Source organism: Podarcis muralis, chromosome 2, assembly GCF_964188315.1.
Source record: "Podarcis muralis chromosome 2, rPodMur119.hap1.1, whole genome shotgun sequence".
In the NCBI taxonomy this organism is placed as follows: Eukaryota; Metazoa; Chordata; class Lepidosauria; order Squamata; family Lacertidae; genus Podarcis; species Podarcis muralis.
In genome coordinates, this window is record NC_135656.1 from 76,895,485 (window position 1) to 76,956,432 (window position 60,948).

A 60,948-nucleotide genomic window follows, 5' to 3' on the forward strand; every position below is an offset into this window, starting at 1 on the left:
AAAGGACATCTTAATAATTCAGAGCACATACAAAGAAAGACACAAGAACTAGTGTTAAATAATTTATTATGATAGAATTTTAATACAGAGCTTAATAATAATCATAATAAAAATGAAGTACATAATTTGTCAGAGATGTCGGTGTGGTCAGCAGAGATCATTTCAAGTTATATTATTCCAAGTGAAAGTCCATACCTATGCATATATACAGACTGGGATTTATAATGATTGCTTTTTAGCTCCTTTGGGGGGGTATTCTTATTTATTATCATTTCAAAAGTCAATAAGTAGCAATTCCTCTTCCCTGTTGCCCCTAAGAATCCTCCTTTTAAAATAGTTTCAACCAAGAGCCTCTAGTGTGTGTGTGATTTATAGCTACCATTAATAACATGAGTCTATGACACAATCCTGGATTCCAGCTGCCCACCCTCAGCCTCTTCCAACTGTTTTAGTTCTACTTCTGTGTGGTTCAGCCAAGACTCCTCCCATCCCTTTTCCTTCTAAGTTATAAGAAGTTCTGTAGCCTCAATGCCAACACCTGTGACTCATCCCAGCTGTTTCTTATCTGCCTTATCCAGTCACTCCCAGGACGGGGAAGCTGCTTATTTAGTCTGTTGGCAAGCCCTGTTAACTGGGGCTCTGGTTCTGTCTCTAAGCAGGTGGGAAACACAGGGTGCAGAAGGGCAGACCCTAGAAGTCCTTCACATGTCCTTGCAGATGCCTAGGTTGTACCTGGATTACTGATAATCAGATCTCTATAATCAGATACTATAAGAGATCCCAGGGCATTGCCTGAGAGGACATGGTGCAGCCATCTTTTGAAGCTAAGCGGGAGATGGCCTGGGAACGCCACATTTCTGTGATGCAAAATAGATGAGATATAATAAATGTACTAAAAAAACATTATTATCAGTTTCATAACTAGGGCTGTATAGAAAATGAGGTGTAAATCAGGGGTGGCCAGCTTGCTGGAGTACCATTTCCATCCTTTCTGATCATTCACTAAGCTGGCTGGGAGTCCAACAGCATCTGAAGGGACACAGGCTCCCCATCCCTGACATAAGTAACTAGCAGGTCCAGCTCAAGATGTGTTTTTAATAACATTTTTAATTAATTTTTCATTTTATACATCTTAAAATAAACATTTTACATAATACCATGTAACAATTGACTTCCCTCCTTCTCCTTTCATGGTTCATTTTACTTATCTATCATCTCTGCATATTTTACTATGGCAAATCTAATCGTTTCTCCATTTTACATCCTTCAAATATTTGAAATATTAAAAGAGGGAAAGGCTATGTTGATTAATAAATGAGATAGAGTGTGATGATTAACTATTTAAATTAAAATTGAGAAATATGGGAAGAATTTGCTGAAATAACGAATTAAACTAGAACACAAAAAGGGAGGTGTGAGGAGGTTCAAGAATTAAGCAAATGAAAAATTGTAATTGGAGATTTGTATTTTTTCTTTTTATTTTATTTTCTATTTTTTCTTTTTTGGGCTAGGGTTGGGGATTTTTTATGTACTGATGAAACTTTGAATAAATATCATTTAAAAAACAACAACAAATATTTGCCATACTGTTGAATTTATCAAAATGCTATGGGCGTTTTCAATTGTACACAATTATTTTCTAAATATTCAGCCAAAAAATGCCATTCCTCTTTGAATAAAGATTCTTCTTGCTCTCTTATTCTATAAGTTAAACCTGCTGCCTCCACAAATTCTGTCATCTTAAGTTGCCAATCTTCATTATTAGGGATCTCGCTCACTTTCCATCATGGTGAAATAGGTGCCTTTGAGAAGCCCACTAGGAAGACATGGTGGCACTGTTCTTCACCAGCAACTGGTATGTAGTGAGTAAATTGTGTAAAAGAATAAGTAACTTACCCACCTCTTCTTTCTAGGGATGCTTTAATAATTGCCCGCAATATATTGTTATAGGATCTCTATCAGAGTAATGTGAATAGAGCAATCATTGTGGGTGTGCCTTGAAGCAATGTCAGGTCTCAGTTTGGGTTTGAACAAATGAATATGGTGGGCCAAAATGGTTGGCTGACGTCCCTGAACAATCTGTGGGTGTCCATTTACGGGAAATAACGCACTGAGACATATTCACTTGCATTTCAGCCTACCATGCAAGGCACACATGGTATCAACATCATTAAAAGCTGAAACACAGTCTCGCATACAGATGTTTGTCATCCCCAATTCATGACTTTGGGGTAGAATGTGTTTGTCAGTAGCTGCAAAATGTGTAGCCTTTGTTGGTTCCAGAGCTGCAGCTAAATTGTCAAATAGTTAAAGGTAAAGGTAAAGGGACCCCTGACCATTAGGTCCAGTCGTGACCGACTCTAGGGTTGCAGCGCTCATCTTGCTTTATTGGCCGAGGGAGCCTGCGTACAGCTTCCGGGTCATGTGGCCAGCATGACTAAGCCGCTTCTGGTGAACCAGAGCAGCGCATGGAAACGCCGTTTACCTTCCCGCCGGTAATACCTTACCTATTTATCTACTTGCACTTTGACGTGCTTTTGAAATGCTAGGTTGGCAGGAGCAGGGACTGAGGAACAGGAGCTCACCCCGTCGCAGGGATTCGAACCGCCAACCTTCTGATTGGCAAGTCCTAGGCTCTGTGGTTTAACCCACAGCACCACTGTCAAATAGTTACTGATATGATAATATATGACTGCATTTGATTCCAGAAGCAATGGGCAAACAAGTTGAGCTCTTTGTTGGGGGTGGCCATCTATGATGCCATCTATTTAGCCTGTACTGAGTATCTGAAAATGTTTCAAGGTATTGTCATTTAGGCTGATGCTAGTAATAAAGTGTTTACCTCTGTCCAGCATAATTTATATACAGTATTGATTTCTGTATATTTTTGTTTTACATCTTGGAATATGAGGTTACAAAAATGAAAACAATTTTTTATTATGTGCAACATTTTCCTCTATTAAGTATGGAATTCCTCTCATATCCAATGCAGTTTGCCTTCCCCCCGAACATGGCATCTAATGTGACACTTCTCTGGAAATCTATTGAAATACTATTTCCTGAAATGTGGTGGGGAAATGTGAAGAGCTTTATATTGAGGCATCTGAATATAGACTGTATTTTTAATCAAGGCTTATATTGGCTTATATCTTGATCAGGTTCCTAAATTAAATGGGCTTAAATTCACAAATGTTTCATGCCAGGCAGAAGACCAGCTGCCTAAGTACTTTGGCAAGATGTTAATTCTCCTGGACAAGGGGCCCCCCTGATTTATAGCAGAAAACAATTCTCAAAGTCGTAAAAAGGAAATTACAGGCTAAGAGCAAGGTTACAGACCCTACATAATTAAGAGTTGGTAAATAGTAAAATAAAACCATTAAACTTGAGCCATATCTTCCTAAGGTTAAAGGCCAAGAGCAAATGCAAAAGAAAGCAACTGGCTGGAGAAGGGGGGAGTGTAAACAGGGGAAGAGGCTTTTTTCCTATTTTATTTTGAGGCTGTAAACTGTTCCTTCCTTTTACTTTGAGAAGGTTTATCCTTCTAAAAAGCTATCTATGATAATGTATGAAATATGCTGGCTTAAATGTAATTATGCAAAGGATCTAGAAAGAAAGAAATGTTAAATTCTTATTTCATAGAGTCATATTGCTGTGAGACCAGAGGGGCAAAATGAGCCCAGCCCCCTGCTAGACAGGAGACGCCAATCGAGCACTCCTGATATATAGTTGTCAGGCATTTGTTTAGAAACCTTCAAATGAAGGAGATCTTTCAATGTTGATGTGAACTCAAGATCCTTGACATATGTTTAAGATAAAAATTTAAGATTAACCATTTGTTTTAGAAGGCAATAGGGCAAGGAGGGCAAGAGGTGAGCTGGTAATTAAGATTCCTTGTTGAGACACATGTAAGATATATTACTACTTATTTGTCATTTATAGATGTAACAATATATAGCTCTTTGTGTTCCATATAAGGACAGGAGGATATGGGTGTATCTTTTAGGATTGGATATAGCAGGCAGCCAATAGGAATTTCAACCAGGCTGATTGGACAGAGGCAGCCAAAGGAGGAGCAAGGGAGCTGGGCTGAGGGAATATAAGTGCTGGCCATAATGGCAGGAGAGCAGGCCAGAGCTTGGTAACCATATACCACTGTGCCTCTCATTTATTTGTCTGACAAATAAATTATTATTTTAATTTCTCTATTGCTGCGTTGAATATTTCATTCCAGCTAAGCGTTAACCACAAGCAGGGTGCTACATTTTATGGTGCTCCTGTGACTCGGATAAGTGGTCTGCTGAAACGCAGCCCCATCGCCTTACTGGACAGGGTACAAGAGAGAAGACCACTGATTGCCTACCCAGCGCGCACTGGAAAATTTTTTTCCAGGGGAACGCAGCAGTTTCGTCTGTCTGATACCCTGCCCACCGACGGCAACGGACCGGGGGGAACCAGAGAAATAAACAGGGAACCAGCTAAGGGTAAGTGCACTAAGGGGTTTTGGCCCTCCAATTAATTGGGAGGAAGAGAAGTCTTGATCAAACTTCTGCGTCTCAGTAAAGGGGAACTGAGTACGCTAGGTGGCTGGGTACATCAGATGGTGATCTGGTGTAGGGAAAAGGGAAGGTTGGGAGGTAGAGTGTGGTTGAAGTATCTAGCGCATTGCATGTGTGAGAAAGTACAATGTGTAGCTGACCTAAGTGTGGAGTGGGTACTACTTCGTTTCCCAGTAAGGCGAGTGTGTGAGTGACTGAGTGGATACTTCACAGGGCCATACAATGGGAGTTGGGGGTTCAAAGGGGGAAAATACACCTCTTGAATGTATGTTAAATAATTTTAAGAAAGCCTTCTCAGGGGCATATGGAGTCAAAATGACGCCAGAGCGCTTGAGAACGTTATGTGAATTAGAGTGGCCGAAACAAAATACTGAATGGCCATCTCAGGGAACCTTTGATATAAATTTAGTAAGCAAACTTTGGTCTAATATCGCCAAAGAAACTGGAGGGTGCCCAGAACAATTTTCATATATAGATTCTTGGCTGAGCACATTAAATAAAAATCCTCCATGGATAAGGGAATGCAAAGTCAAACGATGCAAATTATTGGCTGTAAAAGCCGAAGCTAGGAAAGGAATCTTGCCAAATAAACTCAAACCCATTTTTGAGGGACCAGAGGAAGAGGTGCTTCCACCTCCACCCTATGCTCCACATCGAAGGGAGCCTAATCCAAACACTCCACCAGTTGTAACCCCAAGGCAAGAAAGTGGAACGAATAATGGGGGTGGAGTCACAGAGCTTGATTCCTTGATAGATTATGATAAATATCTTCAGGAGACATTGGAGTCCTATAATGAAGCCCAAGCAGAAGTGGTTATTCCACCTGTGAGTCCCAGTAGAACTCCATCTACAGTCTCCTTTAGTGGAACAACTGATTGCCCACCCCAAACCCCTGTACATCCTAGTCCTAGAGAACTATTACAGAAGTTACAGGGAGACCTTGATCGGTCAGCAAGCAATACAGCCAGGCGTATAAAGCTGCTAAAAGAACGCCTTGGGACAGATACCATCCCCTATGATTTGAGGCCCCTAGAGCAAAGCGAAGAGAAAGGTCACGTAGTAGCCCCTCTCAGAAGAGTATTTGATGCACTTGAGGAGCCTGTGCTGGTTAACGGGCAACCCGGACCAAGGCCACCTCGAACTTCGACCCTCCAGTACATTCCATTCACAACTACGGATCTGATGAATTGGAAAACACACACCCCATCTTTTGCAGAAAAACCTCAGGCTATGATGGACTTGGTGACTTCAATAGTAAATACTCATAGTCCTACTTGGACAGATTGTCGCCAGCTCCTGAATACTCTTTTCACCACTGAGGAAAGGAGAGACATAATTGAAAAGGCACAGATATATTTGCGTGAGCAGGCCAGAGTGGGAAATATTTATAATATTGACCGTCATCTCCAGGACAACTTTCCCTTGGAAGATCCTAATTGGGATCCAAACAATGCAATTCACCTGGCCAGGCTTACCACCTACCGCCAGACGCTTGTGCAAGGTATCTGCAGGGCATGCCAGAAGCCCACTAATATGTCTAAAGTCTCAGGAGGGTAGATGTGTTACCCATAACACTGTTTCGTGTTCGGTGCGCACCCACAAAAAGACTTAAGTTGTCACCTTTTGAGCTCCTGTATGGGAGGCCGCCCTCCTTTGTTCAGGATATTCCAACTGACCTCAAACAAATAGGAGACCATGTGACACAGGGACAAGTGCAATCTCTCTCCCGTGTTTTTGTCTCTCTCCTGTGTTTGTTTGTTTTTTATCTTAACAGGTGGGCCCTCGAGCGCACGCCGTGCAGCATTGCCGTGCCGATTCATCAGCTCCAGGCTGGCATAGCATATGGGTGAAAGAGTGGAAACGTGATCCACTTGCACCTAAGTGGCGTGGACCTTACACCGTCCTGCTCTCTACTCCAACAGCGGTGAAGGTAGCTGAGGTGACCCCCTGGATTCATCACTCCCGTTTGAAGAAGTCCGAAGGCAGTTGGACGTGCAAAGGTGACCCCTCTAATCCTTTAAAACTGACTCTCTCCAAAAACCCCTGTATCTAGCCCTACGGGGAACGGGCTAGGTCACGGGCAACATTAGACGACCGGCCTGCTGCAGCCACAACCTGGAAGCTGGCTGACCTGCGCACGCCTGAAGCTTGAGGAGCGTCTAAACCAGCGATTGTGAACGGGAAGATTCTCTAATACAATTAATTGACTGCCCCCCCCCCCTTGTGGAACAATTATCAGAGATATTACTCATTGGGGATCCTTGGGATATATGTTTTGGTCTTGGTGGTTCCCCATTTCTGTCACTGGGGGAATTATATTGGGGCTAATATTTTTATGCTATCACAATAAGGTAATATTTTGTGGAAGGAATGCATATGCTAGACATCAACATGATTTTATTATTAATCCTGATCCCTTGGGAAGGGGAAGGGTCCTTGAATCTGACCAAATTTGCTAAATATGGATTCCGCCATGACCACAATATGTGGGTAGGTTTAGCTGAAATGGTAGCCAATGTTGCAAATAGGACCAATTGCCTTGTTTGCTCTCTTGGGCCAGATGATTCAGAGGGAGGTATGCCCTTATTACCGATACCATTAAATGCCATTGGTATGGTAAGCGAAATGCCACACCAAACAGAAGTACAGAATTTCCCCGGATGGAACTCAACTAAACCATTACGAGTTATACCTGTACAAGGGGAATTCTGTGTACATAAATCATCAGATGCAGCTGATTCTACCATGATAGGCTCTTCTCATTGCCACTATACTTGGGATTATATTAAGAATAGTCAAACCTGGGCAAACGGTACTACCTATCGAACTCGGAATACCTTGCCCTGTGCACCTCCTTTTATTCATGCATGGAAAGTGGTATGGAACATAACTGTGACAGAAAAAGGCAATCTAACATACTGCACTGTGAACTCTCTACCCCTTTTGATATTTCGCCTTCTGCACTCCACGTACCAAAAACCTCAGACCCGATGGTTGTGGTGGATATGTGGAGAATGGGCATACAAGAAACTCCCTTCCAAATGGAGTGGGACTTGTTTCCTGGGATGGGTATTACCACCAATGTGGATTATGCCCACTAGTTCGGCCAAGCGAACACGAAGAAATGCTGATATTTCTCATATAGCAGGAGGAAGTACCCAAAGTTGGAGCGATACTGATGATTGGCCACCAGAGCGCATTATAGCCTATTATGATCCTGCCTCCTGGAATCCTGGTGAGCTCATACAAGGGGCACGGGATCCTATTTATAATCTAAACAGAATAATTCGATTGCAAGCAGTAGTGGAACTGGTAACCAATGCAACGGCCCAGAGTTTGAGACTTATTGCACAACAGTTGGATGAAAGTAGAGCCGCCATTTTGCAGCTGAAAATGGGAATGGATTATGTACTTGCCAGGCAGGGAGGCCTATGTGGAGTCTTGAACTTGACAGGGAATGCCTGTTGCTTTAACATTTCTGATAATGGTGAGGCAATCCGTGTGTTGGCCACAAAGATGGAGAGTATAGCACATGTCCCAGTACAAACATGGGAAGGATGGGATATGGGATGGCTCACCAATTGGTTACCTAATGTTACGGGACTCAAAGGGATACTATTGTCTTGCTTGTTTTTCTTGACGGTAGTAGTGATGGTTTTATGTATGGTGCCATGTATCATCTCATGTTTTAGAAGTACAATTAGCAAGATGATTTCAAATGAAACTTTACCTCATATCATGGCCCTATACAGAGCTTTACCTCAGGAATATGATGAAGATCAAGCTATCAAGGACACTTGGTAGCAAGGTCCTTGAGCTTGAAAGGGGGGAATGAGGCATCTGAATATAGACTGTATTTTTAATCAAGGCTTATATTGGCTTATATCTTGATCAGGTTCCTAAATTAAATGGGCTTAAATTCACAAATGTTTCATGCCAGGCAGAAGACCAGCTGCCTAAGTACTTTGGCAAGATGTTAATTCTCCTGGACAAGGGGCCCCCCTGATTTATAGCAGAAAACAATTCTCAAAGTCGTAAAAAGGAAATTACAGGCTAAGAGCAAGGTTACAGACCCTACATAATTAAGAGTTGGTAAATAGTAAAATAAAACCATTAAACTTGAGCCATATCTTCCTAAGGTTAAAGGCCAAGAGCAAATGCAAAAGAAAGCAACTGGCTGGAGAAGGGGGGAGTGTAAACAGGGGAAGAGGCTTTTTTCCTATTTTATTTTGAGGCTGTAAACTGTTCCTTCCTTTTACTTTGAGAAGGTTTATCCTTCTAAAAAGCTATCTATGATAATGTATGAAATATGCTGGCTTAAATGTAATTATGCAAAGGATCTAGAAAGAAAGAAATGTTAAATTCTTATTTCATAGAGTCATATTGCTGTGAGACCAGAGGGGCAAAATGAGCCCAGCCCCCTGCTAGACAGGAGACGCCAATCGAGCACTCCTGATATATAGTTGTCAGGCATTTGTTTAGAAACCTTCAAATGAAGGAGATCTTTCAATGTTGATGTGAACTCAAGATCCTTGACATATGTTTAAGATAAAAATTTAAGATTAACCATTTGTTTTAGAAGGCAATAGGGCAAGGAGGGCAAGAGGTGAGCTGGTAATTAAGATTCCTTGTTGAGACACATGTAAGATATATTACTACTTATTTGTCATTTATAGATGTAACAATATATAGCTCTTTGTGTTCCATATAAGGACAGGAGGATATGGGTGTATCTTTTAGGATTGGATATAGCAGGCAGCCAATAGGAATTTCAACCAGGCTGATTGGACAGAGGCAGCCAAAGGAGGAGCAAGGGAGCTGGGCTGAGGGAATATAAGTGCTGGCCATAATGGCAGGAGAGCAGGCCAGAGCTTGGTAACCATATACCACTGTGCCTCTCATTTATTTGTCTGACAAATAAATTATTATTTTAATTTCTCTATTGCTGCGTTGAATATTTCATTCCAGCTAAGCGTTAACCACAAGCAGGGTGCTACAATATCATGGAATTTCGATTACTTGACAGGATGTAGCAATATTTAGCCAACAGATGTGTGCCCGGAATTCTTAAAGACAAAGGGTATTCATATTGTAGCTGTGCAGCTAAAACTGACCACCAGGAGATAATATGAAATTTTGGACTGGACCCAGAATGTTACAAAGAGCTAATGAATGGTGTCATTTGAAACTTCCCATTGCTGTATTAAACCTATGAACCAGAAATTAATTGCAATAGGTTAAATGACAATACATCAAATAGATTGACTCCCATATATTAGTATTACATATTTATTAGACGTTACCTAAGCATATATAGGTCATCAGCTGCCACAGGAATATTGTATACTAGAGGTTACCTAAGAAAATACAAGGTATTAATTGCGTCAGAAATGTGTTTTGGAAAAAGAAATGTATTACCCTTGATACTACATGAGCCTGCTTGTTTTTTGAGATCTTCTGGGTAAGCCTTTCTCTGTGTCTCACAACTTTCACATACATGGTGAGGACAGAAGTGAAGGCCCTCATGGCTGCTGCTCCCAGATTGTGGAACTCTCTTCCACAGAAGGCTAGGTTTCCCCCTCCTCTGTTTTCATTTTACTCACTTTTTTGCTCAAGCAGACTTTTAGCCACTAACTGGCAATTGTGACAGAGACTTCTGAAGGTAGGTGTTGCTCCAACACTTCTTTTTCTAGAAAAATAGCACTGGGTTCAGGAACAGAAAAACTTAGCTCTTTTTAAAGTTTCCTGATGGAGCTGTGCTTCAAAATTTTGTGCAAATAAGGAGCTGGTAACTATTAACCAACTTCAGCATCATCAAACTTAAAATATTCTAGGAAATCAGGTTGTTCCCATGGCTCCCTGGAGACAAGCTGCAATTATGGTGATAGCCAATCTACATACCATCCAACATTCCTCCGATAAAAATAGGGACATCCTATTCTGCATCAGTGCCCCCCCCCCCGTACCCCTTATATATGCATGCTGCCAATGGAATATGAGGAAAGGGCGGGGCTGGCCGAGCTGCCCCAGTAGAACTTACTTTTTTAGCAAATATGCATGATTCAAACTCTGCATGGTTCAAACGGTAAGCTCCAGTGTAAGTTCAAATACAACTGTGCTCAAGACTGAAATCTTATACACTTGTCGTCCCATTCGAGTCAGTGAGAGAACACAAAGGGAACTGGGGCTCTCCTGGGGCTGCCCAGGAGGATTCCCCTGCTGTGAGTGCCTGAGGGCCCCTTTCCTGCCACTCACCACCTGGCCCAGGGCGGGGCCTGACAGGCCTCATAAGGACGGTTGCTGCTGTTGCTGTTGCTGCCCAGGAGAACTCAGAACAGTGCAGGGTTCTTTTTAAAATGTTTTAAAATTTTCTCTTTTACCTTTTTAAATTCTTTTTGGAGTGGGGGGTGGGATGGATGTTTAGTCGGGTTTGGGAGTTTGTTTAATTTTGGTATGTTTGTAATTTTTACTGTTTTGGGTTTTATTGTGTTGTTGTTTTTTTGTTTGTTTTTATATAGGTTTTATTTTGTTTTTAAGGGGAGGGGTCAGGGCTGCATGGGAGTGCATAGAGGAGCACTTAATAGTTTGTATAGGAGAGCAAGGTAGAGATTTTGTATCCAAGATACTCTTAAAGGGGTTGCAAGCTAGTGGTAAATTTGCCTATGGCCCCAGCTTAAACTGAGATCTCCTGTGGCACAGGAACAAAGTGGGATCACTTATTCATTTCCACAGCTAAAAAGGGGCACTTGGAGGCTATGTATCTATCCTCCCATCCACTTCTATATAAGAAGCAGGTATTTACAGTTGAGTTGAGCTGATTTAAAGCAGTTAGCAAGTTACCTTAGAGTTCTGAGTTACTGGCAAGCTTCATTCTTTGCAGTTCCAATTATTAGCTAAAAAAATTACCAAGGCTGGATGATAAGAACAGAGTACATCACTTCCACTTTTTTTTGTATATCAGCAATAAAGGTAGAAAATATATCACTCTCTGGATAATCAAATGTAGTTTGTTCTTCCAAAGGTCAGACATTTGTCAGGAATTTAAATCATCTTCTGGATAACACTGGACAGCATATAATCAAACCAGTGCAATAAGGATGGGGAACTATAGCTCTCCATATGTTGTTGAGTTCCAGTTCCCATCAATCCCCACCAGCATGACCGGTGGGATGGGAGTTGATGATGGGAGTTGGAGTCTGACAACATCAGGAGAGGCCCTGGTTGACCACCCCTGCTCTACAATCTGGGCCTCAGAATAATTTTAACAGAGATGGTGTTCTGTAACAATGGTCCACCAAGTTCAATAAATGCGGGAAGTAGTGGAGGACAGAGGGGCCTGGCGTGCTCTGGTCCATAGGGTCACGAAGAGTCGGACACGACTAAACGACTAAACAACAAAATCTTCAAAAAGCACGAATGTTCTTAAGCACACTAAAAAGCAATGCAATTTAAGAACAGGATTACAGTGTAAACTTGAGCAGGGCCGGCCTATCCATGAGGTGAACTGAGGCAGCCACTTGAGGCATCAGTAACTAAGAATTGCCAATGTGGGCACCACTGGTGGAGAAGTAAGGAAAAGCAGCTGCGACAGCAGCTTCTGGGTTCCTGCAAGATGTTGCGAGAGCCCCATGGAATCTCACAAGATCTTGTGGGGCTCTCATGAGATATCAGCAGAAGCTACAGCCCCATGACCCAATAAATGAGGCTTTGGCAGCAAGTGGGGCAGCCATGCAGTGCAGTACTTTCCTGTTTTGCCTCAGGTGGTGAAACAGGATGGGCCGCCTCTGAATTTGAGTATTATTTTCCTTGTCCTATAAAAGCTGGTACTGTGTCTTTCTAGTTCCTTTCTGATTCAAAGTGTATGAGAAGCATTCTGCCTCTATCAAGTCTGGCTCTCATCTGTATAGAGCTGAGAGAAAATTTATCAGAAGACCTGCTCCAAATATTCTCTGTGATGTTAGGAATGACACTAGACCTGGAGCACTGTGCCGCTTGTAAAATGGTGGTCAGGGTGCTAATATAGTTGCTATTGCTACCCTTGGCAGCAGTAGAAGCATTAGCAGCAGAAAGGGAAATGATTTAAGGGAGGGAAAAGCTATGCTTCTGCTGTCATGGCAAAAAGGAAACTGCTGTTATGTGCTGAGGGCTATGGTTTATTTACTTTCTAAAACACACACAAAAACTATTCTTTCACTCCCACCCCCCATTAAGTTTGTAAGGATTCACACGCACACACCTTAACTCTAGATTCGCATGTGCTAACTTCCCCTGATATTTTTCAAAAGCACTTTGCATCTGTATGTTTATTCAATATCATTTTGTGTGAATTTTACAGACGAAAAGGTAGTTTTTATATACGTACCTACGGGACCGCCTCTCCTGGTATGCCCCACAGAGAAACTTACGGTCTTCAAATAAAAACATCTTGAAGGTCCCAGGCCACAGAGAAGTTAGGCTGGCCTCAACGAGAGCCAGGGCCTTTTCGGCTGTGGCTCCGATCTGGTGGAACACTCTGTCACAAGAGACCAGGGCCCTGCGGGACTTGACATCTTTCCGCAGGGCCTGCAAGACAGAGCTGTTCCACCAGGCCTTTGGCAAGGGCACAGCCTGACTCCCTCCTTCGGCAATCTTTGCGGAGCTCTGGTCCAATGGCTGCCAGTGGCTTGAATTAATTAATTTTAGAATGAATGATTTTAGAGTGTTGTTTATGTTGTACTTTTGTACTGTTTTATTGTTGTTAGCCGCCCTGAGCCCGGCTAAGGCTGGGGAGGGCGGGATATAAATAAAATTTATTATTATTATTATTATTATTAATCTCCATTTAAGTTACTAATATTAATTCCAACTCTCATAGATATCATGTTGTTTTAATTAAGAAAATTCTATAATAGTTAATCTGAAAATAATAATCTAAAACATGCCTTTGGACAGTAAATGAATTTGTGGGCCCACACACAGTGAAGCAGGGATAGTAAATAACAGAGAGGAGCCAGATGTTGAAATAAATAGGGCTACAACTTTATTGGTTACAGAAGGAACAGGTTAGGTGCTGGCATGTGGCATGTGGCATGTATTCAATCGAGAAGCCTATGCACTGTTCAGCCATGTTGGGGTCTACCACAGTATGAACCACTTCCAGTGGGCTCCTGGGGGCAACCTGGTAGGGGGCATTATGTCCCATCAGCCCCTTAGCAGGGCTCCTGGACAGAAAGTGCCAACCCCGAAGATCCCGTGGGAATCACCTCATGGGATGTCCCTCTCCTGTCCATCCCTTCTAATGATCCAGCCCAATGCCTCTCCTGCCATAACAAGATGTGGTGGGGGAAACCGAACAGAAGAAAACCATTGCTATGAGGTAGACAAAAGCCCCCTCTCCCAAACCAAGTCCCGTAGGTAAAGAAAATCCTCCTTGTACCCAAGACCCAATGACAGACTGGTGTCCATAGCAATGAAACAGGTCGAGATCACCTTCAAAACAGAATGCCTCGCCTTTCAAAACCATAGGACAGGTGGGTGGGAAAGCAAGAAGGACTGAGGTGATGAGGGCTGGAGGGATGGCCCCTTTATGCCCTGAGAGCAGACTGGACAGGGTGGAGTCTTCAGTCTGCCCCACTCTCAGGTCCCACAGAGAGGAGCCCAGGCACCACAGTAGATTGGGTGCTCCATATAAGGTCCTGCTCCCACACCAAAGTGCTGCAAATTTGGCTACCTGGTGAGGCAGGGAGCCAGGGACATGTCTTAAGAACATATTATAGACTTGACAACACAAGGGGATTAAAAAAAAATCACATGCCTCACATATCTCTGATAACTAGCAGATCCCTCCTCGTTCTTCTCTTCCATAATTATCAGATACTACCTAGTCATCAGGCCTTTACAACATAAATACAAAATGACAGATATGGGAGAGGAGGAATTCTGCATAATTTAAGATCCAAACTACTAATTAAATAATAGGAGGAGGCTGAGATTACTAATTAAACAAATGTTATTTAAAGTTGAATGTGCTACAGTTGTGAGATGCTTCCATTTAGCTGCAAATGCTTGGATATGTTTCAAGTGTTACAGTCTGAGGGTGTTGACAGGGTGTCTAGACAGATGTGACCAACCACTTGCAGATTTAACCCTTACCCATCCTATCTAATCCTATCAAACTCTGCTTGGAAAGTGACAAATTTCTGATTGCGGAAGTGGTGACTGCCTCTTTAAAACAGACAGCTATGAGACTGTTCTTGAAGAAACCTCCTCTGGACTCAAACAGTTTTCCTATAATTGACAAGTCACTAGCATCTCCTTTTGGTCCAAGGTGCTTGAGCAGGTGGTGGCAGCTCAACTCTAAGCTAGGGGTTCCCAGACTGTGGTCTTGCAAGCTGTATTCAAGTGGTCTGCAGTGTGTCTGTGTACAACAGCAGGAGCAAAAGCTGGCACAGAGCTTTCAATATTCATATTGATTTTTAACTGTGTTTTCACTGCTGTTTTCATTTCTTATATTCTTGGATCAACAATTTTAAAAGAAATATCCTTCATACAGTGATTATTAGCTTTAATTCAAAATAAATAATTCAGCTTAGAGTCCCATAATTATCACGGTTTCCATAACTAATTTTCCTACCTGCTTTTACCCCACCCTTACATTTCATTCTGCCTCACCACTTTCTTCAGCTCCCTGGAGAAAGCTGTCTACACCCTGGAAATCTAAAAGAAAAATACTGGTGGCTAATTGATTTCAGATTTCATCTTAAGTTGTTCTTGTTTGTATCAGGACAAGGTGGTATTTTTAACATGATTGAACTACTGTAGTGAGTCCAGAATGTTTACCTTAGTGTGGCACTGAATTCTTCCCAGAGATTTGATGTTAAACTTTAAGTGACTAACAGCATAAACCTAACCTTGTTGCTGGCATCTATCTGTTTTCATGCCCAAGCCATGTTTTCAAGAGAGCCTTAGTCATCAGTTCTGGATGTCATTGCTCTCATTACCTTTCAAGTGGAGACTTTCATCATGAAAGTAGCTGAAAGCCAGTGTGGTGTAGTGGTTAAGAGCGGTCGACTCGTAATCTGGTGAACCGGGTTCACTTCCCCACTCCTCCACATGCAGCTGCTGGGTGACCTTGGGCTGGTCAAACTTCTTTGAAGTCTCTTAGCCCCACTCACCTCACAGAGTGTTTGTTGTGGGGAAGGAAGGGGAAAAGGAAGGGTTAGCCTCTTTGAGACCCCTTCAGGTAGTGATAAAGCGGGATATCAAAATCCAAACTCTTCTTCAAAGGATGGGTAAGTAACCAGAAAGGCTTGAGTACTGTTTGATCATGTGATCATGTTTTTCCCACAACTGACAATGAGGGGAAGTTTGTGTGTGGAGGGGATGCTGGAGGAAAGGGCAATCAGCACCAGAAGAATTTAGAATTGACAAGGGTGTAGCTAAACTTTTCTTGTTAGCGTTCATGGACTAAAGAGGGGCTGTTGGCTGGGATGGGCCTGGCAAGGCACCATGATAGGGGGCTCCTATGAAAGCAACAGTATTGAAGATTCAAAATGTCAGGCTCGTCCATTTCAGTAAATCACGAACTGAGGCTCTCTTAACAAACAGCCTGTTTACAAAGCACCTTTGCATTCTTAGGACTCAGCTACATTAGTAAAGAAAAAGGATTTTAAATTCACTATAACACTGTGACACAAGATGGCACTGTGGAGTTCTGTCTTTTGCCAACATGATTTCCCATTATGAGGTTTACAACGTGTTTTCTTGAAACGCTTTTTTCATGTGTCTGGATCCAGCCTCAGTCTCTCAAATCTCCACTAGACCCCTTGTATTGATTTATGCTGCTATTTCCTCATGGCGCTCCAAGCTAAAAGGAACATTTACTTTCTGTGAAAAAATGGCTTGTATCCTTTTTCAAAAGCTTTATAGATAGTACTGAAAATAATATCAGGTTGTTCCAGCGAAATGGGTAGGCATAAAGACTTTAAGGACATTAGATTTCTGTTTGACACTATTATGAGCAAGAGTTGAATAATCTCTACCGCTATCTATATCTTTAATAAAAGCTTGAAAAAATACAGAAAATTGTCCATAATTATTTGAAAGCTGGAAAATACATTATGGATTTACAGTGAGGCAATATTAAGTTGTTCCGTATTCATTGCAACAATATTTGGGCCAGCCACTATAATTAATGACCCATCAATGGGCTTTAGCCATAATATCTAAGAATTAAGTTTCCATAGTCAGAGGCAGTTCGCCCAGGAACAAACAATTGTTCTCTCCATTATGCCCTGCTTCTGAGATTCTAATCCTTCACTAATATAACATAAGAAGAGTCTGCTAGATGAGGCCACCGGCCCTTGTAATCCAACATCCTGTTCTCACAGCTGGAAACCAGATGCCTTTGGGTCACCTAAAAGTAGGACTTCAGTGCAACAACAGTCTCCCCGCTTCTGATTCCTGAAAACTGGTATTCAGAAGCACACTGGCTTTGACAGTGAAGGTGGAACCTTATCCATTGATAGGCTTGTCCTCCATGAATTGGGTTAACTCTCTTGAAGCCATCCAAGTTGATGGCCATCATTACGTCCTGTGGGAGTGACCACCATAGTTCAACTGTGTGTTGGCTGGAGTATGTTATTTTGCCTGTCATGAATCTTCCAAAATTCAGCTTCTTTGGATATCCCCGAGTTCCAGTGTTATCAAAGACGGAGTAAAAAAAATAAATCTGTCCATTTTCTCCATACCATGCATAATTTTGTACACCTCTATCATGTCTCCTCTATCTTGACTTTTTTCTAAACTGTTGGAAAAGAGTACTGTACTAGACTAGATGGATCTTTGATCTAGATGGCGCCAGGGGTGCCATCTAGGGGGTGGGATCAGGGAGCCAAGCCCCCCCCCCCCCGACTTCAAGCAGGAGGCTAGTCCCCCTGCGGTGGGCCCCATCAGGCCTACCTGAGATGTTAGAGATGTTGACTAGTTCAAAGCAATTCAGTGAACTTCATGACTGACAAGGGATTTGAACCACTCAGTTTATATCCAGCAATCTGTCAACTACATCACTTCTCTCAGTTTCAGATGTTTGTCGAGGAGATACAGTGGTACCTCAGGTTATATACGCTTCAGGTTACATACACTTCAGGTTACAGACTCCACTAACCCAGAAATATTACCTCTGGTTAAGAACTTTGCTTCAGGATGAGAACAGAAATCGTGCAGCAGCAGCACAGCAGCAGCAGCAGGAGGCCCCATTAGCTAAAGTGGTGCTTCAGGTTAAGAACAGTTTCAGGTTAAGAACAGACCTCCAGAACGAATTAAGTACGTAACCAGAGGTACCACTGTATACCATAAGGACAAGTTGTTACATTTCTGGTAATAATATTGGGACTATACGACAAGATACACATTAAAAAATAATAATAAATCTGTAGCCAGAGATTTTAAAAAGTAAATTTAGAGTCTGTGAGCTGTAATCACCACTTGAGATCTACAGCTAATCTAGAGGAAAGGGGGAAATATAATTCAGCAGTGGGAATTGCAGAATATTATATCATATATGTGCTATATTTCCTTGGCAAGTAAATTAAGCATTAAAACTCTCCTCTATGAAGTTACACAGTGTCCTACACCACCCTTTTGTCTAAGGGCTTTTTTGCACAAGGCTTAAAGTGGCTGCTGCCTCAGTTGTGCTTGCAGTGTGATTGAAACATCTACATTGGCTAGAATACCAATTTCCATTAGAAATGCTTCACCTCACCTTCCTCTTTGGCATTAATGGCAATCTGAGTAGCCAGTGCAAAACACAGTAGGAAGGCGCCAAGATAATTAATGCTTACAACAGCCCAGTGCTTTCCTGGCATTGCACTTGCACTAGCACAGAACACAGGGCTGGCCCACCCATGAGGCAAGGTGAGATGACCGCCTCAGGTGAGGTGACCGCAGGATCCACAGGGGCAGTATATCCCAATGTATAGTTTTATCCCCTACTTGTTCCTATTGTTCTTCACTTTAAAGCACATAAAAAAGCTAGCCTTGCTCTTAAAACCCCAAACTTCCCTCTTTAGCATTGGATCAATGTCCCCCATTGTTGCTACAACCCTTCGTTTACAAAGAGACAATTTAACTCCAATATAATATGATGTGATATAATATAATATAATTTTTGCTGATTCTTCCTCTACCTTGAACCAGTACTTAGTTCTGATCGACATTTTTACCTCTGTAAATTTGAGTCAGTCAACACTGAAGCTGAGGAAGTAATACTAACAGAGCAGCAGAGTTACTTGATTAAAAAAAAATATGTGCCAGATGGAGCTAGGATGTCACACCTGAACAGATGTGTTGAGGATGCTGACACAGCTTGCTAAACTGCTTGAAAAACATTGGTCACTTAGAACTGTAAAAAGCAAATATATTTAGGATACAATCACAGGCTGCGAAAACAAAGCCCTTAGTCAAGGATTAAAAACAACCTAGGCTCTCCCCAAAAGCAAAACCAACAACAATGTTTTTACAGATGCAGTTGGCATCTGTATCTTGTACACATACCTCTCCCTATTGTGGTACGTGCATATGAAATGCAAATTGTGGCTTCAGTGGGACAATTCAGATCAGAAAAGTGTCAGGCGCTCCAGACTTTGCTTCCATCAGTGGAAAAATCAAAAGCAGACTTCTGCCCAGGAGAGACTCTTCCAGGCAGATGGAGGGGATACAGCTTTTGCTGGGACAGCCCACCCCTCACTGCAGTCCCCCAAATCCAACTCCCAGATTGTTCCAATGGAAGGGGGATTAGCGGAGTCCGCTTTCCAGAATCCTTCCACTGGATCCCTCCATTTTGATCCTGATCAGAACCTTTCCATGGAAAGAAGGAACCTTTTCACCTGTGGAAGGTGAAATCTTGATCAACTTCTGAGGAATAAAAAATATAAGACACAACAATTGTAGTAATACCAAACAATTTATTTTGAAGAAAAAACAATTTATTCCTGATGTATCACATACTTGGTGCTTTCAAATGTAGATTTGGCATTATGCAGACCATTGCATAATAGATGGTGAACATTTATTTTTGCACGCTCAAAATATAAGCCTCTTAGCAATTAAAAGCATTTGTAAAATCCATTATTGTGCACCCAGAAATTCTACTAAATTTATCAATTAATCTGATTAATTTCAATAGGAATGTTTTAGGACTACTAGAAAACATCAGCAAATCATCTGCATACAAAGCCAATTTAAATTCCAGTTGCTCATGCAGTGGCGTAGCGTGGGTTGTCAGCACCCGGGGCAAGGCAAGTAATTTGCGCACCCTAACCCTAACCCCCAGATGTTGCGCCCGGTGTGGCCGGCCCCCCCTGCACCCCCACGCTACGCCACTGTGCTCATGCACAAAACCATAAATCTTCCTATTCTGTTCCAAGCATAGATCAAATATCAATGGAGAAAGAGGGCAGCCCTGTCTTTCTAAATCAAACAAATATGAAAGGATTCTAATCTAAGATGCAATTCAGGGGTGAGGTACAAAATTCTAATCCACTTCATAAAATCCTGAGGAAATCAAAAAAAAAATCCCAAAGTAGCAATAATAAATTGCAAAGAAATATCATCAAATGCTTTTTCGACAGCAAGAGATATGATTGCAGCTGCATCCATTCTTTTACTATGTAAAGCAGCCAATTTAGTTACTGGTCTTAAATGAGCAGTGAGGTAACAGAAGAAAAAGAAGTTCTCCCGCATTTCACTCTATTGCCACCTCAGCCAGTGCTTGCTTCGTGCTATGAAGAATTCTCTGCCTCAGCTGGATTTTGGAATGAACAGAATTGTTCTTCATGTTGAATACAGAATATAGCTGGGAATTTCACACACAAAAAATATGATCATATTCTCCCTCGCCAAATGGCAAAGGCTTGTCTCTGCTCAGAAATCTCTCATGAAGAATCTGGAGACATCAACACATGATGCTGTCCTACACCCCACTGAGGCTTCCAACTTTCTCTGGCATGCTGTAGCAGGAATTCATTAACTGTAAATCACAAAAATCTCATAATGTAAACAGGAGGTCTGCCAGCAGTATACGTAGGAGCTGCAACATGGTGAGCTTGCTCTATATCTAGTTGATAATCTTCCAACAGCCCCAATATTTCATGTAATATGCCATCTATAAATTTAAAAGTTTGTTTTCCTTCAGATCCTTCCAGGGAAACCAGTAATACATAAGTAATTTCTATGACTGGTTTTCATATTGATATATTCTGGCCACTGACACTGCTGTTAACATTTCTTGTAGTGCCGCCACTGCGTCATAAACTGCAGACTTCTTTTCCAACTTAGAAATTCTAGATTCTGCCTTTGTGCCAGGAGAAGCAATCATCTCCAAGAGCGCTGAAGTTGAATGACAGAAAATTTAATCAGCTTTAGCAGCTTTAATTACCTGCCCACCTCTGTAACGATCAACAGAGCATTAGGCTCTTCAGAAACCCTCAATGTATTAGCAGCTGAGGGAAAGGACTGGCTCAGTGACCTATTGGCAGAAGCACTACGAGTTATCAGAAAGACATTCTAGGATGCTGTTAAAACTGAAAAAATATAGCCTTCATAATTAATGGGAAGGGGAGGAGATAATCACCTGTTTATCTGGTTTGGTTTGAACAGTTATTAAGAGACAAAATAGGTGAGCAGTTGAGACTGAAAGAGCATCCTACTAAGCCACCATATAGAACCAAAAATCCAGCATAGATTTCTTAAGGAGTGGCCTTACCACCACCTGTCTTAGGTGGCCTATCATGTAAAGTGGTACTGATCATCTCCCTGGGTGAAATATACTCAGAGTCGAGAGTAGATTTCATGCTCTTTATTCAGCTCATAGTGGTGAGGAGGGAAAGAATGTCCCCTCAAAGTATCTGCTTTATATACATTATTTACACAATGGGCTGCACGTGATTGGCTAATTCCGGAATTCTCCTGTAGGCCAATCAGGTTGTGGATTCACTTCTATCTGGAGCTGGATTGGGTGGCTCCTGAAGACCAATCATACTGCTGCATTGTTCTAGGACCAATCAGACTGCTGCATTCTGAATCCTATTGTTCTAGGACCAATCAGACTGCTGCAGTTTGGATCCTATTCAACTCAGTACATAACACTGGGCCAACTGGCTGCCTCCTCTGCTCCCGTTTTTAGAAGCCAAGAGGAACAAGGATCTGGAGTTCTGAGCTGCACCAGACAAGGCAGCCTCAGCATGAATGCTGACATCTCCCCGAAACATTTCTTTCTTTTTCTTTCTTTCTTTCTTTTTATATGCTGCCCATCTGCCTGGGTTGCCCCAGCCATTCTGGGCAGCTTCCAACAAAATGACAGCAAAACATCAAATAAAAACTTCCCTCTACAGGGCTGCCTTCAGATGTCTTCTAGAAGTCAGATAGTTGTTTATTTAATGTTGCTGGGTTAAGTACCAGTGTTGTAACCCTTCATAATTATTTCCATTAACAGTATAACAGAAAGACAAAGCTGCTCCTTTTAAAAGTATATTGGTTCAGCAATCAAAATTCTGATTTTTTTCTGAATTTATCTTTCATCATTCCATCAATATTCAAAGCAATATTGTAAATTTTAATTCATAATCCTTTCCTTTCTTCATGTTCTTGTGTTAATTTTTCAAATTATGTTAAGTTCTATGTCATATTTCTTCCTCATTTGGAGTGATATAACTATGAAACTGCAGCTATTGAAACCCTTGCGGTGTGTTATTTCCCACCCTGTAGCTGTCCTGAGGGAGCTTTCCTTGGTATTGCAACAAAGGTTGTGTTCCACCCCCATTCGCCGCCAAGTGGTGGCAAAATTCCAGGAGGTTCCAGGCACTCACCCAGGGTTGTGTTTTTGTTGGGAAACAGAGGCATAGCATAGACTAGTGTATTTAAGAAGGATGTTTATTTTACACGTATTTACACCTAAAGCCTTCAGTGGAGGGGGCACAGAACATTATGCCCCAAAAGTGTCTCTCATTGCTCCCCTCATAGCCTCAGTGACCTTGAGTCCAAAGCAGATGCCAGTCACAGCCCCAAGAGTCTTGGTACAGCCTCCTACAGCCAGTCCCACATGGAGTTCCCCCTACTTCCTCCTTGTTGACTTCCAGCACACCTTGCAAATCACAACACCTCCTCGTGTGTCTGCTCACACACACACACCCTTCTCCAGACCTATGTTTTTTAAAAGAACGTTTTTTCCTGTGTGACATCGTGTCCGCATTACCATGGCAACATGTGTTTCACAGACCCAATAATCTTCCTTTGATGGGCCACCAGAACCTTTGTCTTGCTTAATGACTCCACCCCCAACGCAGGACATGTATTTTTTACACTGAAAAGCTATCTCTCACCCAGGTGAAGTCTCCAAGCATCTAGTAATTCCTCTTCTTCTTCTTTTTTTGAGATTTATTTATTTATTAACGTTCTTATGTTACATTGGTAAACATCACAAGGCTTATTATAATATAATTTTCAGCATGTATACAAAGTTTATATACAAAGTTTATATACCTAAAGGGGGGAAAAAGACAAAAAACTATTCCTAATATTTACTAACCCTAATGATGAGTGCCTTTACACCCATAAACTCTGGTACCCGAAATCTGTAACAGTATGTTTGGTTGAATGTCTTTTTGCTATATACAAGGCCTGAACTGAGATAAACATTCTCAAATTATACTCTGATTTTGTTCAGTTTCCTCACTAAACTCTTATCAGGACTTTTCTGTCTGAACTTTGCACTATCTAAGTAACTTTGCAAACATCCCCCCCCCCACAACAGTTTCCCCCTTCAACAATAGGGTTTTGACACATCAGGAAATATAACCTATTAAGCCGCTTCTTTCTGAAACACAGACTGGAGATTCATGCCAAGCAAGCCAACACTGATTATGAATCATCATTTCATATGAAAAGCAACAGAACATTTAACAGCATCCAAACGAAGCAGAAGGGAAGACACATGTCTTTGTGTTGCCAGTAAAAGAAATAAAATACAGCCAAGCTATCAGGCAAAGACAATCCAGATCCCAGTTGGGTAGCATGATGGTGTGCAGCTGGGACATAAGGTGGGGAACAGGCAAATTGTGGTGCCAGTGATGCCATCAAGTGACAGCCGTGGCTTCAGGATCCATATACTTACATGAGGCAACACTCTATGTTCCTGCAGCCCTACAAACCTCAGTCTAACAAGTGCAGATGATTTATTTTGATAAAGTGTTTATTTATAAAATTACAGAGAAGAATTTCACTTATCAGTTGTTTAGCAACCTATTTTGTTTTCGTATCCAACAGTGAAGGTCCCCTATTGGTTCTGCTGCCAAGTGTTCCAGTGATTCAGAAATTAAGTCTTCAGACAATGGTTGTGCTCACATATAATAGATTGGTCATTGGCTTTCCCGTATCTCGGGTGGGCCATTCTGGGCATCTCTGATTTAATGTGTTGCTGTGCACGTACCTCTTCTATCCTCTTGATATTTGTTCTACATGCCCGCTGGCTTCAGAAATAGTTTCAAGGCTGCAAAAGGCATGGAGGCTGCTCATGGTAAAAACAGTTTCGTGAGGAAACATATTTTCTATTTTCTCAGTTCAGACAAATCCTCTGAGAGATATCTGTCCATACTGGGCTTTCCGCAGCTGAATTATTTTGAGGTACAAGAGATTAAATGAACCTTTAATTTTATTGGTTTGGGGGGAAATATTTATATGTAATAAAAGCCCTTGACATTTTAATTCTTTAGCCAACTGTAGAACCAGGAAAGGTACGATCACTATAGTGATGAACTAGCACATTGAATGAGAAGCAATAGATTTTGGTTCATCTTATACTTTTTAAATGCCACAAGGTTCAGGACCAGGAGGCCTCCTTTTATAATGTATTGAGGGGGAAATAGCTGTGTTTGGAGTTGTTGGGAAATTTAAGTAAACATTGTCTGCTAAACAAGAGGTAGACGAGGCCTGTTCTTGTCCCAACCTGGCAGATCTCTGGCCTGCGACCATGGAGACAAGGCAAAGGGCTCTCCACTGCTTCAGAATGAGTGATAGCAAATTGGAACAAGCATCAAAGCTCTCAGAGAATCTCAGCCTGTACCTGTAGTTTAAATTAGAGTTATATTTGCTGCCAGCAGAACCATCCATTTGGATATCTAGTTTATGTATGATGGTTCTCTATCCTCCTGCAGGTCAAAGGATGCTCAATTATTCAAGACATGCCTTTCAGCCATTGGTTGATTGGTAATATTTCTGTAACTCCTATCATACATAACAAGATGGCATAAGAAACAACAACAATAAAATGACATTCAGAATAAACCCGCTGTTATTTTAAAAGAAAAGTTTTATAGAGTAGCTAGTCAGGATGACATGCCTTGCATCTTGCATCAGAGTGCCTATCTATCAGGGCAGTAATGTGGGGGGGGGGGGGAATATACATATGCTAGTGTAAAGAGTACATAAAAATGCATAAATTAGAGAAAATAATTTTCCCCCCCCAAACGTGTTTATTAGACAAAACTGTGTATATTAGAATAAATTTGCTGATGAAAATTCATGTGGACTTTTTTTTTGGAAGAAATGCAAACAGATGTGGAAATGTGGGGAACTGAACATAAGACTGGGAAAAGAAGAAACGGAGAAACTGAAATTGACAGATTTGTCCATCCCTAGTTCATATGAGCATCTGTGAATTGGCTCCACTAGAGCAATTGCACCACAGTGACCTCCTCATCACCTCGTCCCGCCCCTTTCCAGTAAGTAGAAGTGGCTCATCTGTGAACAGGTCAGATGGACTAAACTCACACTGAATATTGGCCATGTTGGGTAGCGCTATTGGGAGTTGGAATTCAGCAACATTTAAAAGATGTTCCCCACCCATGTGTTAGATGTTACCCAATATGGCAAGGAAAGAGAGTGCAGATGACTAATGATTCCTACTCTTGTCGCGTCTTACTAGAATTTCAGCCAGATCTGCAAGTTTTTAGAACAGAGAAGATGGGGGGAAATGCCAAATAAGAGAATGCATGAACATCAGGGCCTTCTTCTTTCCTAAAACCATTCAGACAATCAAGTTCCCAAACAACACTGTTATAAGGTCACAGAACAGAATTAGCCCTCATCAAGCCCACAATTGCATCCATCCAACAGTCTAGGGCCTTCTCAGCCATTCCCAGTTCAGATATTACAGAGAAATAGAGTTGGGTATTGTCAGAGCTGCCCTAGGTCCCAGCTCACAAAGGACCAACGCCAGTTCGTGGTTATATAAAACAGTCTTTATTGAAGCTCAGTTTCGCTTTCACAGCCGCGGCGTGCAGCTCTACGTCTCAAACTCTAGACCGCCGAAGCTCCGTCTGAGTCTCCTCCCCCCAGACACCAGTTTAAGACTCTAGCCTTGCTCCACCTCTTCCTCTGCTCTTTCCTCCTCTGGGTCCGCCTGTCCGCTGGGGTCTTCCCCTTCCTAGACTCTTCTGACGCTGAGTCCCCTGAGTCTTCCCCCTGCCTCCGGCGGGCTTTAGGACCTGGTTCCCAATCTGGGTTTTCTGCTGTCCCGCGCGCCTGTACATTTGAACTTCGCGCGCGCGCCCAGCCGGTCACCTTCCTCCTGATCGTTACACTGCTCTTGTCACTGCTTCCCCCTTCGGGGGGGCTAGCTGGATCTGACCTCCCCTCCGTTCCCCCACTCTCCGATAGAGGCGTGGTCAGTCCTGACTCATCTTCTCTCCCTGCTGGAGGAGACGCTGGCCCTGACACATGGGACTCTTCCCCCCCGCTACGCTCTGGTGGGGAAGCTGGTCCTGATCTCCAGCTGCTGCTTTGGGAGTCCCCGCTGGCCCCTTGCTTCTGGTGCGTCCCCCCTGGGACCCCCCTTGCCCTGACCATCGGCGCTCCCTTCTGGGAATCTTCTGATTCGCTGGAGAGGCTCATGGAATCTCTCGGGTCACTGTCATTCTCCCCTCCGCTGCCCTCAGATTCTTCCCCTTCGCTCTCCATTTCCTCTCTCGCCTGTGCCTCTGCTCCTGAGCCCCTGACAGGTATCATTAGTGTACTGATGACGCCTTCCTCAGAAACTCCTAATGATTGCTCCCAATGGCTTCAAAGTGTGGGTACTAACTTATAAGCTCAGTGCTAGATTACTTAAAAGACCACCTTGTCCATTCTGCACCCAATAGATCACTGCAGATAGCAGGCTGGTTTCTCCTGCACGTTTCAAAGATCACATAAGCCTCCTCTGTAGCAATTTGAAGCAGGGCTTTTAGTGTGGCCAGCCTGCTATCTGCACTTTCCCAAAATAATTGAGGACATTTTTTGTTCAAACAGGCTTTCCTAGCTAGATAAATGGACTTTTACCACAAGTATCTACTTTACTAGAAGTTTAGCCTTATTTTTAAATGTACTTGCTGTTTTTAGTGTTTTTAATTATTTTTAATTAGATCACATTGAGACAGTTGTTTAGGTGATTAATAAATCAGTGATGATGGCAATGAAAACAACAACAAAACTATGGGGAAACCAGAAGAAGCATGATGGGAGGAGTGGAGCTAACAGAAGAACAGACACAACCCAACAACACTTCTTTACTCATGCTGCCCCTTTATGACTTTGTTGTTGTTGTTGTTTAGTCGTTTAGTCGTGTCCGACTCTTCGTGACCCCATGGACCAGAGCACGCCAGGCACTCCTGTCTTCCACTGCCTCCGGCAGTTTGGTCAAACTCATGCTGGTAGCTTCGAGAACACTGTCCAACCATCTCGTCCTCTGTCGTCCCCTTCTCCTTGTGCCCTCCATCTTTCCCAACATCAGGGTCTTTCCCAGGGAGTCTTCTCTTCTCATGAGGTGGCCAAAGTATTGGAGCCTCAGCTTCACGATCTGTCCTTCCAGTGAGCACTCAGGGCTGATTTCCTTAAGAATGGATAGGTTTGGTCTTCCATGCCTGAATAAGGGGAAACTGATGGTAGTTCATGCAAAATCATGTCGACCATCTGTTGGGGGGAAAATTGCTAGAATTTTGGTAAGGATTTTAGCAGTCTTTATTTGGTCAAAAATATGTTTAGAATGGACTACTTGCACATCTGTTTCCAGAACAATGTGCATTTTTTGAATTGTCTTGGAACTGTAATTTATTTACCATGTTTGTATAAAGTTTTATAATTTATAAAGCAGTTCACAACATTAAAAGCGGGTACAATCAATTCAAGGAAATAAATCTTAGCGAAGCTGGAAACAATTCAACAATAACAGCTGCTAGTTTGATCCTCAGTGGCTATCAGTAAGCAGGAGCCTTTTGCGTGTCTGTTTTTAAAAGCCTGCAGGATAAACATACTTTTAGCTGTCTCCAGAAGTAAGGTATGGTCAAATGAACCTGGATGAGGGCATTCTACAATACAGAAGGCAACAACTGAAAAGGCCCTGCTCCTAGTGAATGGGTTGGAATCGTACAGCCACAAAAGATGGAACCCTGAACAGTGCTTCACCAATAGATTTAAAAACACTAGGGAGACATGTTCACAATCGTTTTGCTAGCACCCCCATCGCTCAGCCCGGACACTGAGATCCAGCGCCGAGGGCCTTCTGGTGGTTCCCTCATTGCGAGAAGTAAGGTTACAGGGAACCAGACAGAGGGCCTTCTCGGTAGTGGCGCCTGCCCTGTGGAACACCCTCCCTTCAGATGTGAAGGAAATAAGTAGCTATTCTATCTTTAAAAGACATCTGAAGGCAGCCCTGTTCAGGGAAGTTTTTAATATTTAACGCTGTATCGTTTTTAATACTTGATTGGGAGCCGCCCAGAGTGGCTGGGGAAACTCAGCCAGATGGGAGGGGTATAAAAAATAAATTATTATTATTATTATTATTATTATTATTATTATTATTATTATTATTATTATTATTACTTAAATTCTAAACATCAGGAAGAACTTTCTGACAGTAAGAGCTGCTCAACAGTGAAACAGACTCCCTCAGGAGGAGGTGCACTCTCCTTCTTTTGAGGTTTTTAAGCAGAGGTTGGATGGTCAAGGGTGCTTTAGCTGAGATTCCTGCATTGGAGGGGGTTGGACTAGATGGCCCTCGGGGTCCCTTCCAAATCTACAATTCTGTGGTTCTATGATTAATACTTCTGCTGTTAAAAGGGAAAGCAGTTGGTCAAATATCTGTTATGTATGAAATACTATTGCAAAACCTTATTAGCCACAGTTTTCATTATAGGAAGGTCAGCACTCCTTAGAAATCAGAAATATGGTTATAATTCAAATGCAAAATTGGCACATATATAATTCAACATCTTGCATTTCTAAAAGAGAACCAGCTGGAGAAACTTTTATAATCATGTTGGTGATCTGTTTCCACTTTAAGCTCACATTGGTATTTAGCGTGAATCTTATAATACAATGTACTAGCTTGCATATACAGTACCACCTCAGGTTACAGACGCTTCAGGTTACAGACGCTTCAGGTTACAGACTCCGCTAACCCAGAAATAGTACCTCGGGTTACGAACTTTGCTTCAGGATGAGAACAGAAATTGTGCGGCAGCAGCAGGAGGCCCCATTAGCTAAAGTGGTACCTCAGGTTAAGAACAATTTCAGGTTAAGAATGGACCTCCAGAACTAATTAAGTTCTTAACCCGAGGTACCACTGTAAGTATCTTTCATGTTTAAAGTAAAGTATAAGGAAAATATTGACTGTTTCAAATATAGTTTGGGCATACTAAAGAAAACACACTGAAAGGGACACTAGTTGCTTACATATATTAAGCTACAGTGTATCTCAATTATATATTTTCACACTTGCCAGATCTGAAATCTAGCATCTTCTTTCAATTTCAGTTTTCCAGAAGCAGCTTTATTCTACATCATGAGTTAACTTTGCATTTTCCTCAGCCACAAATCCATGGGCACAAAAAGTCATGCCCCCTCATCTGCATTTTATTAAACATTATTATTAAGATTCCCACAAAACTTCTTTTTAGCTTTCGACCCTGTAATTCACAATTATCCCAATCACTCTGGCTCTTCTATAAGTCAAGCATTTCACACCTACTTGATTGATTAATTAATTAACTAACTAACTAGAGAGGTTCCAGCAATCTTCAACCCAATTATTTTAACTGTTCCATGCTGAGATCTATCAAGAATTCAAAAATCAAGCAGATGGGGGCTAAAAGTGTGTTTGGCTATTTTAAACAAAACTCATGATTTCAAGAGACTTTGAATGTGAGCTAAATGAATGGTCCAATAAATATGGGGTGAAGATATTATTTAGGTTTCATGAATACTTAAACATGTGTACATCAAAGCTATAGAGGCCACTCAGTTCCTCAGACATGCCTTTATCTTCATGCATTGAGAACATTAGAATGGCAATTGTCTGCTTACATACACACAACTTGGGTTGAAATAGAATTCCTATAGCTGTTAGAAGAAAAGGGACTATACAGGAACATAGAAAACTACCATAATACCAAGTCAGATCACTGGCCCATCTATACTGTTGCACACCACCAGTGATGGCCTTGGGGTCTCAAATTTCAGCGGTACCCTCCATTCTAAATCATAGCTGTGGCATCCCCAACAGTGCCTCTGAGGTTCTGTGCCCAGTGCAACTGAATTGGCTGCACTCCCCTAAATCTGCCTCTGATACCACCCCATGGGCATAGCCAAGTGGAGGCAAGGGGGCAGCTGCCCCCCCAATCAAGTAAATCAATAAAAATGTGAAATATACTCAGAGTCGACAGTGGATTTCATGCCCTTTATTCAGCTCATAGTGGTGAGAAGGAATGGAAGTTTCCCCAAAGTATCTGCTTTATATACATTATTTACACAATGGGCTGCACATGATTGGCTAATTCCGGAATTCTCCTGTAGGCCAATCAGGTTGTGGATTCACTTCCATCTGGAGCTGGATTGGGTGGCTCCTGAAGACCAATCATACTGCTGCATTGTTCTAGGACCAATCATGCTGCATTTTGGATCCTATTGTTCTAGGACCAATCAGACTGCTGCATTTTGGATCCTATTCAACTCAGTACATAACAAAATGCTTAACAAACTGAGGTTCTGCCCCACAACATGAAGCCTGGACATGATATTGTTGCTACCCCTACAACTGCCAATGGGAAGAGAGAAGATGGGCTGTCTTACCAACAAATCAGAAGACAGAAGGGTTTCAAAACAATTTAAACTCCAGGATAATACATAGATATGCAGCAGATATCTAACTTGTTAAAGGTTGGTTACTCAAGTTGGCTGTGAGCATAGTTGGACTAGATTAAGGCTCCCAGACGTCCCTGTTTCCTGGGGACAGTCCCTAAACTTACAAATCAGTCCCCATACAAAATCCATTGAAGTTGAAAAGTGTCCCTGGATTCATTGAAAAAAAATCTGGTAACCTTAGACTAGATGACCCTCAGTATCCCTTCCAGCTATACAGTTCTATGATTCTATGATCTTTCAGATCAGTCAGGACAGGATTAATTCATCCCAAACCATAACAAAATTAAATTCTTTTTTTGTTGTTGCCATTATTTAAATTTGAAAAACTTTGCAAGTTTCAGTCTTCACCATGAAAGACAAGATAGCTCAGGCATGAAGGAATATATTTCTTAATCAGAGGATAAATCACTCTCATTGCATTGCACAGGTTGCATGAAATTTGAGCCAGCTTATCATTTCCAGGAGCAATGTAATTTGAATTTGTTTTTATTGCATTAACCTTTGTTTCCTTATATGAGATGGCTCCTTACACTAACAAGTTTTGGGGCACAGCAGTAAAGACGAGCATTAATATTGGCTGTGGATGCCCACCCAACCCGATTTATGGCCCTGATTTACTGATCCAGATCATGCCCAATCCAGATTGTGCCCCAGAAAATACAGATCTCCAAAAATCCCATTGATTTCCAGTGGAAAGCCAAAGCAGTCCCAGCTTTCTCATTTTATCACAAATGGAATCTGCAGATATGGTAGCCCCTATAGAGTGGATTAACTGTTCCAAATTTCAGACAGGTAGTTCCAGGTGTTCTCATGTTAATCACCTTTATTTTTTTATGTTTTCAAAGTAAAATGGCCATTTTTATTTTTTATTTTCCCCCACGTAGGGGCATGAAAATTTTACAGGCCTGCTAGCCCCTGCAACAGGGGATTCAGACTGCCAAATTTCAGAGTTGTAGCTTCAGGGGGTTTTATGCTATCCATCGTCAAAAAAGTTTATTTCTTTTTAAAAAAGACTGTTGAGTACTTAATTCTTCTGTGTTTGGCCTTTCACTTCTATGACGGTTTTGAAAAACAGTTCCCTGGAGGCACAACTGTCTCCAGGCAGAAAAAAACAGATGACACCCTTGCCTGGCAGGCACTGAGATGCGTCTCCTGAGTGATGCAGGGCTGATTTGCAAAGCAGCAAAGTGGGCAGGCATGTAGACAGGCAGAGCAGCAGCAAGCAGAGAGGTGCATGGCATGGGCAGGCAGATCCTGGTAAGCAGCAGGGGGGAAATAACATGCAAACAAAACAACCCAGGACACTTTTGAGGGGCAGATTTCACAGCCATGAGAAAAAATAAACCACGGAGCCACAAGAAGATGCTGTCACATAGGAGGCAGATTGCCAACAGCAGGAGCAGTGAATGAGAAGGGAAATAAAGTATTTTATTTAGTCATTGCCTAAGTGTTCGCCTAACTGTTAGGATATAAAACAACAGAGTATTGAGGATTGATTAGGAAAGGGTTGGCATAAGCAGTGCTTTTTTCCTATAAAAATACTGTATTGGCCCGAATATATTATATAAGCCGTACCCGAATATAAGCCGCACCTTTAAAATTGGAGGGCAGGGGGAAGAAAAAATACCTGAATATAAGCCACTCCATTCCTTGCTGTTCCTGGCTGCATACTGGGGGAGGGGGTGGAGCTGCGCTGTGTTTGCCAGTGGCCTTCCCCCTTCCTTGCTCTCCCTTCCCAGCCTTGGGGGAGAGGACAGGGGACTACGCACGGGGCGGGCACCACTTTGCCCTGCACTTATGGCTACATACCGTAAGGTCACGAATATAAGCCGCACTTTTAACTTTTCATGGTCGGAATTTGGAGAAAAGGTGAGGCTTATATTCAGGCCAACTCACCATGAAGTTGTTACAGTAAGTGCCACACTTTTTAACAACAACAAAAGAGGTGCCGGTACTGTGTACCCTTGAGTACCCCCTTGAAAAAACAGCACTGGGCATAAGGGGATATAAACCAGGGTGGCCCGCAAGGCCCTTTTTCGGTGGCCCTTGCGAAGTACCAAAGGAGCATCATTATCGGCAATGGGAATTGGAATGACAACATCCGAGATCCCTCTCCGCAGTTAATGCCTGGTGGCAGCAGCAATAAATTCCCTATGCACACACAAGATGGTACTTGTGTAGGGCAGGCATAGGCAAACTCAGCCCTCCAGATGTTTTTTGGGACTACAACTCCCATCATCCCTAGCTAACAGGACCAGTGGTCAGGGATGATGGGAGTTGTAGTCCCAAGATATCTGAAGGGCCGAGTTCGCCTATGCCTGCTTTAGGGGTTTGGCACTGAGCAAGAAGTGAAAGAGGAAGGTGAGGTAGGACCATAGAGAAGTGAGCGGGCCAGCAACAAGATGCCGGAGGCTGCATCTTCTTTCTTTCTCAAACCACTTTCCAGCTGGGAGCTTCACACTCCTGGAAAAAGGGAACCAAAGGACCCGGTAGATCCTTGGGCAGCTGCAGCTCTTCCTGTGAAAGGCACCCAGTGAGAGAGGTGGTCACCCAGCAAACTTCATTGCCAGTTGAGTATTTGAACCCTGATATCCCAGGCCTTAGCCCAACACCTAATTATTAGAGCAGGGGTAGGCAACCTAAGGCCCAGGGGCCGGGTGCAGCCCAATCACCTTCTCAATCTGGCCCACGGACGGTCCGGGAAGCAGCATGTTTTTACATGAGTAGAATGTGTCCTTTTATTTAAAATGCATCTCTGGGTTATTTGTGGGGCACAGGAATTCATTCATTATTATTTTTCCTTCAAAATATAGTCTGGCCCACCACATGGTCCACGGCTGAAAAAGCTTGCTGACCCCTGTATTAGAGTCTAATTTCTACACTCGAACTGCGACACCCCAATGACTACATTGGTATTTTCCATAGCAAAATGTGGCAGGTAGAGAAGGGAAACGTCCATGTACAGGAGTCTTATCTGTGCATATGTTGTATTTTTGCTCAGTTTTCCCTGAGGCATTACATGGTTTTTGGGGGTTTTTTAAAGACTGGTCTGTCTTTCGTTGCCCCAATCCCCCGACGACCCAAAGGAAGCTTGGCGTGCGCTCCCTGCTCCTTCCCCAAGGAAGCCCCTGTGTTTATGCCACAGATTCCCCAACGGTAAAAACGCAGCAAGTCCTCGTGCTCGACAACTGGAGGAAGCCTTCAACAGGTGCCGTGAGGGAAACTTGGTCTCAGAGCCTGGCCATGGAAACTCTTCCTTTCTCATCAAACACCGAGCCCGTGCAGTGCTGCCTCCATCTTGCAGTCAGAGCGGGCGCGCAAAACAATCCTCTGGAAAGGCGCAATCGAGCTCCCCTCCCGCAAAAGGAAATCACCTCAGAAAAAGACGCGGGGACTGCGTGGTCCTTGGGGGCGGGGATGTTTGGCGTAGGCATTAAAAGATATCTGCATGCTGGTGGGTGCCGGCCGGCTGAGGAGCCGCGTTTGGCTGGGGATCCCCCTGAAGCCCCAAAGAGCGCGCGTGACTTCAACCCTTTAACCCCGCGCGCGAGAGAGGTGAGAAAAGTGCGGCGCGGGAGGCAGGCGCGAGAAGGAAGGAGGCGCTGTGAAGCTCGGGCCAGTCAGCTCAGGCGGCGAGGAAGGATCCCCCCGGAGAGTGGGAGTGAGTTGGCCAGCCGCCGCCGGCGATATAGGCGCCCTCTCCTCTGCTCCAGGCAGCCACTTACGAGCGGCTCACTTGAGCGGCGCTTCGAGCTCGCGCGGGGCGGGAAAGAAGCCGGACTTCTTTCCGAAGAGCATAGAGCTGGCCGGGTCCCAAGCCTTTGAGGTCCAACCAAAGGCTCTTTTGCATTTCTGGGGAAACGGCTCCCCGCCCACCCACTCGGCGCAAAATTGCAGCGCGAGGCGAGCAGCCTCCACAAGAGTGACTGAGCCCGGAGGGGAAGCCTCCGGAGTTCAGACGTAACCAGCAGAGCTGGGTGAGGGTGAGGTTGCTCGCGCTTGGAGCGGCGGGACTTTCTCCCTCTGCTCTCCGAGCCCGCCGGAACAGGACCAGCAGCGACAGGAGGCTGTGGCGCCTTCTCCGGCTTGCAGACCGGCTGAAGCCTCGGGAAGTTCTCGGCGCCTATTTCTCGAGAGAAGGGAAACTTTCGCGTCAGTTCTTCTCTGCCTCAGTTCCACGTCGGTGAGTAAGTGAAACGCGGGAGGATGGCGGAGCGGGGAGATGACATGCGCGTCCACGGGGGACGTCTGGCTTTCCTCGGGGGTTGTTACCATCTTTTTCTACCCTACTGAGGGAATGGTCTGGAAAGCATTTGGTAGCGAGGGAGAAAAGAAACTGATGTTTGGGACAACCAAGCCTTTGAGTTGCAGAAAAGGGCAGCGGGGTTGGGAGCGAGGGGGCAGAAGGGGCAGGACAAACATTTATTTGGTTCATAAAAACAGCGAGGGCTGGTCCATAAGGGCCCGTGGGGCACTACTGCCCCACCGGCTTCCGTCTGCCCGGTCACGTTTCCCTGCAGGGAATTAGATTCGTTAGTTCCGCCTGTCACTGTCTTAGCCTCTGCCTGATGTTTGCTTCCCTGCCTCCTGCTCTACCATTCTCACTGGGCAGAAGCTGTAAGGAACAAAATGGTCCAGGCTGCAATTCTAAAAAGATTTATCAAGGAATACCATCATCATCATCATCATCATCATTTTTAAATTTGTATACCGTCTTTCTATCTTACAATACTCAAGGCGGTTTACAAGCTGAAGAAACAAAATGTACATCTTATAACAATCTAATGCAATACAAAAATGTGATAATAAAACATAACTTTAAAATAGGCAAACTACATCAAAAAAGTAACATTCAACAATCATTAGAACAGTATAAAATAATACCAACATATAAAAGTTAAACAGAAATCCACTCAACAGTTGCAATAAATAATATCTAAAATATAATCAATAAAACAACAGCAATATGCCCCATTAAGCTCGGTGAGACTTCTGAGTAAACCTACTAAGGCCTGCGCTTTCGGTTTGTCTTCATTGGGGCTTTTTGAGAATCGATAATGATCTCTTGCATTGGCTTTCAATGACTTCTGCCCCAGTTAGGACCCAACTAAATTATATGGGAAATGTATGGTTGCGTTTTCCCTGTCTGTGGTGTGTGGGATCTTAAAAAAATCAAATCAATAACAGCAGCAGGCACCCTCAGATCAGGAACTCAGCAAGGGAGAAAGGTGGCTGAATCCCACTCCATTATTGCCCAAATTAACACACACCCCAGTTGGTATTTATCCCCAGAGTGAAGTTCCTTTTGTGCCAACCCTAACCGTAGAGCCTTCTTTCCAACCACACAAATCTTTAAAATGATGCCATGCTTTCAACATGCTTCCCACATAACAGCATTTTAGAGAGTGGTGATAGATTACTTCGATTTGGAAGACACCAGCTTACGTTATAGGATGCTAGAAATCCTTACACTTCAATAACCTGGGTGGTCTCAGATTTTCTTGTGGGCTGTGATGGCGACTAAAAGCAATGACACCAGAATTTTATCTCCCACCCCAAAAGTGAGGGGCAAGGCCCTTCCTTGTTTGCCTCCTCCGAGAGAGGTCTGGAGAGTGGCAACACAAGAACCATTTTTGCAGAGCCTCTCTGTTTATGGAATACTCTCCCCAAGGAGGTTCAGCTGGTGCCTTCTTTATACACCCGGCCTTTGCCTGATCAACATCCTATATACCGTATTTACGCAAATCTAATGCGCCACCGAATCTAATGCACACCTCAATTTTCAAAACCTTGAAACCAAAAAGTATTTGCTGGCGAATTTAAATGCACCATAAAACTAATGTGCATCCTAATTTTTGCGACAAAATTTGGCCCAAAAAGTGTGCATGACATTCATGTAAATATGGTACATTTTGTTTGTGGGCTTTTTGGTTTGTTTTTGTTTTTATTATGTACAGTGGTACCTCAGGTTACAGACACTTCAGGTTACATACACTTCAGGTTACAGACTCCGCTAACCCAGAAATAGTACCTTGGGTTAAGAACTTGCTTCAGGATGAGAACAGAAATCGGGCGGCGGCGGCAGCAGTGGGAGGCCCCGTTAGCTAAAGTGGTACCTTAGGTTAAGAACAATTTCAGGTTAAGAACAGACCTCCAGAACGAATTAAGTTCTTAACCCGAGGTACCACTGTATTTTCTGTTTTTAGCTTGTATTTGTATGCTGGGAACTGCCCTAAGATTTGCGGATGGAGAGCGGTATATAAATTTAATAAATAAATATTTTTAAAAACAAACAAACAACAAACTATATTCTCATAGCTTGCCCTAATTCAGGCAGGATCATAGCAAGGCAGTTCTGCAAATATTTGTTCACAGGTACGAGGAAGTGCAGTTTAGAATACTGCTGCTCCGTCTATTTGGTGTTGTAATGAATTATTTTCTGCATGTGATGAAGTAGTCAAATAGCTTCTTGCCTACAGGCATGCTAGAATCAAAGATTATATAGAGCAGGGCTGGAGAACAGAGTCACCCATCCACCCATGTTGTTGAATTCTAATGCACATCGTCCCCAACCAGCGAGGTAGTAGTCAAGGGAAACAGATATTAAGAACATAAGAACACCCTGCTGGATCAAGCTAACTGCTCATCTAGCTCAGTATCCTGTTCTCACAGTGGCCAACCAGATGCCTGTGGGAAACCAGGGAGTAAAATATGAGCACAAGAGCACTCTCCCCTCCTGTGGCTTCCGGCAACTAGCAATCAGAAGAATTGCTGCATCCAAATGTGGAGGTAGAATGTAGATCATAGCCATCATGGCTAGTAGCCATTGATAGTCCTGTTCTCCATGAATTTGTCAATCCTTTTTTAAAGCTATCCAAGTTGGTAGCCATGCTGGGGGAGCAAGTTCCATAGTTTGACTATGTGCTGCATAAAGAAGTACTTTCTTTTATCTGTCCTAACAACATCAGGAGGCCCACTCTGATGTACAGCATCATCCCAAAAGTGTTGGGCCTCATGGCAAAGTCTTGGGTGAAATCAGCTCTAAGAAGGTTACTGGAAATATGCCCTCTCTAGTTTTTGAGCAAGTGTCCAAAATCATAGGCAACATAAGAGTAGACAAAAGTTGAAACTTAGTACTAATTTTTCAGCTAGTGTGCATTGTGAGTATACACAATATACACCAGGGATGGTGAATTCCTGGCCTGCAGGCAGAGTCAGTGAAATAAAGCCTAGTTTTGCCCCTGCCTGCAGGCCTTAAACAGCCTGCCACGTCTTTTAAATAGGCTTGCCCAACCCTCAACTGGATATGCCAGTGGCAACAGCATCAGTCGTATCACCAGCAGCACTGAAGAGTGCTGGAGTTAGGAAATGAGAATGAGTCTTCTAGTCTGTGCCAATATTTCATGAATGCTGTTGATGGCCAAATACTCAGGAAACATTTAACAATTTTTATTTAATAAAAATTATATATTGTTTGATTGTAAGAAACCCTCTAAGTGGAGCAGTTCCAAGCACTCTTTCCTTTCCCCCGAGTGTTCTGATCTGCTCCACAGTGACTCTTAATGACCAGGGGTAGGCAACCTAAGGCCCGGGAGCAGGATGTGTCCCAGTTACCTTCTAAATCCGGCCCGCAGTCCAGGAATCAGCGTATTTTTACATGAGTAGAATGTGTCCTTTTATTTAAAATGCATCTCTGGATTATTTGTGGGGCATAGGAATTCATTCATTTCTCCCCCCAAAACATAGTCCGGCCCACCACATGGTCTGAGGGATGGTGGACCGGCCCACAGCTGAAAAAGGTTGCTGACCCCTGCTTAATGACAGTTTTATGGCACCAGAGCAGAGAGCACTAGGGGACGAAAATCATGTCATCCCTGGCACAATTGAAAGGACAACATCAAAGTGCAAATTCCAAAGCGCTATGGGCCAAGAACAGGGAAAGGACCTGAGACACAGAGAGTGTAAAATCTGGTGGTGGAATTGAGCAGATCTTCACAACTTGCATTTGCAGCGGGGCTTAGCCAAAAGTTCCCCTCATCCCACCTATCAGTGAGCCTGAAATAAAATACTGGGTTGTAGTCAAGTAACATTTATTCAGAGTAGTCCCATTGAAATGAATGGATCTAATATCATTAATATCAATGGGTCTACTCTGAGTAAACATTAGTTGGCTTCAAACTATTGTGTGCATATGCTCTCGTGTGGGTGCCCACATTCTTGGAGAGTGGCATACAGCCCAAGAAGTGGGTTTCTAGAAGGCAGTGTGTCCCTTTGGCTGAAATTCACTAACCCCGAAAAACATTAATATATGCTGTAGATTTGTTGCAGATTTGCAATCCTAGAAGAGTTAAAATCCTAGTGCTAATCTCGATGTTCTTTCACAGTCCAACCTGTCTAGTAATAACAGGAAGTAGAGAAAATTAGTTCCGAATTAGTTGATGTGTTTATTCCATGCAAAATTTAACTTTGCAATGATAATTCACTACAGAGGAAATAATGGTAATAACTCTGTGAGCAAGCATAATTATTCTCTGCATTTTTTAAATCACGCAAAACCCTAATTGTGTTTGCTCAGAAAATAATCCACAGTTGAATTGCATCATTGGTTCCCACTCACTTCTGCTGCCACTAAAAAAGAAAATATAAGTACTTCCTTGCTGTCTACCACATCTCCCCTACAGATTGAGTCACCATTTTTCCTGCCATGGCTTTGACTCAGAAAAGCAGTGATTGGGCATCTTGGACACAATGGCTGCAAAAATGTTGTAGACTGAAAAAAAAGTGTCATCTTCCATATGCAAGTGTAATTTGCTATGATATCTCATATGTGTACACATGCTCCACATGTACATTAAAAATGTGGAAAAAGCAGGACTCCACCCTGATATTCCCAGCCCTGACGTAACCCCAAATATCTGTGCATTGAATAGAATGTGTATAAAATAGTGATTATGTATGCACAGTTGTATACATACAGTTCCACATGATTCAGACCCCTGTGCAAATGAGGGCCCTAGTCTTATAAAATGCCTATACAGGTAGCTCCTTTTTACTTGTTCCTCTAAACAGGCAAATGTTTGTGGTGCAAGATGCATGGCAGCATCCAGTTTGGGGGCAGCCAGTGGTGAATGATCCAAATCCCATCCAAATATTTAGTGACTATGTCAAGCACATATGAGTAGAGCAGGGGTAGTCAATGAGGCACCTTCTAGAAGTTGTTAAACTACAACTCCTATTATCCCTTCCCACTGGCCATGTTGGCTGCGCCTGGCAGGAGTTTATGTCCAGCAACATCTGAAGGGCACAATGTTTGTCTATCCCTAAAACAATTCCAAAACTCAGCATAAAGTATTAGGAAGTTGCCACTATTTTAGTCTCTTTTCTTTTTGGACAGGATTACTATGAAGTCACAGCAGTTGAATTTAAGGTTGTACTGCACACTACTTAATTTCTTGAGTTTTCAAAAGAGCTTTGAATGCCACCTCCTTTCTGCTATTTATCTCCATGGCTATTGCTTCTGCTATTTCTTGGAACCACCGGTCCTCCCCCACTGGAAGTTCATATTGGTGGAAAGGCAGAAGTTTTCCTGGCTCTCGCCCAACACATGCAAAAAGGGCTCTTACTTGGAAGGTCAAGAGAGATCTTTATTCAGGCAAGTAACAATACAAGCCCAGCAGAAGATACAGGGCTCAGGAGTCATGGTTCAGGAGTAGGGCAAGAAGCTCAGAACTGGATGGAAGCAATGGAGATGTCCAACAAGCTATCCATTGTTCTGCAGCCTCTGACCTGCTTCTCTGTGGGGTCTGGCTTTGGACCAGGCCACAACATGAAAGTTACGCCATGGTTTGACTAACTGTTATGTGTGAAACTGGGCTCATAAGTTTATTTCCCTCAAGCAAACAATGAGTTGTAAGTCAAGAACAAACCTTATGATTTGCTTGGAGAGAGAAAAAGCATGAGCCTGGGATCAGACATAATGCTAAGCCAAACCAGGGCTTAACTCCTGGTACTCTACCAGCAGCAGAAGCCTGAGAAAGGTGAAGCCGTCATGGTCTCCTCTCTGTACATCATCATGCCTGTTCATTTGCACTTAGCCATGGCTTGGCTTAGCATTATGTCTGAACCAGGCCAGTGTCTAGCTGAATGACTGCCATGATGGGTGGTATATGTGGATGGGGCTTGTATGTTGGAAGGATTCAGGGCTGGGGTATGTTGCACTTTCTTGTGAGATCTCTGTTGACGGGAGATGGGACATCCAATGTCAGGGGTCCCTAGGTTTTGGTTTACTTTTCCACATAGAACTGAAGTGCAGTTATTCCAAATTACACTTGAAAGGTAGTACACTTGTTTCATATTTTGTCTAAGTGCGTCTATGTTTAAACTCAGATTAGATCATTAATAATTATTCAGATATTGCCCTGTTAAAAAAGTATCACTCTTTCAACTCCAGTCCTGTATTCTTCTAGTTGCCACTTATTTTGTTTGTGACTAGGGCAACACATTTTAGCGACTCATTCCAACTAAAGTGCTTACTAATTTAGACAATGAATTTTGTGAGCTGGAAGAGCCAGAACTAATGAACTAGTTGTTTATGTTCTGTGGACAATCTGAGGCCTTTGTGGTATTTGAATAATGCATTAAAAACAACAACCCAACCATGTCCTTCAAAATGCTGCAGAGAAGTGGAGACAAATCACAATTAAAATTAACTTCATTTTCTGTGGAAACTGTATTGGTAAAGTACAATAATCACATGAAGCCCCATAGATATGGATGAAGGACTAGAAAATAAAGTATCAGAAATGTACAAGATTTGACATTCATGTGTTTACCGTGCTGAAGACAGATGTAAAACATTTTTGTTGAATTGCATCTATGTTGTTGATAATATTTTATACAACCTTTCTTGATACTAAGTCTTTTTCTTGCACTAATGGTGTATCTGAAGCCACTAGTCCCTTCTACTATATAATAGGTTGTTTTTTTTGTGATTTAGATACAGTATCTTCAACCTTTTCAGACCCACTTTTAACCAAAACATCCATTTGGGGACCCATTTCTTTTACCATATATTTGCATGGTGGTGGTGCTCCTGTTGAGACCCACCAGTGGTCCCGATCCACCAGTGATCTAGATGATTATGGTGAGTGTGGAATATCCTGTTTGAAGGGCCTGTAACTGTGGCATGCAGCATTTGGGGAGGACCCATAGCCCCTCAGTAGTAGAGTACATGTTGCTGGAATCTCAGGTAGAGCTAGGAAGGATTCCGGTCTCAAACAGTATACAGTACTGAGCTAGATGAACCAATGATCTGACTCAGTCGAAGGCAGCTTCCTGTGTTTCTAACATTCCCAGCATGCCACGTAGGCATGGATCCAGAGTTGTCCTTCTTTGAACAGAAGGTTCTTTCCATTCACGGAAGGACATCCATCCTTCCACTGACACAAGGAAGGGAGGCAATTTTTGTTGATTCTCCCATCCCCTTGCCAGAGCCATCTCCCATGCTGTTTTGAACGCCCCACACCAGCCTTCCATAGTAGATTTGTGGGGAGCAAAGTGGGGTGCAGGTAGAAGGGTGAATCTGCAGAAATAATGTCCTCCCTTCTGCCAGTGAGAGCATGCTACAGGCAATTTTTTTAAAAAAATGATCCATTTTTCTTTCAACATTCTTCCAAAAAGTATAATGTTGTACAATAATTAGATCAACTTACTTCTACTCTCCTAGCCTGAGCTAATGATACCATGTGGAATTCAGACTGGATGATTTAGTGAAAGAAAACACACATGGAGAAAGACATCTGCAGATGGAAGATATTAAAAACAAAGATGGAAAGCACAAAACAGGTGTTGTCTTCCAAAAGCTGGATGGATGGAAAATGAAAAATAGCATCCTTATCAAACAAAACAGTAAAGGAATAGTTCTCAGCAGTGCATTTTCAGTGCTCTCTCGCTCTCTCACTCAATCACACACACACACACACACTCACACTCATTCACTTGTACATATAACCAGCAGCTCCCAAACTTCTCCCCACAGACAACTTGAAAATTGCTGGTGATTTTTCTGCTGGTGGTAGCTATTTTAATTTTACATTGCGGGCAATTTACGGTATGTGTTTTAAAACTAGCTTTCTGTAAGACATTGTGAAATCCATTGTGGAGCTTTATAGTGCTAGTGATAAAGATAAGAAATAAGCAATGTCAGATTGCCCTTCAAGAAACTGGTTACTTGTGTGTTATAGTCATAACATGCTTCTTTTATATAGCAATTTTTTTAATTGCAGCCATTAAATCTTCATGAGTTCAAGTAAGGTATTTAAGCTTTTGTGGTATATTGAGGGTTCAGAGAAAACAATAATAAATTCTTCGAATTCATTTCTGTCCTGCTGAACGTCTCTGTCAAAGGGAGCTGATAATTAAGTGATTTGAAATAGGGAGCAGGCTTTCCATGGTTGCAAAAGAAGTGGAACATTTCAAAAGTTAACAAGGAAAATATGAATGTTTTCAAAACAGTAGCTGGGAAATATTTGGGGATTTTGTGTACCGATCAAATAAACTTATATATTCTCATAAATCTAAATAAATTACAGTCTTGTGTGCTCTGTTTTTAGACACAAATACAAATTCTGAGGCTGATTATCCTCTGGCCACATGAATAATTTCCAAGCTCTATTGTTTTTCTATACAGTTTTTGTTATTTGTGCTGTCTTAAGATAAAATAATTTTGCTTTGATGTAGCATTTTGCATTTAGCAAGAGTCTTTTTCTGTTGATTTCTGTTCCTATTGATGTTTTTATACTAGACCCACTTGGACAATTAGTACCATGCAAAATGAAACCAAAAAGGCTTACCATAATTCTAATAATAAGCACTAATTAATTTTGGGGAAAATACTAATTAATGGAGAGAAGGGCCATAGTTCAGTGGTAGATAGAATATCTGCTTTGCTTGCAGAAGAGCCCAGGTAGGGCTGGGAGAGTTCTCTGCCTAAAACCCTACAGAGCACTGCTAATTAGTTTAGACAATACTGAATGAGATGGACTGAATATAAGGCAGCTTCCTAAGTTCTGCTAATTATCTTTTAGAACAGGGGTCAGCAAACTTTTTCAGCAGGGGGCTGGTCCACTGTCCCTCAGACCTTGTTGGGTGTGGAGTATATTTTGGGGAAAAAATATGGACGAATTCCTATGCCCCACAAATAACCCAGAGATGCATTTTAAATAAAAGCACACATTCTACTCATGTGAAAACATGCTGCTTCCCGGACCGTCCGTGGGCCGGATTTAGAAGGCAATTCGGGTGGATCCGGCCCCTGGGCCTTAGTTTGCCTACCCATGTTTTGGAACCTATAACCATAGGTACTATTTTGCCACTCTTCCTGTTCAAGGACTGAAGGACTCAAAGGGACTGAATGTTGTCAGGTCTAGCTGAATGTCCCCCAACTTCCTACTCGGCGACTTCTTTATGGACACATGCATTCAGAAGCAACAATATACTGATATGTAAAAACACATATATGCCACCAAAGGCCTGTCCACATTTCCATTTGCCCCATGCTTTCTAGCCGTGGGTCTGAGGGGCTTTTCGTTTGCCCCACCACTCTCCCCAGGAAAACCCAATGTTTACCACTGAATTGTAGCAGACCTCAATCGAGTTTTCTGCAGGTTGGCATTTGTTGCAATTCATGTCCTCTCATTAAGGACATGTGGAAGTGTGGAATGAGTCCATAGTGGATCCAGTCCTTCTCAGTAGTTTTCAATCATGGACTTAGGAAACCTGCCTGAACATTTATTACAAGTTGTATACTGAAGTGTTGTGGTGCATACAGGTGTGGTGCATGGTAAACTGGAGCTAACCATGGTCATATATTTGGCCATTCTGAAACTTCTGCAAGATTTTTAATAGCTTGCTCCAGGGTTAGTCTGGAGAGCCAGTGTGGTGTAGTGGTTAAGAGCGGTAGTCTTGTAATCTGGGGAACCGGGTTCGTGTCTCCGCTCCTCCACATGCAGCTGCTGGGTGACCTTGGGCTAGTCACACTTCTTTGAAGTCTCTCAGCCCCACTCACCTCACAGAGTGTTTGTTGTGGGGGAGGAAGGGAAAGGAGAATGTTAGCCGCTTTGAGACTCCTTAAAGGGAGTGAAAGGCGGGATATCAAATCCAAACTCCTCTTCTTCTTCTTCTTCTTCTTCTTCTTCTTCTTCTTCTTCTTCTTCTTCTTCTCTCAGACTCTCCTTTAATGGACTTTGGAATTGCTGTAGCTCCTAAATTCAGTGCAAGTGTTAGGCTTACAGCTCTTACATTGTTGTTGTTGTTGTTGTTGTTTAGTCGTTTAGTCGTGTCCAACTCTTTGTGACCCCATGGACCAGAGCACGCCAGGCACTTCTGTCTTCCACTGCCTCCCACAGTTTGGTCAAACTCATGCTAGAAGCTTCGAAAACACTATCCAACCATCTCGTCCTCTGTCATCCCCTTCTCCTTGGGCCCTCCATCTTTCCCAACCTCAGGGTCTTTTCCCGGGAGTCTTCTCTTTTCATGAGGTGGCCAAAGTATTGGAGCCTCAGCTTCACGATCTGTCCTTCCAGTGAGCACTCAGGGCTGATTTCCTTCAGAATGGATAGGTTTGATCTTCTTGCAGTCCATGGGACTCTCAAGAGTCTCCTCCAGCACCATAATTCAAAAGCATCAATTCTTCGGCGATCAGCCTTCTTTATGGTCCAGCTCTCACTTCCATACATCACTACTGGGAAAACCATAGCTTTTACTATACGGACCTTTGTTGGCAAGGTGATGTCTCTACTTTTTTGTCTCTTACATTAGTGACCGGCAAATTCCCCCAGGCTTCATTTGCATGCGTACATAAAGTATAATGCTTGAAACGGGATGTTTTGTTTGACTACAACTACTTCTGGCTTGGTAAGATTCTCATCTGCTGATTGGCCTGATCAATTAGTAGGCCTGATACCATGTTGGGGTAACATACCATCTATTTGCTTAGATTATTAGAACAGGCTGTATGTACTGAAGGGAAATAATGCTTATAAGTATTTGATTAATCAATATAGGAGTGAATAAAGCATTAAAAAGGAACTTTTTGTTCCTTTCTGTTGGGTCTATGAAAAGGGCACCCTGGTGGTGACTGGCAGCTGTACAGCATCCCCTTTCAGTACAATCAGTTACTCCAATAATATTACAAAAACTATAAAAATCAATAACTGGTGCTCAATAGCCTGATTAGCTGACAGTGCCATCACTAGTGCTGGTGGTCCTGTTCCTATTTGTGGGCTGTACTTGTAGCTTGTCCAACAGTTTCTAAACAGAAGATGATAATCCCCTTAAAAACAACAACAAAAATCATATAATAATACTACAGGCCCACACATTTCTAATTCAAGCTTCATAGCTTTATTCTAAATTATTTTGATAGTTGCACATTGCGACGAAAGCATTTTAAAAATGGTGCCAGCAATGCAGATGTATGCATGCAATATCACATCGTTATGTAAATTGGCAGCAATGTAAAAAAGCAACAACGACTTGCCTAGTTTCATCTGGCCCCTTTGCTGCCTTCAAGGAAGACATTTTTTTCCTCTGTGTGCACTCACAATGTAGCCTTTTTTGTGTTTTATTATTTCTTCCTGTGTTATTTTTATTGTTTCAATGTCTTTGTAATGCACTGAATGCACTTGTTACAGAATGACAGAGTAGAAATCCTTGTCATAAATATAAATAAATCCCCAAATAGATGTGGGCTGTGTTGATACACAGAACTGTCTTTTCATAACTAGCAACTGAGACATCAAGCCACAGGTGTTATATATTAAGACTGTCTGGTGACCTGACAAATGGGCCAAGGTGTTCCTAGTAAAATTACTTCTACTTTATCTTCGCCTTACAAATCTTCATGGAGAAGCTAGCAGAAGGTTTCCACAAACAGTTTCACACTTGATATAAAACATATCAGGACCATTTAATCTTATTTAGAAACAGAAGCAAGAGGGGGTAAAATGCCAGTATATATTTAGGTGATGAAGTGCTATATCACTTTTCAATACATGTGGCATTCTCACACATTTTGAGTGTAGAACCTGTAAGAAAATTCTCAGTCTGAAATATTGTTTAGTGAGAGATGTGGTTATTACAGATAGTTCTGTAATAACATTACTCATATAAAATGTCTCCCTTCCGCCTTCAAATTTAATAAACTGATGGGCAAAACTTCCACTTCTGAATACTTACGCAAGTTAATCACAGTGTCTCAGTGCTTAATTGGATCTAAATTTGCATGTTTTTGTGCCTATAGAGGGATGTTTCATCTGATCAAAATGTTGTATCCCAACTCTTGTATTGTAGCAGTAATTAATTTCATAGAGCCCAAATAGAGGTAGTTAGTCCACTGGGATTTCTCTAAAGGATAGCCTATGACATTTTCCTCAGTATACTGTCATTGTTTCAGAGCTACCATAATGTGAACTGAGAAATTTATAGAGCAATTAGACCCATTATTTGGAGTGCTAAATAACTAGTAATTGTTCAAAGCCTTTTACTGTGTGCATGATTTGAATATAAATGTAATTGCTGATAGCAAAATGCTCAGTCTGAAGCAGTTGATACCTATCTATTTTTACATCTTGCACTTTGATTAAGATAGGGTTGCCATATGTCCAGAATTTCCCAGACATAGCTAGAATACGGCAGTAGGAAACAGTGTCCGGGAGGAAATCACTGAAATGTTTGGGGAAATCCGGAAGTATGGCTACCCATGTCATAAGTCTACATTTTAGCAAATTCCCTTAAAATTAGCTCAAACCCTTTTTTTCCCTCTCTTTTTTGGAAATTTTTCAAAAACTTGACAGCTTTGGCCCTAAAGGAAAAGAAAATCTCAACAACTTTTGAATCCGGATTTTCACTTTTTGTAAAATGGCAGTCCTAGTTAAGAGCTGCCCTAAATAAAGCTACTGGCCATCTTGGACAATATCTCTCCTCTGGTTAAAAAGTTGGAACCTATACCTACCGTATTTGTCCCTTCTAGGTGGCCTATGATTTATCCAAAGAGCTATGTGGCTGATGCAATTTGACCAATTTTTTCATAGCCTTTAGATATGGTTTGAAGTTGCTTAATATTTAATCAGCCAATAATGTGTATCGGTAGTTTAGACTCTGAATTTAATGGTCTTATATAACTTAATGCAGTTTTGGGTAAATTTTCTCAGTCCTTCACCTTATTTAAATATGCATGGGTCTGTGTGACAGGCTCCTTCATTACATATCTTTGGGCCCCAGGCAGAAACATTCCTCTTCTCGCACACCTTTGGCTAATGAAACAATCTATTGCCTTTTAAACTTTGTACGGGGGGGGGGGGTATTGTTTCTGTTTGTTGCTGTCTTATGTATGTTTGTGTTTTTATGTTGTAAACCACCCAGTGATCTTTTGAAGGGCAGTATAGAAATTTAATTAATAATAGTAATAATTTAGGGGCCCTTTTCAGAAGGTGATATTCATTACTTCATTTATTCCACATCATGGGAAGTAGTCTGCTGTGTTTGAAAGCCTTCCTGATTATTCTGCTGAGTCTTGCTCCGAGTTTAGCACCTATAAACAGCATATAAATCAAATCAAGCTCCCCTGCTCAGACTTCAGTTTTCTTAAGACTTTGCTTATGTTTTTCAGAACAGGTTTTGTTTTCTTTTGAAGTTTTACATTAAAAGTGAAACCTCATGCAACAATTCAAATGTTGCTGTATCCAAAATATGATATTGCCCTACAGTGTGTCATGACTATTCTTTTCTGTCCCTCCTGATCAATTTTCCGTGTTATGTTCAGCTCCATCAAAGCTTGATAATCTGACTCAACTATTAAATGTATTGGCAGTGAAGATCTAATGCAATCTCTTCAAACATCAACTACTTAAGACACTTCTAAATTGTACTTTTTGTGCCCTTTAGGAAAAGATTCAAGCATATGTAGTCAGAGACCTCTAAAAATAATATCAACAGTGAACCAGCAATTCCTTTTCTTGTCCATATAAGTACAGCAACACCACAAAAGAGATCCTTATCTCTTTCTTAAACTCAGCAATACTTATTATCTATTTTGCATATGTTGTGTTCATTTCTGGGGTTTTTAGACAAAGCTAACATTGTGATTAGAGGAGTCCACTTCTCTTCACAATATTATGCTTTATCATGGTTGGTAAACATAACCAGTCTTCATTTGTGGTTTTCACACATTTCAGAAATATCTTCAAAGCCTTGTAAATTAAAGGATACAAATTACTTGGAGAATACATTAATCTATAATTAAACACAATGAAGTAATATTAACAATATTATATTAAAAGCATGCACACAGCAAAATGACACTGCTTACCAATTAACAGAAAGTTCTCTGTTTCCTTTTCTCAAATAGCGCTAACAAATTCTGTCTAGCATCTTCCTTTGGACCCAGTGGACCACAAATAGAACTCTGCTTGTGTAGCGGGGCTTGCTTTGCATTTCCTTCCCATCCCACCCTTTTTCATCCACTTAAAACACCACTTCTGAGGAGGCTGCAGCAGCACAGGGAAGTGGCCAGGGCTCACATAGGCTGTGTTCCATAAGCAGAAACTGCCTTTCTGTTGGCAGAAGACATGTTTGAATTAAAGTCATTGACTTCCAAACTATCTTTAAAAGCACCTGCTCTCCTAAACTGGACTAAAACTGCAATCGTTAGAGTAACAATTCATTATCAGATTTTGAAGAACCAAATTGCTATCCATTTTTTAAAATAAGCAGTTATACCTCTTTGGCTTATCCAAAACTGCTTCTTACTGATCATGTAGGTAGAAGATACATGGTTTTCGATATGTTGCTTTTTATTTTACTAGACCCCCTTCTAGGTGACCAAGGCTTCTGTCAAAGTAGTACTCTGAGGACAAGGAGAGTGCAGTAAATAAGATAGTACTGATTCAGACTGCCATCCCATTTTTATAATATCTGAGAACTTTCCTCCACAGAGCCCAATGAAAACCTTAATAAATTTAATGCTGTATATTTGTGCTGACAGACTGACTTCAGGGAACAAAATGTACTTGTTGGTTTGTATGTCTTACTTTTTCTTCAGCATTGTCACACTGATTGATGCAGGACTGCACAAGCTGGTTGCTCTTCTGGATCATTCTTTAATATGTGACTCAATCACTGCCATTGCTTAATCTGTCAAAGCCTGCTGGTGTAATATGCGTCCTTTCATTACCCCCCTCCTATACCTGTAGTCATACAAATGAAAACATCGCAGTGAATCAATATTCTCATTTGATTGTCAGCCACAGCAGTTCTTTGTAGGTGTTAATTCACAAACCAACTTTTGCACCTGCTGTTTTTTCCCCTGTGGATATCCTAGGAATGATTCATTCGATCTCTACCAGTCGTATAATATATATTGTTGTGATTTTACTGTGTGCACGCTATGAATGAACTTGTTTTATAGGGCCACAGGCACAGCCCTATCTCAAGGATGGGGTGGGGAGTAGTTTATAGTTAGAAAATGGTTCAACAGATTGATTTGAAGGTTGGCAGGGAAGTTATGTTTCGGTAAAGGTAAAGGGACCCCTGACAATTAGGTCCAGTCGCAGAAGACTTTGGGGTTGTGCCGCTCATCTCGCTTGACTGGCCGAGGGAGCCGGTGTACAACTTCTGAGTCATGTGGCCAGCATGACTAAGCCGCTCCTTAGTCAGCACACTAAGAGAGCAGCACACGGAAACGCCGTTTACCTTCCCACCAGAGAGGTATCTATTTATCTACTTGCACTCTGTGCTTTTGAACTGCTAGGTTGGCAGGAGCTGGGATTGAACAACGGGAGCTCACCCTGTCGCGGAGATTTGAACCACCGACCTTCTGATCAGCAAGCCCTAGGCTCTGTGGTTTAACCCACAACGCCACCTGTGTCCTAAGTTTCGGGATAGTTTGTGGCAAATTTGGTGTAGAAAACATAAGAAATGGCACACATTCAGGGTGAACCTTATGTGAGAGAAGGTTAAGTGGAGGGGAGTTGCACGAAAAACTGTAAATCAATTTTCCATCATCTGGCCAGTTTGGGCCAGTAATTATAACATCAGTACTTCTGATTTCAATGGGGAAACAGTCATGGGTATAGCCAAGGGGGGCAGAGGGCAGCTGTTTTTCTCTCCCCCCCCCCTAGATCAAGTAAAACAATAGAAATACTTAACTAACTGACCAATCACATAGGTTTTACACCCCCTAACAAAAGTCCTCCCCCCCCAAACAAAAATCCTGGCTACGCCCATGAAAACAGTTAGATCCGGTTCCCAAGTTCAGTCTTTCCCTTCATCTTACATTGTCAAGACAGAGAGTTCACAGGAGTATGTACATTACGGTTGGAGAATGGATGGCAGCTAACGGATTGAGGTTGACAAGACAGAAGTACTGTTCTTAGGGGACAGGGGGCAGGCTGGTGTGAAGGACTCCCTGATCCTGAATGGGGTAACTGTGCCCCTGAAGGACCAGGTGCGCAGTCTGAGAGTTATTTTGGATTCACAGCTGTCCATGGAGGCGCAGGTTAATTCTTTGTCTAGGGCAGATGTCCACCAGCTCCATCTGGTATGCAGGTTGAGACCCTACCTGCCCAAAGACTGTCTTGCCAGAGTGGTGCATGCTCTAGTTATTTCCCACTTGGACTACTGCAATGCACTCTACGTGGGGCTACCTTTGAAGGGGACTCGGAAACTGCAATTAATCCAGAATTCATCCCCTTTGAAAATCTCTCAGATAGTTCCTTAAGTAATATGATAAATCACCTTACCTATATGATGAAACGAGAGGTATAAATCTTAACTGTCATTTACTGTGATACTACTGCAACTAGGATGTGGGAATAATTTATAAAGATAATTGTTCTTTGAATATGCTCATATTTTTCTTGTTTGATAGTGCTTCCCCCTTTTTTCTGACATCAGAAAGTACAGTGAGGTTATATATTCAGTTTTCATGTTGGACTTTCTGTATTCAGAGTTTTTGTCTGCAGTAAAATGGCTAATTTGCCTGTATCTTTTAAACATTGTGTAGGTTACTGAGACCTAGCTATATTAATGCCTGGGGTATGGATCATTTCTCTTCTTTTTAATGGAACAGAGCACCAAAGCCTATACAGTATTTTAGGGGGGGGGCTTCATGTACTTACAATTTTTGCTCTGTTATATTGTGTCTTTATCTTTCCTTTTCCCACTGCAGTAGTTTGGACATTATTTTTTAAATCATAGCAATTTTTCTATTCATACCTACATTCTGATTGAGATACCACTGGCCACATGCTGTTTTGAATCTAAATCTGTTGTCATGAGATTCCATTTCCCTATTCTTTCAAACATGTAGCTACATGAATAAAGGAATAAAGCAGAAATTCTTATTCTAGATATTAAATTCTCTCAAGCTTATGGTCATAGAGTTGTATCCAGATTTACAACTCAGTCCTAACCAAGTCTGTTCAGAATTAAATTCAGTGGGGCTTGCTCCCAGGTTAGTGTGGTTAGGATTGTCTGAACACAATCTTTATTACTTGTTCACTCTCTGCTCCAAATAAAAACATTTCTATTCATTTGTTTTGCTGCTACCCACCGCCCCCTCATTCTGTCACCATATACCTGTAGCACTTCAGCTAGCATTCTATTAGCTACCTATTTTTGTCATGTAAACTGTGCTGAAAGTTTGGTGGAAAACTGAATGGAAATCAGATAGACATGCTGGGTTGAAACCAGGTAAGCAGATGAAGGGAAATGAAAGGGCTGGGAAGGAGAGGGTTTAAACAAATTGGTTTACCTATATTCAGTACGTCACAGACATAAAAGTCTTCTTTCAGTTCCAGCTCAGTGATCCCAGGGATTCCATATCAACCTGTGATATGGAAGCTGTATTAGTGAACTAGAATATTCTATAAGAAGGCTTGGGTCTTGCCATGTAGTTCTCACCATTTTCACCATGATGCTGCCATCCCTCTTTTTGTGTTTTTAATTTTAAATCTGCATTGTTCATTGTAAGATTTTGCATTGTAAAAATCCTATGGGGAACTGTTCATACCAAGAGCTTTCTATGCATAGCAGCCTACACATCGCCAACCACACTGCATCGTGCCTTAATACAGATTATTTGAACATACGCAGGATAGAGAAGTTCCCCTGTTGCCGTGATGATTGAATTATTTTTTTTTACTATCCTAAAGTTATATATTAGAGTGCATAATAAAGCAAGATAAGCAAAAACATCACATTTGCACAGAAAATTCTTAGTTTGCAGCCTTTTAAAAACACAACAGTATTTCAGGCCAGTAGAAAAACGGGCTGTTACCTATTACATAGTTTCAGCAAGTTGGAAGGTTGGCATTGCTGCCTTTCAGCTGGATAGTGCTGGGGTGGGGCAGGGCTTCAGTAAGGTCAGAGCTGTGTGATGTACCTACAGAGCTAATCCAGTACTCCCACCAGCAGGTTTGTATAGCTCTGACCTCAACACTGTCATGCACTAGTAGGTGCTGCAGCGATGCTAGTGTTGGGGATGCGGGGGCACCCTTGTTCCTCCTACCCCTGTTCCCAGTGTAGATGGTTATTTCCCCTTTCCCTTGTTTCTTATATAGATCTTCACTCACCTTTCCCCCCTGGTGTGGGGAACCACTTTTTTGTGGTTTGCCTCAGGTGCCAAGATGACTTGGGCCATTCCTGGTATCTACACATGATACGGTAGTCTTGCTGAAGCTAAACAGTGAACAGGCGTGAGACTGAGAACCTCAAGGATGCTGCCTTGAGTCCCTGCATTGTCTTTTACGTGATTGAGCTCTCTGAAACTAGCATTCCAATTTTGAAACCAGTATTTCATTTTTGATAGCAACACAGCACATTCAAATGCATAATCTGAGCATAATATGTGTCCCCCTCCACATGCAATTGTTATATGATCCTCTACATACTATCCATCCATGTGCTCTTCACATTTTTTTCTACAGTGTTTTTGAAACTGTTGATATTAACCCCGATACAGTGACGAGGATTCAAGGAATGAATGACAAGTCCCTCTCCATCTCTGACGGATGCCAAATAAGTGGTTGCCAATAAGCCCAAACTACTACAAGGAATGTACCTGGTAGTATGGTATCCATTCAAGTACTGATTAATCTGCATAATCAAATAACTATTGTTACCATTTTAAATGCATTGAGGCTGATGAAAGCAGGATAGATTCTGTCACTGGTGTTCATCAATTTAAGGAGTTTTACTTCTGCTGACATTAATTTTGGCTGCTCTTATTCCAGTTAAGTTTATGAACAAATGTGCTTAAAGAAGAAAGGATCTCCAAACAAGTCCATCAACTACAAGAGTTTGCCTACTTGTTTAATGGAAATCTTTTTTTTCTAAAGAGGACAATAGCCTTTTCTTTCACCTGAATTCTGAATCATGGTTCTGAATCATGGTTCTGAATCATGGTTAATGAAGTTTCAGAAAAACATGGTTATGCTGATAATTATTCAGAAGTCATACATTCATTTATTTTCGTTTTATAAGAAACTTAAAACACCTGGTCCCAACATCAACAAAATGTTTTGCAATGCATAAAAAGTAAACATAGAACTTTGCACCCTTTTTTTGCAGGTTAACATCTTTCTCAAGAGTGAGTGGCACGTGAAGGTCTGGTTAAAACAGTTTCCTCAGTTGTCCCTTGGTTCATAGGAGGAATTGTTGATGAATGAATATGTATTTCTCTGGCAAAGACAAACTGCCAGCAAAAAATCAGAGGCCAATCAAAATGCACTTTCAGATTTTTTTCAGTTTTTCGGAACTTTTCTTTGCTGTTTTATACTACTATTGAATGGAAACCTGACCAAGATTAAAAGCTGAAATATGCTGACTGCTAACTGTTCAAAAATCAGCTCCACATTCTTTGCTTTCTAATAAAAAAGGACAGAGGAGGAAGTCGAGAGACACCCTGCATATCATTCAATGATTGTTTCCACTAACAGCAAACCAGAATGACTTTGTTGGGAGAGTTACTAAGTTAGAGAATGTGATTAAATATATGAGTGGATGATGAAGGGGTGCATCACTGGTACTCCTTTAGGAGAATCACACTGCAGGATATCAAAAGGCTGCCCTTGGGAAGAACGGTTTTAATATTTACCATATTAGTATTTACCACAAAGCAAAAATCTCTCAGCCTCTAAGAGTTCAGCAAGAAATAAGAGTTTTGGTTCAGCTTCCTGCTATTAGTTGCTGACCATTTAATGTATTTTGACAGCCATTCTTTCCAGTGACTGTACAGTAATGAGAACCTTGCAGAAGTAGCAAGGTTGGACTGTTATTAATTTATTTGCTGACAAGTTAAATATATATATCTGAAAGTGTGTTTGTACTACTTCTAATATAACTAATAGGAAGCAATGGATCAGGCACATTCCCTAAACAGCCCAAAGCACATATACAGTGTGCAGTAATTGGATTACAATTTATGGTTTTGTAGAGCAGGGGTAGCCATTGCAGTGCCTTCCAGATGTTTTAGACTAAAGCACCTATTCTTCCCAGACAGCATAGCTGATGGTCAGGGATGATGGGAGCTGTAGTTCAGCAATGTTTGCAGGGGACTACATTGCCTGACCTTCTAGAGCAGACTGGTGGGCAACAAGGGGCGTGAGGAGAGGGAAGAAAAGTCCTATTGCACATGCAGAAGTCCTTGCCCTAATGGGACTTCTTTGGATGCAACCCCATCTGCCCTGTAGTTCATATAACTGCCATGATTGAATTTAGTGCCATTACTCCTTTTAACTTTTTCTGAGAGAAGATAATTGGCACATAAAGATGCACATAAAGATATATACATGTAAATATGTATAATATGAATTGCAATTGTTTAAAGGGCCTTTAATGATACAGCACAAGAGATGTGGACTGGAAATCCAGGTGCTTTTGCAAATTTTTGCATTATAGTTCCTTTGTAATCTTTTTTACCTCAGTCAACTCATTCCTTGCTTCTTACCTATATCTGTCAATATTGTTGGAAAATTTAGCCTGTCGTTGGAACTTTTTTTTTTTTTCATTTACAGATTCACGAAGAAAACAACTGACCAACTGAGTCTTTTCTTCTAACTTTAGTGAAGAGATGTGTGTGATTGACAGGACCACAAACAAGAATTCTACAGAGGCTCAACCTGTTCTAGGACTGGTCTTGGGTAGCATCTCCCTGATCACAGTTGTCATGAATATTTTGGTCCTGTACGCAGTGAGAACAGAAAAGAAACTGCAGACTGTTGGCAATCTTTATATTGTCAGTCTTTCATGTGCTGATGTTATAGTTGGTGCAGCTGTCATGCCACTAAACATTGTGTACTTGCTGAAGGATAAATGGATTTGGAATAGAAATGCTTGCCTGTTTTGGCTGTCAATGGATTATGTTGCTAGCACAGCCTCCATATTCAGCCTCTTCATACTTTGCATAGATCGTTACCGTTCTGTCCAGCAGCCACTAAAATATCTCAGGTACCGGACCAAAACTAGAGCCTCTGTTATGATATCAGTAGCTTGGCTGCTCTCTTGTATGTGGGTCATCCCAATCCTTGGCTGGCGTAATTTTTACAAGGACAGCAACACAACTGTGAACGATGGGGCTGATAATGGAAATATATGTGAAACAGATTTTTGCAATATCGTGTGGTTTAAAGTTTTGACAGCCATGATAAACTTTTATGTGCCGTCACTGCTGATGCTTTGGTTCTATGCAAAAATATACAAGGCTGTCCAGCGGCATTATCAGCACCGGGAGCACATAAATGGGTCTTTTATATCGTCCTCGGAAAGATCAGGTATGTACAGTGGAAGGCTGCAAGAAGTACAAAAGATTTGTTTTGGAAGCGCAAGTAAAGATATTGGACACATCTCAAACGAGAACAGCTGTGACCAGAACAAAAGAACGGCAGCCAAATATCCAGCAAGCAGTTTTGTTGATATTCCAAAGGGTTTTCATTGCAGTAACCATGAAGTAGCGAAGCTTAGCTGTTTTCCTCTAGCCCTTGCACAGAGTGACATGAAAACAGGCAGTGCAGGCATGAGGTATGACTGTGTCAATAAAAGCACTCAGAATACAGAGAGCCTTTGCCTCCAAGACTTTGAGTTAAACAAGACTTTGGATGAGAAGATTTACGCAGAGCAGCCTCCCTGCAGAAATTACTCTGATTTCACTCTAGACGATCATCCTTATATCGAAGGGTGTTTCCCTCAGTATACCAACAAAAAAGACAGCACAAGTCTCCGTCAGTTGAAAAAGACATGGGAGAAGCTACGCAGCCATTCCATGAGTGTTAATCAAGGGTTGCGTATGAACAGAGACAGAAAGGCAGCCAAACAATTGGGATTCATAATGGCGGCATTTATGCTGTGCTGGAGTCCATATTTTGTTTTCTTCATGGTCATGGCCTATTGTGAAAGCTGCTACAATCGGCCAGTTCATATGTTTACTATTTGGCTTGGCTATATAAATTCTACTTTAAATCCATTTATATATCCACTCTGTAATGAGAACTTCAAAAAGGCTTTCAAGAAGATATTTCATATGAAACCCTAACTTCTTTTTTGGAATATTCCGGAGTGGGCTGAGGCAGGGGAACTTCAGTATCATGGTGGAAGGAAAAATTGACTTTCTGGTACTATAAAGAATAATTGCAAACACAGCGAATTCTTTTAGAACATCCTTGGTAACTGAAGAAATTGAAAAGAGTGAAAAACGAAAAGGAGAGATTTGGACAATTTAAGTAAAATATTGTGCTTTATTAATTAAACACTCCCAAGTTTCAGTCTCAGGATTGTTTTTGTTTTGAAAATATTTTCACTGTGTTTTTATTTTCCAGTTCTATTTGTTGTAACAAATCCGAGACAAAATTAAGTATGTTAGCACTTAACCTAGTTTCTAAAGCTGAAACAGATGTTTCTTCACTTCAGTGGTCAGTTTGCAATTGTCACTTGTCTCTTGATATTATTATATGCTCCCTGATTCCCAGAGCAATGAGAATGATTTGATGGATATAGCAATCAGTTTTACCGCACACAATATTGGTTGTAACATGTTTCAAATACTTAGTGGTTGGTATACCTGCCTCTGTTGAACTGCAGATTGTAAACTCCTTGGGGCTGAGACTTGTCCTTCCACACTTGATAAAGCACTGTGCACAATGCTGGTGTGTGAGAGAGAGAAAGAGAGGGAGGGAGATACATATGCACACTCTCACACTCACATACAGATCAATGTCAAGGCAATGCTTCAGTATTCACAATGCAGTTCTCGCAGTAAATCAGTGTCATTTGCCCAGAAACCATCTAATAGTTGGTTTCTACAATTGATACATTGCTGCCTTCTCTCTTCAGCTTTCTGTAAACATCACTTTTTATAAATATCAGAACAGCATTCCATAAAACACCAGCTGCAAAGGAAAATCATTGGAGTCTTATTAAAGAAATTAGACAGCAATGCATCTGAATGCCAGTTTCTGGAAACCACAGGAGGAAAGAGTGCACTTGTGCTTGGTTTCTGCTTACAGGTTTCCCACAGGCAGTGGCGTAGCGTGGGTTGTCAGCACCCGGGGCAAGGCAAGTAATTTGCACCCCCTAACCCGTGGATTTGCGCCCCCTAACCCGTGGATTTGCGCCCCCTAACCTGTGGATTTGCCCTAACCCCAGATGTTGCGCCCGGTGCGGCCGGCCCCCCCTGCACCCCCCACGCTACGCCACTGCCCACAGGCAAAGGTTTGGCCACGAGAACAGGACAGTGGCAGACTTGGGTATTATGGCACCCTGTGTTAGGCCAGCATCCCCCCACCCCAAGCCTCACACTGCCAGAAAATTACTAATTAGGCTTTGGGAAGGAGTACTGGGTAGATTTACAGACTCTTGCATGATGGAAATATATGGAAGCATTCCATGAAATTTGCTGCAGTGGTACTACTAAAAGAATTTTTAAAATGTCTAGTTCCACCTCAAGCAGTTGTTTGAGATGTAAAGGCAAATATACTGACTTTTTTAATGTATTAGAAATTGTGTAAAGGTATTTCAAGTATTGCGACTTCTTGAATGTTATTGAAGAAATAATGAGAGATGTTCCTGTTTACATTATATTATTAAATGATTTGAGAAACTGTGTGAAAAGGAAACATGGGACTTAAGTGGACAGTTAGTTAGCAGGTACAAATCATCCTTGTGAAGAACTGGAAAAGTAATAGGAAACAATAAACTGCTGAATGGTTTAGGAAAGTATGAATGAATTGATCATGTGCAAACAGCTCTTACCAAGGTCCTTCTGAGTAGTAATAGAACTGTGACTAACTTTTTGGAAGGGTAGGGAAAAGTTAGTAAGACTGGACTGAAAATCAGAGAAAACACAAGTGAAACCATGTAAAGAACTATGTTTGTTTTATAGACCACAGGAATAAACGGTTTGTCTTCTGTATATTTTAATATATTAATGTGAGATTGTAAATGGTTTTAATGTTGAACTCCTAAAAAAATTAAAAGTAGCTAGCAAATGTTCTTGAACAATATTTTACTGTGCATCCAAACACCCAGCCAGAGCAACTCCCCCGCAACTTGCGTCTAATGTGGTGAAACACTTAATTCCTGACATGCAAACCTCTCAGCTCCCTAATTATTATTTAAATATAGGGTCACAGAACTAGAGGGTGCTTTTGTCTCAAAGGGTTATTCCTCAATGTTAGGAATTAGCATCAGTTCTTTTTCAATAAGACTCTTACTTTGTCTATGGTGACATCTGGCTAAATATTTTTGATGAAGCCTATTCTTATTCTTCATATTCTGAATGCTTTCCGCAATCCTGTAATATGGCAAGATTCCAGAAATCAAAAATCTTTTCACCCGTGCTGCTTCGCTCATACAAAATGTTGTATATTGCCTCCTAACTCTCATATCTGAGGTTACATTTAATTAGGAAAACACATCAAACAACATTTCAGAGACTGCTATCATATTCATAAACTAATTGGCAGGACCCACTACTTCAAGCCATTAAATGCCCTAAAACACTGTTTGCTGTCACTTTTCCTGGGAAATGCAAGTTCCTAAATTGTACAAGTTCAAACAGGTAAAGTATTTTGAAAAATAAGTTTAAATGCACAGGTAATTTATTTGAATCCAGGTACATAGTATGCTGTGCCATTGGCAGCTGTGTGCCCCAGGACTGCAGGGGAACAGGAAGAGCATGTTCCCCCTTCTTCAACTCTGCTATGCATTTTTAAAATATCTGGCCTTAGGAAGAATTCTGTGTAAAATGAAAGCTCACTTATGCCATACATATTGTAAACACTGGTTGGTTCTAATGAAGATATTGGGTTATTGTCCCTGTGATTTCCCTGAAACTAGTCCTCAGCTAGACCATAACTTCTGTTATATTTCCAAAATAAGCAATCTAAACATGGCATCTAGTGAACTTTTTTTGAGATAAATGACTAGAGGGAATTTTTTCCGCTCCCCAAAGCCTGGGGATTTAATGTTTTTGTAAGATAAGGATGTAGCAAGTACATCTGTCTTCTGAGTGCTTTCCATTTTCAAAGCTGGATAGCATGCTGACTGCTATTTTTAAAACGTTGCTTTTCAGTGTGAAGTAATCTGATAAAGTGTCAAGAAAAAGTTAAGCCGTAAATGCAAAGGGGCTTCAATCTGTATTTGAATTACTGTATTTGAACTGTGACTCCGAAAGCTCCACCAACATACAGAAGATCCTGACAGTTGTTTGCTAAAACCGTAGAACCAAAATATTGAATAAAGCTGAATTAAACAGGCTACCTAGTATTTATGTACATCTAAATCCCACCTTTCCTTGCAGTACCTCAGGTATGAGATCCTACTAGCATCTCTGTGGGCTTAGCTAGTCTCACAATACTTGCCCCAACCCACCACCACCCTGCACAATTTATTCCTTCTGGTATGACACACAGTCCCTTGAGGGACAGGTAGGAAAATGCTATATTGTAGAGCTTTGTTTTGTTAAACCAAGAGCTAAAACAGATAGTCTTATCTTATTTGGCATTTAGGTGGGCACAGAGATATACTATGGGTTTCATGACATGGCACTAGCTGCTAGGCCATATTGTGCGAAGCACACTAACCAGGGGTGGGCAGAAGGTGGATCAGGGTCTACTACCAAATCCTGATCATCAAG

At 41.8% G+C, this 60,948-nt stretch overlaps 2 protein-coding genes across 4 annotated transcripts; both read left to right on the plus strand.

Moving 5' to 3' along the window:
• Positions 1-4,326: 4,326 nt before the first annotated feature.
• On the plus strand, positions 4,327-8,528 carry LOC144327000 (syncytin-2-like). Its single transcript, XM_077924830.1, has 2 exons — positions 4,327-4,481; positions 6,479-8,528. Exon 2 carries the CDS (start codon positions 6,927-6,929, stop codon positions 8,358-8,360), a length of 1,434 nt encoding a protein of 477 aa, XP_077780956.1. The 5' UTR covers positions 4,327-4,481; positions 6,479-6,926; the 3' UTR covers positions 8,361-8,528.
• A 25,521-nt stretch (positions 8,529-34,049) lies between these two features.
• On the plus strand, positions 34,050-60,568 carry HRH1 (histamine receptor H1). Of its 3 annotated transcripts, none has more exons than XR_013391959.1 (3): positions 34,050-34,944; positions 55,835-58,329; positions 58,518-60,568. XR_013391959.1 is itself a non-coding variant. In XM_028718884.2 (2 exons), exon 2 carries the CDS (start codon positions 55,891-55,893, stop codon positions 57,346-57,348), a length of 1,458 nt encoding a protein of 485 aa, XP_028574717.2. In that variant the 5' UTR covers positions 34,050-34,944; positions 55,835-55,890; the 3' UTR covers positions 57,349-60,568. The 3 variants fall into 3 exon arrangements, 1 of the variants encoding a protein (XP_028574717.2); XR_013391960.1 differs by lacking the exon at positions 34,050-34,944 and adding an exon at positions 50,336-52,511; XM_028718884.2 differs by having other exon boundaries at positions 55,835-60,568.
• Positions 60,569-60,948: the final 380 nt, after the last annotated feature.

Bases quoted from the DNA above. Each gene is read 5' to 3' on its own strand.
- LOC144327000 (XM_077924830.1), top strand. From the start codon at position 6,927: ATGCATATGCTAGACATCAACATGATTTTATTATTAATCCTGATCCCT.
- HRH1 (XM_028718884.2), top strand. From the start codon at position 55,891: ATGTGTGTGATTGACAGGACCACAAACAAGAATTCTACAGAGGCTCAA.